General features: G+C 51.1%; 1 protein-coding gene across 1 annotated transcript; it reads right to left on the reverse strand.

Moving 5' to 3' along the window:
* Positions 1-16209: 16209 nt before the first annotated feature.
* Positions 16210-59208, reverse strand: LOC144675795 (murinoglobulin-1-like; the record flags this gene model as incomplete). The annotated part of the gene is made up of 11 exons (XM_078536380.1): positions 16210-16321; positions 17754-17814; positions 20921-21026; positions 26491-26559; positions 27461-27551; positions 52552-52679; positions 54167-54382; positions 55829-56043; positions 56169-56331; positions 58922-59007; positions 59163-59208. Coding segments are annotated over 10 exons (1173 nt in total), but the record flags the coding sequence as incomplete, so codon positions are not given.
* Between the last annotated feature and the right edge of the window lie 3393 nt (positions 59209-62601).

The raw sequence follows: 62601 nt of genomic DNA on the forward strand, positions 1-62601 counted from the left end.
GTTAGTGGGAATTGAGAGGGGGTTTATAGAGGGTATTAGTGAGTGGGAATTGAGAGGGCGTTTATAGAGGGTATTAGGGAGTGAGTGGCAATTGAGAGGGGTATTCACGGAGGGCATTAGGGAGTGAATGTGGGTTGAGAGGGGTTTTACAGAGGGTATTAGGGAGTGAGTGGTGATTGAGAGGCGGTTTATAGAGGGTATTAGTGACTGAGTGGGGATTGAGACGGGTTTTATAGAGGATATTAGTGAGTGAGTGGGGATTGAGAGGGGGTTTATAGAGGGTATTAGGGAGTGGGTGGGTATTGAGTGGCGGTTTATAGAGGGTATTGGGGAGTGAGAGTGAGTGGGGATTGAGAGGGTGGTTTATAGAGGGCATTGGGGAGTGTGTGGGGATTGAGAGGGGGCTTACAGAGGGTATTGGGATGTGTGTGGGGATTGAGAGGGGTGTTTATAGAGGGTATTAGCGACTGAGTGCTGATTGAGGGGGGATTCATAGAGGGTATTAGTGACTGAGTGGGGATTGCGAGGCGGTTCATAGAGGGTATTAGGGAGTGAGTGGGGATTGAGAGGGGGTTTATAAAGGGTATTAGGGAGTTATTGTGGTTTGAGAGGTGGTTTATAGAGGGTATTAGGGACTGAGTGGGGATTGAGAGAGGGTTTATCGAGGGTATTAGGGAGATAGTGTGGTTTGAGAGGGGCTTTATATAGGGTATTAGCGACTGAGTGAGGATTGAGAGGGGTTTCATGGAGGGTATTAGTGAGAGTGGTGATTGATAGGGGTGTTTATAGAGGGTATTAGGGACTGACTGGGTTTTGAGAGGGGGTTTTTAGGGGATATGTGGCAGTGAGTGTGGATTGAGTGGGGGTTTGTAGAGGTTATTAGGGACTGTGTGGGGATTGAGAGGGTGTTCTTAGAGGGTATTAGGAAGTGAGTAGGGATTGAGCGTTGGTTTAGACAGGTTATTAGGGACTGAGGGGATTTTGAGGGGGTTTATAAAGGGTATTAGGGAGTGAGTGGGGATTGAGAGGGGGGTTTATAGAGGGTATTAGGGAGTGAGTGGGGATTGAGAGGGGGGTTTATAGAGGGTATTAGGGAGTGGGTGGGGATTGAGTGGGGGGTTTATAGAGGGTATTAGGGAGTGAGTGGGGATTGAGAGTGGGGTTTATAGAGGGTATTAGGGAGTGAGTGGGGATTGAGAGGGGGGTTTAAAGAGTGTATTAGGGAGTGAGTGGGATTGAGAGGGGGTTTATAGAAGGTATTAGGGACTGAGTGGGGATTGAGAGGGGTTTTATAGAAGGTATTAGGGAGTGAGTGGGTATTGAGAGGGGTTTATAGAGGGCAGTAGTGACTGAGCGGTGATTGAGTGGGGGGTTTATAGAGGGTATTAGGGAGTGAGTGTGGGTTGAGAGGTGGTTTATAGAGGGTATTAGTGACTGAGTGGGGATTGAGAGGTGGGTTTATAGAAGGTATTAGGGACTGAGGGGATTTTGAGGGGGTTTATAGCGGGTATTAGGGAGTGAGTGGGGATTGAGAGGGGCTTTATAGAGGGTATTAGGGAGTGAGTGGGGATTGAGAGGGGGTTTATAGAGGGTATTAGGGAGTGAGTGGGGATTGAGAGGGGGGTTTATAGAGGGTATTAGGGAGTGAGTTGGGTTTGAGAGGGGATTTATAGACGCTATTTGGCACAAGGAGATAGTGGTGATTGAGAGGGGGGTTTATAGAGGGTATTAGGGACTGAGTGGTGATTGAGAGGGGGTTTATAGAGGGTATTAGGAAGTGAGTGGGGATTGAGAGGGGGTTTATAGAGGGTACTTAGGAAGTGAGTGGGGATTGAGTGGGGGGTTTATAGAGGTAATTAGAGATTGAGTGTTGGTTGAGAGGGGGTTTATAGTGGGTATTAGTGAGTGAGTGGGGATTGAGAGGGGGTTTATAGAGGGTATAAGTGAGTGAGTGGGGATTGAGAGTGGAGTTTATAGAGGGTATAAGTGAGTGAGTGGGGATTGAGAGGGGGGTTTATAGAGGGTATTAGGGACTGAGTGGGGATTGAGAGGGGGTTTATAGAGGGTATTAGTGAGTGAGTGGGGAATTGAGAGGGGGTTTATAGAGGGTATTAGAGATTGAGTGTTGGTTGAGAGGGGGTTTATAGTGGGTATTAGTGAGTGAGTGGGGATTGAGAGCGGTTTATAGAGGTATAAGTGAGTGAGTGGGGATTGAGAGTGGAGTCTATAGAGGGTATAAGTGAGTGAGTGGGGATTGAGAGGGGGGTTTATAGAGGGTATTAGGGACTGAGTGGGGATTGAGAGGGGGTTTATAGAGGGTATTAGTGAGTGAGTGGGGATTGAGAGCGGGGTTTATAGAGGGTATTAGGGACTGAGTGGGGATTGAGAGGGGGTTTATAGAGAGTATTAGGGACTGAGTGGGGATTAAGAGGGGGGTTTATAGAGGGTATTAGGAAGTGAGTGGGGATTGAGAGGGGGGTTTATAGAGGGTATTAGTGATTGATTGGAGATTCAGAGCGGGGTTTTGTAGAGGGTATTAGGGACTGAGTGGGGAAATGAGAGGCGGTTTATAGAGGGTATTATGGATTAAGAGGGGATTGAGCGGGGGGTATATAAAGTATTAGGTTCTGACAGTGGGGTTTATAGGGGGTATTAGGGACTGAAAGTGAGGTTTATAGGGGGTATTAGGGTCTGACGGTTGGGTTTATAGGGGGTATTAAGGTCTGACAGTGAGGATTATAGGGGGTATTAGGGTCTGACAGTGGGGTTTGTAGGGGATATTAGGGTCTGACAGTGGGGTTATAGGGGGTATTAGGGTCTGACAGTGGGGTTTATAGGGGGTATTAGGGTCTGACAGTGAGATTTGTAGGGGATATTAGGGTCTGACAGTGAGGTTTATAGGGGGTATTAGGGTCTGACAGTGGTGTTTATAGCGGGTATTAGGGTCTGACAGTGGTGTTTATAGGGGGTATTATGGTCTGACAGTGGGGTTTATAGGGGGTATTAGGGTCTGACAGTGGGGTTTATTGGGGGTATTATGGTCTGACAGTGGGGTTTATAGGGGGTATTAGGGTCTGACAGTTGGGTTTATAGGGGGTATTAGGGTCCAGCAGTGGGGTTTATAGAGGGTATTAGGGTCTGACAGTGGGGTTTATAGAGGGTATTAGGGTCTGACAGTGGGGTTTATAGGGGGTATTAGGGTCTGATTGTGAGGTTTATAGGGGGTATTAGGGTCTGACAGAGGGGTTTATAGGGGGTATTAGGGACTGACAGTGGGGTTTATAGGGGGTATTAGTGTCTGACAGTGGGGTTTATAGGGGGTATTAGTGTCTGACAGTGGGGTTTATAGGGGGTATTAGGGTCTGACAGTGAGGTTTTTAGGGGGTATTAGGGTCTGACAGAGGGGTTTATAGGGGGTATTAGAGTCTGACAGTGGGGTTTATAGTGGGTATTAGGGTCTGACAGTGAGTTTTATAGGGGGTATTAGGGTCTGACAGTGGGGTTTATAGGGGGTATTAGGGTCTGACAATGAGGTTTATAGGGGGTATTAGAGTCTGACAGTGAGGTTTATAGGGGGTATTAGGGTCTGACAGTGGGGTTTATATAGGGTATTATGGACTGAGTGGGGAGTGAGAGGGGGTTCATAGAGGGTATTAGGGAGTGAGTAATGATTGAGAGGGGGTTTATAGAGGGTATTAGGGAGTGAGTGGTGATTGAGAGGGGGGTTTATAGAGGGTATTAGGGACTGAGTGGGGATTGAGAGGGGGGTTTATAGATGTTATTAGGGAGTTATTGTGGTTTGAGAGGTGGTTTATAGAGGGTATTAGGGACTGAGTGGGGATTGAGAGAGGGTTTATCGAGGGTATTAGGGAGATAGTGTGGTTTGAGAGGGGCTTTATATAGGGTATTAGCGACTGAGTGAGGATTGAGAGGGGTTTTATGGAGGGTATTAGTGAGAGTGGTGATTGATAGGGGTGTTTATAGAGGGTATTAGGGACTGACTGGGTTTTGAGAGGGGGTTTTTAGAGGATATGTGGCAGTGAGTGTGGATTGAGTGGGGGTTTATAGAGGTTATTAGGGACTGTGTGGGGATTGAGAGGGTGTTCTTAGAGGATATTAGGAAGTGAGTGGGGATTGAGAGTTGGTTTAGACAGGTTATTAGGGACTGAGGAGATTTTGAGGGGGTTTATAGAGGGTATTAGGGAGTGAGTGGGGATTGAGAGGGGGTTTATAGAGGGTATTAGGGAGTGAGTCTGGATTGAGCGGGGGGTTTATAGAGGGTATTAGGGAGTGAGTGGGGATTGAGTGGGGGGTTTATAGAGGGTATTAGGGAGTGAGTGGGGATTGAGAGGGGGGTTTATAGAGGGAATTAGGGAGTGGGTGGGGATTTAGAGGGGTTTTAAAGAGTGTATTAGGGAGTGAGTGGGATTGAGAGGGAGTTTATAGAGGGTATTAGGGACTGAGTGGGGATTGAGAGGGGTTTTATAGAAGGTATTAGAGAGTGAGTGGGTATTGAGAGGGGTTTATAGAGGGCAGTAGTGACTGAGTGGGGTTTGAGAGGGGGTTTATAGAGGGTATTAGGGAGTGAGTTGGGATTGAGAGGGGGTTTATAGAAGGTATTAGGGAGTGAATGGGGATTGAGAGGCGGTTTATAGAGGGTATTAGGGAGTGAGTGGTGATTGAGAGGGGGTTTATAGAGGGATTTAGGAAGTGAGTGGGGATTGAGTGGGGGGTTTATAGAGGTAATTAGAGATTGAGTGTGGGTTGAGAGCGGGTTTATAGAGGGTATTATTGAGTGAGTGGGGATTGAGAGGGGGTTTACAGAGTGTATTAGTGAGTGAGTGAGGATTGAGAGTGGGTTTTATAGAGGGTATTAGGGACTGAGTGGGGATTTAGAGGGGGTTTATGGAGGGTATTAGTGAGTGAGTGAGGATTGAGAGTGGGGTTTATAGAGGGTATTAGGGACTGAGTGTGGATTGAGAGGGGGTTGATAGAGAGTATTAGGGAGTGAGTGGGGTTTAAGAGGGGGGTTTATAGAGGGCATTAGGAAGTGAGTGGGGATTGAGAGGGTGTTTATAAAGGGTATTAGTGAGTGTTTGGAGGTTGAGAGCGGGGTTTTGTAGAGGGTATTAGGGACTGAGTGGGGATTGAGAGCGGGGTTTATAGAGGTTATTATGGATTGAGGGGGGATTGAGCGGCGGTTTATATAAAGTATTAGGTTCTGACAGTGGGGTTTATAGGGGGTATTAGGGACTGAAAGTGAGGTCTATTGGGGGTATTAGGGTCTGACGGTTGGGTTTATAGGGGGTATTAAGGTCTGACAGTGGAGTTTATAGTGGGTATTAGGGTCTGACAGTGGGGTTAATAGGGGGTATTAAGGTCTGACAGTGAGGTTTATAGGGGGTATTAGGGTCTGACAGTGAGGTTTATAGGGGGTATTAGGGTCTGACTGTGAGGTTTATAGGGGGTATTAGGGTCTGACAGTGGTGTTTATAGGGGGTATTAGGGTCTGACAGTGGTGTTTATAGGGGGTATTAGGGTCTGACTGTGAGGTTTATAGGGGGTGATAGGGTCGGAGAGTGAGGTTTATAGGGGGTATTAGGGTCTGACAGTGGTGCTTATAGGGGGTATTAGGGTCTGACAGTGGTGCTTATAGGGGGTATTAGGGTCTGACAGTGGGGTTTATAGAGGGTATTAGGGTCGGACAGAGGGGTCTATAGTGTGTATTAGGGTCTGACAGTGGTGCTTATAGGGGGTATTAGGGTCTGACTGTGAGGTTTATAGAGGGTATTAGGGTCGGACAGAGGGGTTTATAGGAGTTATTAGGGTCTGACAGTGGGGTTTACAGAGGGTATTAGGGTCTGACAGTGAGGTTTATAGAGGGTATTAGGGTCTGACAGTGGGGTTTATAGGGGGTATTAGGGTCTGACAGTGGGGTTTATAGGGGGTATTAGGTTCTGACAGGGGTTTATATGGGGTATTAGGTTCTGACAGTGGGATTTATAGAGGGTATTAGGGTCTGACAGTGAGGTTTATAGGGGAGTATTAGGGTCTGACAGTGAGGTTTATAGGGGATATTAGGGTCTGACTGTGGTGTTTATAGGGGGTATTAGTGTCTGACAGTGAGGTTTATAGGGGGTATTAGGGTCTGACAGTGAGGTTTATAGGGGATATTAGTGTCTGACAGTGGGGTTTATAGGGGGTATTAGTGTCTGACAGTGAGGTTTATAGGGGGTATTAGGGTCTGGCTGTGAGGTTTATAGGGGGTATTAGGGTCTGACTGTGAGGTTTATAGGGGGTATTAGGGTCTGACAGTGGGGTTTATAGGGGGTATTAGGGTCTGACTGTGAGGTTTATAGGGGGTATTAGGGTCTGACTGTGAGGTTTATAGGGTGTATTAGGGTCTGACAGTGGGGGTTATAGAGGGTATTAGGGTCGGACAGAGGGGTTTATAGTGTGTATTAGGGTCTGACAGGGGGGTTTATAGGGGGTATTAGGGTATGGCTGTGAGGTTTATAAAGGGTATTAGGGTCAGACAGAGGGGTTTATTGTGTGCAATAGGGTCTGACAGTGGGGTTTATAGAGGGTATTAGGGTCTGACAGTGGTGTTTATAGGGGTATTAGGGTCTGACAGTGGGGTTTATAGAGGGTATTAGGGTCTGACAGTGGTGTTTATAGGGGTATTAGGGTCTGACAGTGGGGTTTATAGAGGGTATTAGGGTCTGGCTGTGAGGTTTAAAGAGGGTATTAGGGACTGACAGTGAGGTTTATAGGGGGTATTAGGGTCTGACAGTGGGGTTTATACGGGGTATTAGGGTCTGACAGTGAGGTTTGTAGGGCATATTAGGGTCTGACAGTGGGGTTTATAGGGGGTATTAGGGTCTGACAGTTAGGTTTATAGGGGGTAATGGGGTCTGACAGTGGTGTTTATAGGGGTTATTAGGGTCTGACAGTGGGGTTTATAGAGGGTATTAGGGACTGAGTGAGGATTGACAGGGGGTTTATATAGGGTCTTCAGGACTGAGTGGGGATTGAGAGGGGGTTTATAAAGGGTATTAGGGAGTTATTGTGGTTTGAGAGGTGGTTTATAGAGGGTATTAGGGACTGAGTGGGGATTGAGAGGGGGTTTATCGAGGGTATTAGGGAGATAGTGTGGTTTGAGAGGGGCTTTATATAGGGTATTAGCGACTGAGTGAGGATTGAGAGGTGTTTTATGGAGGGTATTAGTAAGAGTGGTGATTGATAGGGGTGTTTATAGAGGGTATTAGGGAGTGAGTGGGGATTGAGAGGGGTTTTATAGAGGGTATTAGGGACTGACTGGGTTTTGAGAGGGGGTTTTTAGAGGATATGTGGCAATGAGTGTGGATTGAGTGGGGGTTTATAGAGGTTATTAGGGACTGTGTGGGGATTGAGAGGGTGTTCTTAGAGGGTATTAGGAAGTGAGTGGGGATTGAGAGTTGGTTTAGACAGGTTATTAGGGACTGAGGGGATTTTGAGGGGGTTTATAGCGGGTATTAGGGAGTGAGTGGGGATTGAGAGGGTGTTTATAGAGGGTATTAGAGAGTGAGTGGGGATTGAGAGGGGGTTTATATCGGGTATTAGGGAGTGAGTGGGGATTGAGAGGGGATTTATAGACGCTATTAGGGAGATAGTGGTGATTGAGAGGGGGTTTATAGAGGGTATTAGGGACTGAGTGGTGATTGAGAGGGGGTTTATAGAGGGTATTAGGAAGTGAGTGGGGATTGAGTGGGGGGTTTATAGAGGTAATTAGAGATTGAGTGTTGGTTGAGAGGGGGTTTATAGAAGGTAATAGGGACTGAGTGGGGATTGAGAGGGGGTTTATAGAGAGTATTAGGGAGTGAGATGGGATTAAGAGGGGGGTTTATATAGGGTATTAGGAAGTGAGTGGGGATTGAGAGGGGGCTTTATAGAAGGTAATAGGGACTGAATGGGGATTGAGAGGGGGTTTATAGAGAGTATTAGGGAGTGAGAGGGGATTAAGAGGGGGGTTTATATAGGGTATTAGGAAGTGAGTGGGGATTGAGAGGGTGGTTTATAGAAGGTAATAGGGACTGATTGGGGATTGAGAGGGGGTTGATAGAGAGTATTAGGGAGTGAGTGGGGATTAAGAGGGGGGTTTATAGAGGGTATTAGGAAGTGAGTGGGGATTGAGAGGGGTGTTTATAGAGGGTATTAGTGATTGATTGGAGATTGAGAGCGGGGTTTTGTAGAGGGTATTAGGGACTGAGTGGGGAATGAGAGCGTGGTTTATAGAGGGTATTATGGATTAAGAGGGGATTGAGCGGGGGGTATATAAAGTATTAGGTTCTGACAGTGGGGTTTATAGGGGGTATTAGGGACTGAAAGTGAGGTTTATAGGGGGTATTAGGGTCTGACAGTTGGGTTTATAGGGGGTATTAGGGTCTGACAGTGGAGTTTATAGGAGGTATTAGGGTCTGATAGTGGGGTTAATAGGGGGTATTAAGGTCTGTCAGTGAGGTTTATAGGGGGTATTAGGGTCTGACACTGGGGTTTATAGGGGGTATTAGGGTCTGACTGTGAGGTTCATAGGGGGTATTAGGGTCTGACAGTGGGGTTTATAGGGGGTATTAGGGTCTGACAGTGAGGATTATAGGGGTATTAGGGTCTGACAGTGGTGTTTATAGGGGGTATTAGGGTCTGACTGTGAGGTTTATAGGGGGTAATAGGGTCGGAGAGTGAGGTTTATAGGGGGTATTCGAGTCTGACAATGGTGTTTATAGGGGGTATTAGGGTCTGACTGTGAGGTTTATAGGGGGTAATAGGGACGGACAGTATGGTTTATGGGGGTATTAGGGTCTGACAGTGGGGTTTATAGGCGGTATTAGGTACTGACAGTGGGGTTTATAGGGGGTATTAGGTTCTGACAGTGGAGTTTATAGGGGGTATTAGGTACTGACAGTGGGGTTTATAGACGGTATTAGGGTCTGACAGTGAGGTTTATAGGGGGGTATTAGGGTCTGACAGTGAGGTTTATAGAGGGTATTAGGGTCTGACAGTGAGGTTTATAGGGGGGTATTAGGGTCTGACAGTGAGGTTTATAGAGGGTATTAGGGTCTGACAGTGGTGTTTATAGGGGGTATTAGGGTCTGACAGTGAGATTTATAGAGGGTATTAGGGTCTGGCTGTGAGGTTAATAGGGGATAGTAGGGACTGACTGTGAGGTTTATAAGGGGTATTAGGGTCTGACAGTGGGGTTTATAGGGGGTATTAGGGTCTGACAGTGGGGTTTATAGGGGGTATTAGGGTCTGACAGTGAGGTTTATAAGGGGTATTAGGGTCTGACAGTGGGGTTTATAGGGGGTATTAGGGTCTGACAGTGGGGTTTATAGGGGGTATTAGGGTCTGACAGTGGGGTTTATAGGGGGTATTAGGGTCTGACAGTGAGGTTTATAAGGGGTATTAGGGTCTGACAGTGGGGTTTATAGGGGGTATTAGGTTCTGACAATGAGGTTTATAGGGGGTATTAGAGTCTGACAGTGAGGTTTATAGGGGTTATTTGGGTCTGACAGTGGGGTTTATATAGGGTATTATGGACTGAGTGGGGATTGAGAGGGGGTTCATAGAGGGTATTAGGGAGTGAGTGGTGATTGAGAGGGGGTTTATAGAGGGTATTAGGGAGTGAGTGGGGATTGAGAGGGGGTTTATAAAGGGTATTAGGGAGTTATTGTGGTTTGAGAGGTGGTTTATAGAGGGTATTAGGGACTGAGTGGGGATTGAGAGGGGGTTTATTGAGGGTATTAGGGAGATAGTGTGGTTTGAGAGGGGCTTTATATAGGGTATTAGCGACTGAGTGAGGATTGAGAGGGGTTTTATGGAGGGTATTAGTGAGAGTGGTGATTGATAGGGGTGTTTATAGAGGGTATTAGGGACTGACTGGGTTTTGAGAGGGGGTTTTTAGAGGATATGTGGCAGTGAGTGTGGATTGAGTGGGGGTTTGTAGAGGTTATTAGGGACTGTGTGGGGATTGAGAGGGTGTTCTTAGAGGGTATTAGGAAGTGAGTGGGGATTGAGAGTTGGTTTAGACAGGTTATTAGGGACTGAGGGGATTTTGAGGGGGTTTATAGAGGGTATTAGGGAGTGAGTGGGGATTGAGAGGGGGTTTATAGAGGGTATTAGGGAGTGAGTGGGGATTGAGAGGAGGTTTATAGAGGGTATTAGGGAGTGAGTGGGGATTGAGAGGGGGGTTTATAGAGGGTATTAGGGAGTGAGTGGGGATTGAGAGGGGGGTTTATAAAGGGTATTAATGACTGAGTGGGGATTGAGAGGTGGGTTTATAGAGGGTATTAATGACTGAGTGGGGATTGAGAGGTGGGTTTATAGAGGGTATTAGTGACTGAGTGGGGATTGAGAGGTGGGTTTATAGAAGGTATTAGGGAGTGAGTGGGGATTGAGAGGGGGTTTGTAAAGGGTATTAGTGATTGATTGGAGATTGAGAGCGGTGTTTTGTAGCGGGTATTAGGGAGTGAGTGGGGATTGAGTGGGCGGTTATAGAGGTAATTAGAGATTGAGTGTGGGTTGAGAGCGGCTTTATAGAGGGTATTAGTGAGTGAGTGGGGATTAAGAGGGTGTTTATAGAGGGTATTAGTCAGTGAGTGGGGATTGAGAGTGGGGTTTATAGAGGGTATTAGGGACTGAGTGGGGATTGAGAGGGGGGTTTATAGAGGGTATTAGGGAGTGAGTGGGGATTGAGAGCGGGGTTTATAGAGGGTATTATGGATTGAGAGGGGATTGAGCGGGGGGAATATAAAGTATTAGGTTCTGACAGTGGTGTTTATAGGGGGTATTAGGGTCTGACAGTGGGGTTTATAGGGGGTATTAGGGTCTGACAGTGGGGTTTATAGGGGGTATTAGGGTCTGACGGTTGGGTTTATAGGGGGTATTATGGTCTGACACTGGGGTTAATAGGGGGTATTAGGGTCTGACAGTGGTGTTTATTGGGGGCATTAGTGTCTGACGGTGAGGTTTATTGGGGGTATTAGGGTCTGACAGTGGTGTTTATTGGGGGCATTAGGGTCTGACTGTGAGGTTTATAGGGGGTAATAGGGTCGGAGTGCGAGGTTTATAGGGGGTATTAGAGTCTGACAGTGGTGTTGATAGGGGGTATTAGGGTCTGACTGTGAGGTTTATAGGGGGTATTAGGGTCTGACAGTGAAGTTTATAGGGGGTATTAGGTTCTGACAGTGGGGTTTATAGGGGGTATTAGGGTCTGACAGTGGGGTTTATAGAGGGTATTAGGGTCTGACAGTGGGGTTTATAGGGGGTATTAGGGTCTGACAGTGGGGTTTATAGAGGGTATTAGGGTCTGACAGTGGGGTTTATAGGGGGTATTAGGGTCTGACAGTGAGGTTTATAGGGGGTATTATGGTCTGACAGTGAGGTTTATAGGGGGTATTAGGGTCTGACAGTGAGGTTTATAGGGGGTATTAGGGTCTGACAGGGAGGTTTATAGGGGGTATTAGGGTCTGACAGTGGGGTTTATAGGGGGTATTAGGGTCTGACAGTGGGGTTTATAGGGGGTATTAGGGTCTGACAGTGGGGTTTATAGGGGGTATTAGGGTCTGACAGTGGGGTTTATAGGGGGTATTAGGGTCTGACAGTGAGGTTTATAGGGAGTATTAGGGTCTGACAGTGAGGTTTATAGGGGGTATTAGGGTCTGACAGTGGGGTTTATAGGGGGTATTAGGGTCTGACAGTGAGGTTTATAGGGGGTATTAGGGTCTGACAGTGGGGTTTATAGGGGGTAATAGGGACGGACAGTGGTGTTTATAGGGGTTATTAGATTCTGACGGTGAGGTTTATAGGGGGTATTAGGGTCTGACAGTGGGATTTATAGGGGGTATTAGGGACTGAGGAGGGCTTTATTGGGGTATTAGGCGGTGTGGTGGTGTTTATAGAGTGTATTAGGGACCGAGGACGTGTTTATTGGGGTATTAGGCAGTGAGGGGGTGTTTATAGGGTGTATTAGGGACTGAGAAGGGGTTTATTGGGGTATCAGGCAGTGAGGGGGTATTTATACGTGGTATTAGGGACTGAGGAGGGGTTTATTGTGGTATTACGGACTGAGAGGGGTTTATATGGTTATTAGGGACTGAGGAGGTGTTTATTGTTGTATTAGACAGTGAGTGGGGATTTATAGGGGTATTAGGGACTGAGGAGGTGTTTATTGGGGTATTAGACAGTGAGTGGGGATTTATAAGGGTATTAGGGACTGAGGAGGTGTTTATTGGGGTATTAGGCAGTGAGGGGGTGTTTATAGGGGTATTAGGACTGAGGAGGTGTTTATTTGGGTGTTAGGCAGTGAGGGGGTGTTTATAGGGGGTATTAGGGACTGAGGAGGGGTTTTTTGAGGTATTGGGTAGTGAGGGGGTGTTTATAGGGGGTATTAGGGACTGAGGAGGGTTTGATTGGGGTATTAGGGACTGAGACGGGTTTATAGGTGGTATTAGGGACTGAGGGAGGTTTATTGGGGTATTAGGCAGTGAGGGGGTGTTTATAGGGGATATTAGGAACTGAGGAGGGGTTTATAGGGGTATTAGGCAGTGAGGGGGTGTTTATAGGGGTATTAGGGACTGAGGAGGGGTTTATAGGGGTATTAGGCAGTGAGGGGTGTTTATAGGTGGTATTAGGGACTGAGGAGGGGTTTATTGGGGTATTAGGCAGTGAGGGTGTGTTTATAGGGGGTATTAGGGACTGAGGGAGGTTTATTGGGGTATTAGGCAGTGAGGGTGTGTTTATAGGGGGTATTAGGTACTGAGGGAGGTTTATTGGGGTATTAGGCAGTGAGGGTGTGTTTATAGGGGGTGTTAGGTACTGAGGGAGGTTTATTGGGGTATTAGGCAGTGAGGGGGTGTTTATAGGGGGTATTAGGGACTGAGGAGGGGTTTATAGGGGGTATTAGGGACTGAGGAGGGGTTTATTGGGGTGTTAGGGACTGAGGAGGGGTTTATTGGGGTGTTAGGCAGTGAGGGATTTATATAGGGGGTATTAGGGACTGAGGGAGGTTTATTGGGGTATTAGGCAGTGAGGGGGTGTTTATAGGGGGTATTAGGGACTGAGGAGGGGTTTATTGGGGTGTTAGGCAGTGAGGGATTTATAGGGGGTATTAGGGTCTGACAGTCGGGTTTATAGAGGGTATTAGGGTCTGACAGTGGGGTTTATAGGGGATATTAGGGTCTGACAGTGAGGTTTATAGGGGGTATTAGGGACTGACAGTGAGGTTTATAGGGGATATTAGGGTCTGACAGTGAGGTTTATAGGGGGTATTAGGGACTGACAGTGAGGTTTATAGGGGGTATTAGGGTCTGACAGAGGGGTTTATAGGGGGTATTAGGGTCTGACAGTGAGGTTTATAGAGGGTATTAGGGTCTGACAGTGAGGTTTATAGGGGGTATTAGGGTCTGACAGTGAGGTTTATAGGGCGTATTAGGGTCTGACAGTGGGGTTTATAGGGGGTATTAGGGACTGATGAGGTGTTTATTGAGGTATTGGGTAGTGAGGGGGTGTTTATAGGGGGTATTAGGGTCTGACGGTGAGGTTTATAGGGGGTATTAGGGTCTGACAGTGGGGTTTATAGGGGGTATTAGGGACTGAGGAGGTGTTTATTGAGGTATTGGGTAGTGAGGGGGTGTTTATAGGGGGTATTAGGGACTAAGGAGGGTTTGATTGGGGTATTAGGGACTGAGAGGGATTTATAGGGGGTATTAGGGACTGAGGAGGTGTTTATTGGGGTATTAGGGACTGAGGAGGGGTTTATTGGGGTACTAGGCAGTGAGGGGTGTTTATAGGGGGTATTAGGGACTAAGGGGGGGTTTATTGGGGTACTAGGCAGTGAGGGGGGTTTATAGGGGGTATTAGGCAGTGAGGACGGGTTTATTGGGGTATTAGGGTCTGAGAGGGGTTTATAGGGGGTATTAAGGAATGAGGAGGGGTTTATTGTGGTATTAGGGACTGAGAGGGGGTTATAGGGGGTATTAGGGACGGAGGAGGGGCTTATAGGGGGTATTAGGGACTGAGGAGGGGTTTATTGATATATTAGGCAGTGAGGGGGTGTGTGACAGAGACTGAGAGTGTGAGAGAGACTGAGAGTGTGTGAGAGAGAGACTGAGAGTGTGTGACAGAGACTGAGAGTGTGAGAGAGACTGAGAGTGAGTGAGAGACTGAGAGTGTGTGAGAGAGACTGAGAGTGTGAGAGAGACTGAGAGTGTGTGAGAGAGACTGAGAGTGTGTGACAGAGACTGAGAATGTGAGAGAGACTGAGAGTGTGTGAGAGAGACTGAGAGTGTGAGAGAGAGACTGAGAGTGTGTGAGAGAGACTGAGAGTGTGTGAGAGAGAGACTGAGAGTGTGTGAGAGGGACTGAGAGTGTGTGAGAAAGACTGAGAGTGTGAGAGAGAGACAGAGCATGAGAGAGAGACAGAGAGTGTGTGAGAGAGACTGAGAGTTTGTGAGAGAGACTGAGAGTGTGAGAGAGACTGAGAGTGTGTGAGAGAGACTGAGAGTGTGTGAGAGAGAGACTGAGAGTGTGTGAGAGAGAGACTGAGAGTGTGTGAGAGAGACTGAGTGTGTGTGAGAGCGAGACTGAGAGTGTGTGAGAGAGACACTGAGAGTGTGTGTGAGAGAGACTGAGAGTGTGTGAGAGAGACTGAGAGAGTGTGAGAGAGACTGAGAGTGTGTGAGAGAGACTGAGAGAGTGTGAGAGAGACTGAGAGTGTGAGAGAGAGAGACTGAGAGTGTGAGAGAGAGACTGAGAGTGTGTGAGAGAGACTGAGAGTGTGTGAGAGAGACTGAGAGTGTGTGAGAGAGACTGAGAGTGTGTGAAAGAGACTGAGAGTGTGAGAGAGACTGAGAGTGTGAGAGAGAGACTGAGAGTGTGTGTGAGAGACTGAGAGTGTGTGAGAGAGACTGAGAGGTGAGAGAGAGACTGAGAGTGTGAGAGAGACTGAGAGTGTGAGAGAGAGACTGAGAGTGTGTGAGAGAGACTGAGAGTGTGTGAGAGAGACTGAGAGTGTGAGAGAGACTGAGAGTGTGAGAGAGAGACTGAGAGTGTGTGTGAGAGAGACTGAGAGTGTGTGAGAGAGACTGAGAGTGTGAGAGAGAGACTGAGAGTGTGTGAGAGAGACTGAGAGTGTGTGAGAGAGAGACTGAGAGTGTGTGAGAGAGACTGAGAGTGTGAGAGAGACTGAGAGTGTGTGAGAGAGACTGAGAGTGTGTGAGAGAGACTGAGAGTGTGTGAGAGACTGAGAGTGTGTGAGAGACTGAGAGTGTGTGAGAGAGACTGAGAGTGTGAGAGAGAGACTGAGAGTGTGAGAGAGAGACTGAGAGTGTGAGAGAGACTGAGAGTGTGAGAGAGAGACTGAGAGTGTGTGTGAGAGACTGAGAGTGTGTGTGAGAGAGACTGAGAGTGTGTGAGAGAGACTGAGAGTGTGAGAGAGACTGAGAGTGTGTGAGAGAGACTGAGAGTGTGTGAGAGAGACTGAGAGTGTGAGAGAGAGACTGAGAGTGTGTGAGAGAGACTGAGAGTGTGTGAGAGAGAGACTGAGAGTGTGTGAGAGAGACTGAGAGTGTGTGAGAGAAACTGAGAGTGTGTGTGAGAGAGACTGAGAGTGTGTGTGAGAGAGACTGAGAGTGTGTGTGAGAGAGACTGAGAGTGTGTGAGAGAGAGACTGAGAGTGTGTGAGAGAGAGACTGAGAGTGTGTGAGAGAGACTGAGAGTGTGTGAGAGAGACTGAGAGTGTGAGAGAGAGACTGAGAGTGTGTGAGAGAGACTGAGAGTGTGTGAGAGAGAGACTGAGAGTGTGTGAGAGAAACTGAGAGTGTGTGTGAGAGAGACTGAGAGTGTGTGTGAGAGAGACTGAGAGTGTGTGTGAGAGAGACTGAGAGTGTGTGTGAGAGAGACTGAGAGTGTGTGAGAGAGAGACTGAGAGTGTGTGAGAGAGAGACTGAGAGTGTGTGAGAGAAACTGAGAGTGTGTGTGAGAGAGACTGAGAGTGTGTGTGAGAGAGACTGAGAGTGTGTGTGAGAGAGACTGAGAGTGTGTGAGAGAGAGACTGAGAGTGTGTGTGAGAGAGACTGAGAGTGTGTGTGAGAGACTGAGAGTGTGTGTGAGAGAGACTGAGAGTGTGTGAGAGAGAGACAGAGGATGTGAGAGACTACGAGAGGCTGACAAACAACACTTGCAATTCACCAGTTTTATTATGAAGTTTAATTATAATCAGAAGCGTTGAGTACAAATTTCATCTGTCTGTAACCCACGCTCCATGATGGCTCAGGGCGATGTTTATCTGTGGGGAGAATAAGACACCAGGTCATAAACTCACTGAAGATGAGCAGAGGTGGGACAGTCACACGGCCAGTGCTGAATGGCCTCCTCCTGTTCCTGTGTAACAGGCTCGATAGGGGCTGAATGGGAGAGAGGGAGTGAGAGAGACAGAGTGTGGGAGAGAGGGAGGGAGAGAGACAGAGCGTGGGAGAGAGGGAGTGAGAGAGACAGAGCGTGGGAGAGAGGGAGGGAGAGAGACAGAGCGTGGGAGAGAGGGAGTGAGAGAGACAGAGCGTGGGAGAGAGGGAGTGAGAGAGACAGAGAGTGGGAGAGAGGGAGTGATAGAGAGTGTGGGAGAGAGGGAGTGAAAGAGACAGAGTGTGGGAGAGTGGGAGTGAGAGAGACAGAGTGTGGGAGAGAGGGAGAGAGAGAGACAGAGTGTGGGAGAGAGGGAGTGAGAGAGACAGAGTGTGGGAGAGAGGGAGTGAGAGAGATAGAGTGTGGGAGAGAGGGAGTGAGAGAGACAGAGTGTGGGAGAGAGGGAATGAGAGAGACAGAGCGTGGGAGAGAGGGAGTGAGAGAGACAGAGTGTGGGAGAGAGGGAGTGAGAGAGACAGAGCGTGGGAGAGAGGGAGTGAGAGAGACCGAGCGTGGGAGAGAGGGAGGGAGAGAGACAGAGCGTGGGAGAGAGGGAGTGAGAGAGACAGAGTGTGGGAGAGAGGGAGTGAGAGAGACAGAGTGTGAGAGAGAGAGGGAGTGAGAGAGACAGAGTGTGGGAGAGAGGGAGTGAGAGAGACACAGTGTGGGAGAGAGGGAGTGAGAGAGACAGAGTGTGGGAGAGAGGGAGTGAGAGAGACAGAGCGTAGGAGAGAGGGAGTGAAAGAGACAGAGTGTGGGAGAGAGGGAGTGAGAGACAGAGTGTGGGAGAGAGGGAGTGAGAGAGACAGTGTGGGGGAGAGAGGGAGTGAGAGAGACAGTGTGTGGGAGAGAGGGAGTGAGAGAGACAGAGTGTGGGAGAGAGGGAGTGAGAGAGACAGAGCGTGGGAGAGAGGGAGTGAGAGAGACAGAGAGTGGGAGAGAGGGACGGAGAGAGACAGAGTGTGGGAGAGAGGGAGGGAGAGAGACAGAGTGTGGGAGAGAGGGAGTGAGAGAGACAGAGTGTGGGAGAGAGGGATTGAGAGAGACAGAGTGTGGGAGAGAGGGAGGGAGAGAGACAGAGTGTGGGAGCGAGGGACGGAGAGACAGAGTGTGGGAACGAGGGAGTGAGAGAGACAGAGTGTGGGAGAGAGGGAGTGAGAGAGACAGGGTGTGGGAGAGAGGGAGGGAGAGAGACAGAGTGTGGGAGAGAGGGAGTGAGAGAGACAGAGTGTGGGAGAGAGAGAGTGAGAGAGACAGAGTGTGGGAGAGAGGGAGGGAGAGCGGATTGTGCAGGAAGTGAATCACTCGATACTGACCCATTGATTCAGACGATCTCCGATCCTTTTGGGGCCTCATATTCAACCACGAGAGACTCATCTGGAGGAGAAATGGAGAGAAGGAGTGTGGAAAGGAGAAATAGCAGCGAATTAAGTCCCAGGAATAATCACCTGAGAATATTCACCCAAGAATAATCACCCTGGGATAATCACCCGAGAATAATCACCCGGGAATAATCACCCGAGAATAATCACCCGGTAATAATCACCCGAGAATAATCACCCGAGAATATTCACCCGAGAATAATCAACCGGGAATAATCACCCGAGAATAATCACCCGAGAATAATCACCCGAGAATAATCACCTGAGAATATTCACCCGAGAATAATCACCCGAGAATAATCACCCGAGAATAATCACCCGAGAATAATCACCCGGTAATAATCGCCCGAGAATAATCACCCGGTAATAATCACCCGGGAATAATCACCCGAGAATAATCACCCGAGAATAATCACCCGGTAATAATCACCCGAGAATAATCACCCGGTAATAATCACCCGGGAATAATCGCCCGAGAATAATCACCCGGTAATAATCACCCGGGAATAATCACCAGAGAATAATCACCCGGTAATAATCACCCGAGAATAATCACCTGAGAATAATCACCTGAGAATAATCACCCGGGAATAATCACCCGGGAATAATCACCTGAGAATATTCACCCGGGAATAATCACCCGAGAATAATCACCTGAGAATAATCACCCGAGAATAATCACCCGAGAATAATCACCCGAGAATATTCACCCGAGAATAATCACCCGGGAATAATCACCCTGGGATAATCAGCCGAGAATAATCACCCGAGAATATTCACCCGAGAATAATCACCCGAGAATAATCACCCGAGAATAATCACCCGGTAATAATCACCCGGGAATAATCGCCCGAGAATAATCACCCGGGAATAATCACCCGGGAATAATCGCTCGAGAATAATCACCCGGTAATAATCACCCGGGAATAATCGCTCGAGAATAATCACCCGGGGATAATCACCCGGGAATAATCGCTCGAGAATAATCACCCGGGGAATAATCACCCGGGAATAATCAACCAGGAATAATCACCCGGGGATAATCACCCGGGAATAACCACCCAGCAATAATGACACAGGGACAATCACCCGGGGATAAACACACGGGAATAATCACCCGAGAATAATCACTGGGGAATAATCACCCGGAATAATCACCCGAGAATTATCACCCGGGGATAATCACCCGGGAATAATCACTCGGGAATAATCACAGGGAGTGAGGGAAGGATATAAACACCCGGGAATAAACACAGGGAGTGAGGGAAGGATATAAACACCCGGGAATAAACACATGGAGTGACGGAAGGATATAAACACCCGGGAATAAACACAGGGAGTGAGGGAAGGATATAAACACCCGGGAATAAACACAGGGAGTGAGGGAAGGATATAAACACCCGGGAATAAACACAGGGAGTGAGGGATGGATATAAACACCCGGGAACAAACACAGGGAGTGAGGGAAGGATATAAACACCCGGGAATAAACACAGGGAGTGAGGGAAGGATATAAACACCCGGGAACAAACACAGGGAGTGAGGGAAGGATATAAACACCCGGGAACAAATGCAGGGAGTGAGGGATGGATATAAACACCCGGGAATAAACACAGGGAGTGAGGGACGGATATAAACACCCGGGAATAAACACAGGGAGTGAGGGAAGGATATAAACACCCGGGAATAAACACAGGGAGTGAGGGATGGATATAAACACCCGGGAACAAACACAGGGAGTGAGGGAAGGATATAAACACCCTGGAACAAACGCAGGGACTGACGGAAGGATATAAACACCCGGGAATAAACACAGGGAGTGACAGATAGATATAAACACCCGGGAATAAACACAGGGAGTGACGGATGGATATAAACACCCGGGAACAAACACAGGGAGTGAGGGAAGGATATAAACACCCGGGAACAAACACAGGGAGTGAGGGAAGGATATAAACACCCGGGAATAAACACAGGGAGTGACGGAAGGATATAAACACCCGGGAATAAACACAGGAAGTGACGGATGGATATAAACACCCGGGAACAAACACAGGGAGTGAGGGAAGGATATAAACACCCGGGAATAAACACAGGGAGTGAGGGAAGGATATAAACACCCGGGAACAAACACAGGGAGTGAGGGAAGGATATAAACACCCGGGAACAAACGCAGGGAGTGAGGGATGGATATAAACACCCGGGAACAAACACAGGGAGTGAGGGACGGATATAAACACCCGGGAATAAACACAGGGAGTGAGGGAAGGATATAAACACACGGGAATCAACACAGGGAGTGACGGATAGATATAAACACCCGGGAATAAACACAGGGAGTGACGGATGGATATAAACACCCGGGAATAAACACAGGGAGTGACGGATGGATATAAACACCCGGGAACAAACACAGGGAGTGAGGGAAGGATATAAACACCCGGGAATAAACACAGGGAGTGAGGGAAGGATATAAACACCCGGGAATAAACACATGGAGTGACGGATAGATATAAACACCCGGGAATAAACACAGGGAGTGACTGATGGATATAAACACCCGGGAATAAACACAGGGAGTGAGGGATGGATATAAACACCCGGGAACAAACACAGGGAGTGAGGGAAGGATATAAACACCCGGGAATAAACACAGGGAGTGAGGGAAGGATATAAACACCCGGGAATAAACACAGGGAGTGACGGAAGGATATAAACATCCGGGAATAAACACAGGGAGTGACGGATGGATATAAACACCCGGGAATAAACACAGGGAGTGACAGATGGATATAAACACCCGGGAACAAACACAGGGAGTGAGGGAAGGATATAAACACCCGGGAATAAACACAGGGAGTGAGGGAAGGATATAAACACCCGGGAACAAACACAGGGAGTGAGGGATGGATATAAACACCCGGGAATAAACACAGGGAGTGAGGGAAGGATATAAACACCCGGGAATAAACACAGGGAGTGACGGAAGGATATAAACACCCGGGAATAAACACAGGGAGCGAGGGAAGGATATAAACACCCGGGAATAAACACTGGGAGTGAGGGATTGGGATCCCACGTTCCTGTTTGGAATAACCTACCAGTCTCATAGTAATCATACACTTTGACAATGGCAGGCTGCAGATTCTCCACCTCAATATCCTGGACCGCGAGAAGGGAGACTTGGATCAGGCGGTTTGATTCCAGCTGGGGACAGAAATGGGGTCAGTCTCGGGGAAGCAAAGGTTCAGACCCGGAAAATCTCACATCCCCCTGGGGAGAAAGCTCACCCCAAATCACAGACACATCGCACCCCACACCTCTCTATCCCTCTGTCTCCCTCTCTCTCTATCCCTCTGTCTCTCTCTCTCTATCCCTCCGTCCCGCTCTCTATCCCTCTGTCTCTGCCTCTATCCCTCTGTCTCCCTCTCTCTATCCCTCTGTCTCTCTCTCTCTATCCCTCCGTCCCGCTCTCTATCCCTCTGTCTCCCTCTCTCTATCCCTCTGTCTCCCTCTCTCTCTATCCCTCCGTCCCGCTCTCTATCCCTCTGTCTCTGCCTCTATCCCTCTGTCTCCCTCTCTCTATCCCTCTGTCTCCCTCTCTCTATCCCTCCATCTCTCTCTCTCTCTATCCCTCTGTCTCCCTCTCCCTATCCCTCTGTCTCCCTCTCTCTATCCCTCTGTCTCTCTCGCTCTATCCCTATGTCTCCCTCTCCCTATCCCTCTGTCTCCCTCTCTCTATCCCTCTGTCCCTCTCTCTCTATCCCTCTGTCTCCCTCTCTATCCCTCTGTCTCCCTCTCCCTATCCCTCTGTCTCCCTCTCTCTATCCCTCTGTCTCTCTCTCTATCCCTCTGTCTCCCTCTCTCTATCCCTCTGTCTCTCTCGCTTTCTATCCCTCTGTCTCCCTCTCTCTATCCCTCTGTCTCCCTCTCTATCCCTCTGTCTCCCTCTCTCTATCCCTCTGTCTCTCTCGCTTTTTATCCCTCTGTCTCCCTCTCTCTATCCCTCTGTCTCCCTCTCTCTCTATTCCTCTGTCTCTCTCTCTATCCCTCTGTCCCTCTCTCTCTCTATCCCTCTGTCCCTCTCTCTCTATCCCTCTGTCTCCCTCTCTCTATCCCTCTGTCTCCCTCTCTCTCTATCCCTCTGTCTCCCTCTCTCTATCCCTCTGTCTCCCTCTCCCTATCCCTCTGTCTCCCTCTCTCTATCCCTCTGTCTCTCTCTCTCTATCCCTATGTCTCCCTCTCCCTATCCCTCTGTCTCCCTCTCTCTATCCCTCTGTCTCCCTCTCTCTCTATCCCTCTGTCTCTCTCTCTCTATCCATCTGTCTCCCTCTCTATCCCTCTGTCTCCCTCTCTCTATCCCTCTGTCTCTCTTGCTTTCTATCCCTCTGTCTCCCTCTCTCTATCCCTCTGTCTCCCTCTCTATCCCTCTGTCTCCCTCTCTCTATCCCTCTGTCTCTCTCGCTTTTTATCCTTCTGTCTCCCTCTCTCTATCCCTCTGTCTCTCTTTCTATCCCTCTGTCTCTCTCTCACTCTATCCCTCTGTCTCCCTCTCTCTATCCCTCTGTCTCCCTCTCTCTCTATCCCTCTGTCTCCCTCTCTCTATCCCTCTGTCTCCCTCTCTCTATCCCTCTGTCTCACCCTCTCTCTATCCCTCTGTCTCCCTCTCTCTCTATCCCTCTGTCTCCCTCTCTCTATCCCTCTGTCTCCCTCTCTCTCCCTCTCTCTATCCCTCTGTCTCTCCCTCTCTCTATCCCTCTGTCTCCCTCTCTCTATCCCTCTGTCTCTCCCTCTCTCTATCCCTCTGTCTCTCCCTCTCTATCCCTCTGTCTCCCTCTCTCTACCCCTCTGTCTCGCTCTCTCTCTATCCCTCTGTCTCTCTCCCTCTACCCCTCTGTCTCGCTCTCTCTCTATCCCTCCATCTCTCTCTCTACCCCTCTGTCTCCCTCTCTCTATCCCTCTGTCTATCTCTCTCTCTATCCCTCTGTCTCCCTCTCTCTATCCCTCTGTCTCTCTCTCTCTATCCCTCTGTCTCCCTCTCTCTATCCCTCTGTCTCTCTGCTTTCTATCCCTCTGTCTCTGCCTCTATCCCTCTGTCTCCCTCTCTCTCTATCCCTCTGTCTCTCTCTCTATCCCTCCGTCCCTCTCTCTCTATCTCTCTGTCTCCATCTCTCTATCCCTCTGTCTCCCTCTCTCTCTATCCCTCTGTCTCCCTCTCTCTATCCCTCAGTCTCGCTCTCTCTATCCCTCTGTCTCCCTCTCTCTATCCCTCTGTCCCTCTCACTCTATCCCTCAGTCTCCCTCTCTCTATCCCTCTGTCTCTCTCTCTCTATCCCTCTCTCTCTCTCTCTATCCCTCTGTCCCCATCTCTCTATCCCTCTGTCTCCCTCTCTCTATCCCTCGGTCTCCCTCTCTCTATCCCTCTGTCTCCCTCTCTCTGTCCTTCTGTCTCCCTCTCTATCCCTCTGTCTCTCTCTCTATCCCTCTGTCCCTCTCTCTCTATCCCTCTGTCTCTCTCTCTCTACCCCTCTGTCTCTCTCTCTATCCCTCTGTCTCCCCCTCTCCATCCCTCTGTCTCTCTCTCTATCCCTCTGTCTCCTTCTCTCTATCCCTCTGTCTCTCTCTCTATCTCTCTGTCTCCCTCTCTCTATCCCTCTGTCTCTCTCTCTATCCTTCTGTCTCCCTCTCTCTATCCCTCTGTCTCCCTCTCTATCCCTCTGTCTCCCTCTCTCAATCCCTTTGTTTCCCTCTCTCTCTATCCCTCTGTCTCTCTCTCTATCCCTCTGTCTCCCTCTCTCAATCCCTCTGTTTCCCTCTCTCTCTATCCCTCTGTCTCTCTCTCTATCCCTCTGTCTCCCTCTCTCAATCCCTTTGTTTCCCTCTCTCTCTATCCCTCTGTCTCTCTCTCTATCCCTCTGTCTCCCTCTCTCAATCCCTCTGTTTCCCTCTCTCTCTATCCCTCTGTCTCCCTCTCTCAATCCCTCTGTTTCCCTCTCTCTCTATCCCTCTGTCTCTCTCTCTATCCCTCTGTCTCCCTCTCTCAATCCCTTTGTTTCCCTCTCTCTCTATCCCTCTGTCTCTCTCTCTATCCCTCTGTCTCCCTCTCTCAATCCCTCTGTTTCCCTCTCTCTCTATCCCTCTGTCTCCCTCTCTCAATCCCTTTGTTTCCCTCTCTCTCTATCCCTCTGTCTCTCTCTCTATCCCTCTGTCTCCCTCTCTCAATCCCTCTGTCTCCCTCTCTCTCTATCCCTCTGTCCCTCTCTCTCTATCCCTCTGTCACCCTCTTTCTATCCCTCTGTCCCTCTCTCTATCCCTCTGTCTCTCTCTCTATCCCTCTGTTTCCCTCTCTCTCTTTATCCCTCTGTCTCCCTCTCTTTATCCCTCTGTCTCCCTCTCTATCCCTCTGTCAGTCTCTCTCTATCCCTCAATCTCCCTCTCTCTATCCCTCTGTTTCCCTCTCTCTCTATCCCTCTGTCTCTCTCTCTATCCCTCTGTCTCCCTCTCTCAATCCCTCTGTTTCCCTCTCTCTCTATCCCTCTGTCTCTCCCTCTCTCTATCCCTCTGTCTCCCTCTCTTTATCCCTCTGTCTCCCTCTCTATCCCTCTGTCAGTCTCTCTCTATCCCTCTGTCTCTCTCTCTATCCCTCTGTCTCCCTCTCTTTATCCCTCTGTCTCCCTCTCTATCCCTCTGTCAGTCTCTCTCTATCCCTCAGTCTCCCTCTCTCTATCCCTCTGTCTCCCTCTCTCTATCCCTCTGTCTCCCTCTCTATCCCTCTGTCTCCCTCTCTCTATCCCTCTGTCTCTCTCTCTCTACCCCTCTGTCTCCCTCTCTCTATCCCTCTGTCTCTCTCTCTCTATCCCTCAGTCTCCCTCTCTCTATCCCTCTGTCTCCCTCTCTCTATCCCTCTGTCTCCCTCTCTCTATCCCTCTGTCTTTCTCTCTCTACCCCTCTGTCTCCCTCTCTCTATCCCTCTGTCTCCCTCTCTCTATCCCTCTGTCTCTCTCTCTATCCCTCTGTCTCCCTCTCTCTATCCCTCTGTCTCCCTCTCTCTATCCCTCTGTCTCCCTCTCTTTATCCCTCTGTCTCCCTCTCTATCCCTTGTCAGTCTCTCTCTATCCCTCAGTCTCCCTCTCTCTATCCCTCTGTCTCCCTCTCTCTATCCCTCTGTCTCCCTCTCTCTATCCCTCTGTCTCCCTCTCTATCCCTCTGTCTCCCTCTCTCTATCCCTCTGTCTTTCTCTCTATCCCTCTGTCTCCCTCTCTTTATCCCTCTGTCTCCCTCTCTATCCCTCTGTCAGACTCTCTCTATCCCTCAGTCTCCCTCTCTCTATCCCTCTGTCTCCCTCTCTCTATCCCTCTGTTTCCCTCTCTCTCTATCCCTCTGTCTCTCTCTCTTTATCCCTCTGTCTCCCTCTCTATCCCTCTGTCAGTCTCTCTCTATCCCTCAGTCTCCCTCTCTCTATCCCTCTGTCTCCCTCTCTCTATCCCTCTATCTCCCTCTCTATCCCTCTGTCTCCCTCTCTCTATCCCTCTGTCTCTCTCTCTCTACCCCTCTGTCTCCCTCTCTCTATCCCTCTGTCTCTCTCTCTATCCCTCTGTCTCCCTCTCTCTATCCCTCTGTCTCTCTCTCTCTACCCCTCTGTCTCCCTCTCTCTATCCCTCTGTCTCTCTCTGTCTATCCCTCTGTCTCCCTCTCCCTATCCCTCTGTCTCCCTCTCTCTATCCCTCTGTCTCTCTCTCTCTATCCCTCTGTCTCCCTCGCTATCCCTCTGTCTCTCTCTCTATCCCTCTGTCTCCCTCTCTATCTCTCTCCTTCTCTCTCTATCCCTCTGTCTCCCTCTCTATCTCTCTCCTTCTCTCTCTATCCCACTGATTCCCTCTCTCTCTCCATCTCTCTCTCTATCCCTTTCCCTGTGTCTCTCTCTATCCAACTCTCTCTCTCCCTCTCTCTCCCTCCCTCTCTCTCCCTCACCTTCTCTCTCTCCCTCACTCTCCACCCCTCTCTCTCTCTATCCCTCTGTCTCTCTCTCCCTATCCCTGAGTCTCTCTCTCTGTCTCTCTCTCTGTCTCCCTCTCTCTCTCCCTCTCTCTCCCCCTCTATCCCTCTGTCTCCCTTTCTATCCCTCTGTCACCCACTCGAACCCTCTGTCTCCCACTCCAACCCTGTCTCTCTCTCTCCGTCTCTCTCTATCCCTCTGTCTCCCTCTCTCTCTCTCTCCATCTCTCTCTCTCTATCTCTCTCTCTCCGACTCTCTCTCTCAATCCCTGTCTCTCTCTCTCTCACCTTCTCTCTCAAACTCTCTCTCTCTCTCCATCTTTCTATCTCTCTCTCCGACTCTCTCTCGCTATCCCTCTGTCTCTCTCTCTCTCAACTTCTCTCTCAAACTCTCTCTCTCTCCCTCTCCCTCTCTCTCTCTCTCTCTGACTCTCTCTCTCTATCCCTCTGTCTCTCTCTCTCTCACCCTCTCTCTCAAACTCTCTCTCTCTCTCTCTCTTACCCTCCCTCTCTCTCTCGCCCTCCCTCTCCCTCTCTCTCCCAATCTATCTCTGTCTCCGCCCCCCACCTCTCTCTGTCCCTCTCCCACCCCCCCTCTCTCTGTCTCCCTCTCTCTGTCTCCCTCTCTCTGTCTCCCTCTCTCCCACCCTCTCCCTCCCCCTCTCCCAGGACTCACCGGTTTCAGGTACAGAACCAGGCGTCCGTCTTGGATTTCGGATTTACTGATATGCGTGTAATCCAGGCTCTGGAACAACAAGAGGATCCATGAATATTCCTGAGCAGATGCAGATAGAGCCGGAAATAGGAGGGAGATCGGACAGATCGGCGGAGAGAGAGAAGCAGGGAGAACCTTCCAGATCTGTGACCATTCCCCAGGCCCAGCTAAAACCCAAAACGTTCCTTATTCATTCCCGGGACATGGGCGTCTCTGTAGGTACACCCACGGCGCTGTTAGGGAGGGAGTTCCAGGATTTTGTCCGTGTGGTGTAGGTACACCCACGGCGCTGTTAGGGAGGGAGTTCCGGGATTTTGTCCCGTGTGGTGTAGGTACACCCACGGCGCTGTTAGGGAGGGAGTTCCAGGATTTTGTCCGTGTGGTGTAGGTACACCCACGGCGCTGTTAGGGAGGGAGTTCCAGGATTTTGTCCGTGTGGTGTAGGTACACCCACGGCGCTGTTAGGGAGGGTGTTCCAGGATTTTGTCCGTGTGGTGTAGGTACACCCACGGCGCTGTTAGGGAGGGAGTTCCAGGATTTTGTCCGTGTGGTGTAGGTACACCCACGGCGCTGTTAGGGAGGGAGTTCCAGGATTTTGTCCCCGTGTGGTGTAGGTACACCCACGGCGCTGTTAGGGAGGGAGTTCCAGGATTTTGTTCCCGTGCGGTGTAGGTACACCCACGGCGCTGTTAGGGAGGGAGTTCCAGGATTTTGTCCCGTGTGGTGTAGGTACACCCACGGCGCTGTTAGGGAGGGAGTTCCGGGATGAGGAGATGACCCTATGGGTGTGGGTGTTGAATCTATCAGCAGGATTGGAGAGAGAGAGAAGTTGGGGAAGAGATGGGAAGAGAGGGAGATGGATTAAGTGAGGAGGAGAGAGGGTTGGATAGGGGGAGAAGGTTGAGGAATTTTAGCCGAGGGGGTCACTCACATCTTTAGAAGATCCTCGAACGGGTGAGAATCCGGACAACATTGTCACGTCAACAAGGACCATGTTGGAGAGAGGACGCGGACCAGTAAAACTGCAGGAGGGAGAGAGAGAGAGAGAGTGAGATCGATAGGCAAGGGGGACTAAACACTGACCGTCGCTCCCACACCCAGTAAACACTGACCGTCGCTCCCACACCCAGTAAACACTGACCCTCACTCTCACACCCAGTAAACACTGACCCTCACTCTCACACTGTAAACACTGACCCTCACTCTCACACTGTAAACACTGACCCTCACTCTCACACTGTAAACACTGACCCTCACTCTCACACTGTAAACACTGACCGTCACTCCCACACCCATAAACACTGACCCTCACTCCCACACCCAGTAAACACTGACCCTCACTCTCACACTGTAAACACTGACCCTCACTCCCACACTGTAAACACTGACCCTCACTCCCACACCCAGTAAACACTGACCCTCACTCCCACACTGTAAACACTGACCCTCACTCTCACACTGTAAACACTGACCCTCACTCTCACACTGTAAACACTGATCGTCGCTCCCACACCCAGTAAACACTGACCCTCACTCTCACACTGTAAACACTGACCCTCACTCCCACACTGTAAACACTGACCCTCACTCCCACACTGTAAACACTGACCCTCACTCTCACACTGTAAACACTGACCCTCACTCTCACACTGTAAACACTGACCCTCACTCTCACACTGTAAACACTGACCCTCACTCTCACACTGTCAACACTGACCCTCACTCTCACACTGTAAACACTGACCCTCACTCTCACACTGTAAACACTGACCCTCACTCTCACACTGTAAACACTGACCCTCACTCTCACACTGTAAACACTGACCCTCACTCTCACACTGTAAACACTGACCCTCACTCCCACACTGTAAACACTGACCCTCACTCTCACACTGTAAACACTGACCCTCACTCTCACACTGTAAACACTGACCCTCACTCTCTCACTGTAAACACTGACCCTCACTCTCACACCTTAAACACTGACCCTCACTCTCACACCGTAAACACTGACCCTCACTCTCACACCGTAAACACTGACCCTCACTCTCACACCGTAAAAACTGACCCTCACTCTCACACCGTAAACACTGACCCTCACTCTCACACCGTAAACACTGACCCTCACTCTCACACCGTAAACACTGACCCTCACTCCCACACCGTAAACACTGACCCTCACTCTCACACCGTAAACACTGACCCTCACTCTCACACCGTAAACACTGACCCTCACTCTCACACCGTAAACACTGACCCTCACTCTAACACTGTAAACACTGACCCTCACTCTCACACTGTAAACACTGACCCTCACTCTCACACTGTAAACACTGAGCCTCACTCCCACACTGTAAACACTGACCCTCACTCTCACACTGAAAACACTGACCCTCACTCCCACACCCAGTAAACACTGACCCTCACTCCCACACTGTAAACACTGACCCTCACTCTCACACTGTAAACACTGACCCTCACTCTCACACTGTAAACACTGACCCTCACTCTCACACTGTAAACACTGACCCTCACTCCCACACCCAGTAAACAGACCCTCACTCTCACACTGTAAACACTGACCCTCACTCCCACACTGCAAACACTGACCCTCACTCTCACACTGTAAACACTGACCCTCACTCTCACACTGTAAACACTGACCCTCACTCTCACACTGTAAACACTGACCCTCACTCTCACACTGTAAACACTGACCCTCACTCCCACACCCAGTAAACAGACCCTCACTCTCACACTGTAAACACTGACCCTCACTCCCACACTGCAAACACTGACCCTCACTCTCACACTGTAAACACTGACCCTCACTCTCACACTGTAAACACTGACCCTCACTCTCACACTGTAAACACTGACCCTCACTCTCACACTGTAAACAATGACCCTCACTCTCACACTGTAAACACTGACCCTCACTCCCACACTGTAAACACTGACCCTCACTCTCACACTGTAAACACTGACCCTCACTCTCACACTGTAAACACTGACCCTCACTCCCACACTGTAAACACTGACCCTCACTCCCACACTGTAAACACTGACCCTCACTCTCACACTGTAAACACTGACCCTCACTCTCACACTGTAAACACTGACCCTCACTCTCACACTGTAAACACTGACCCTCACTCTCACACTGTAAACACTGACCCTCACTCCCACACTGTAAACACTGACCCTCACTCTCACACTGTAAACACTGACCCTCACTCTCACACTGTAAACACTGACCCTCACTCTCACACTGTAAACACTGACCCTCTCTCTCACACTGTAAACACTGACCTCACTCTCACACTGTAAACACTGACCCTCACTCTCACACTGTAAACACTGACCCTCACTCTCACACTGTAAACACTGACCCTCACTCTCACACTGTAAACACTGACCCTCACTCTCACACTGTAAACACTGACCCTCACTCTCACACTGTAAACACTGACCCTCACTCTCACACTGTAAACACTGACCCTCACTCACACTGTAAACACTGACCCTCACTCCCACACTGTAAACACTGACCCTCACTCTCACACTGTAAACACTGACCATCACTCCCACACTGTAAACACTGACCCTCACTCCCACACTGTAAACACTGACCCTCACTCTCACAGAGTAAACACTGACACTCACTCTCACACTGTAAACACTGACCCTCACTCTCACACTGTAAACACTGACCCTCACTCTCACACCCAGTAAACAATGACCCTCACTCTCACACTGTAAACACTGACCCTCACTCTCACACTGTAAACACTGACCCTCACTCTCACACTGTAAACACTGACCCTCATTCTCACAATGTAAACACTGACCCTCACTCCCACACTGTAAACATTGACCCTCACTCTCACACTGTAAACACTGACCATCACTCCCACACCGTAAACACTGACCCTCACTCTCACACCGTAAACACTGACCCTCACTCTCACACCGTAAACACTGACCCTCACCCCCACACCGTAAACACTGACCCTCACTCTCACACCGTAAACACTGACCCTCACCCTCACACCGTAAACACTGACCCTCACTCTCAAACTGTAAACACTGACCCTCACTCTCACACTGTATACACTGACCCTCACTCTCACACTGTAAACACTGACCCTCATTCTCACAATGTAAACAGTGACCCTCACTCCCACACTGTAAACACTGACCCTCACTCTCACACTGTAAACACTGACCCTCACTCTCGCACTGTAAACACTGACCCTCACTCCCGCACTGTAAACACTGACCCTCACTCTCTCACTGTAAACACTGACCCTCACTCTCACACTGTAAACACTGACCTCACTCTCACACTGTAAACACTGACCCTCACTCTCACACTGTAAACACTGACCCTCACTCTCACACTGTAAACACTGACCCTCACTCTCACACTGTAAACACTGACCCTCACTCTCACACTGTAAACACTGACCCTCATTCTCACAATGTAAACACTGACCCTCACTCTCACACTGTAAACACTGACCCTCACTCTCACACTGTATACACTGACCCTCACTCTCACACTGTAAACACTGACCCTCATTCTCACAATGTAAACACTGACCCTCACTCTCACACTGTAAACACTGCCCCTCACTCCCACACTGTAAACACTGACCCTCACTCTCACACCGTAAACACTGACCCTCACTCTCACACCGTAAACACTGACCATCACTCCCACACCGTAAACACTGACCCTCACTCTCACACCGTAAACACTGACCCTCACTCTCACGCCGTAAACACTGACCCTCACCCCCACTCCGTAAACACTGACCCTCACCCTCACACCGTAAACACTGACCCTCACCCTCACACCGTAAACACTGACCCTCACTCTCACACCGTAAACACTGACCCTCACTCTCACACCGTATACACTGACCCTCACTCCCACACCGTAAACACTGACCCTCACTCTCACACCGTAAACACTGACCCTCACTCTCACACCGTAAACACTGACCCTCACTCTCACACCGTAAACACTGACCCTCACTCTCACACCGTAAACACTGACCCTCACTCTCACACCGTAAACACTGACCCTCACTCTCACACCGTAAACACTGACCCTCACTCTCACACCGTAAACACTGACCCTCACTCTCACACCGTAAACACTGACCCTCACTCTCACACCGTAAACACTGACCCTCACTCTCACACCGTAAACACTGACCCTCACTCTCACACCGTAAACACTGACCCTCACTCTCACACCCAGTAAACACTGACCCTCACTCTCACACTGTAAACACTGACCCTCACTCTCACACTGTAAACACTGACCCTCAATCTCACACCCAGTAAACACTGACCCTCACTCTCACACTGTAAACACTGACCCTCACTCTCACACTGTAAACACTGACCCTCACTCTAACACTGTAAACACTGACCCTCACTCTCACACTGTAATAACTGACCCTCACTCCCACACCCAGTAAACACTGACCCTCACTCTCACACTGTAAACACTGACCCTCACTCTCACACTGTAAACACTGACCCTCACTCTCACACCCAGTAAACACTGACCCTCACTCTCACACTGTAAACACTGACCCTCACTCTCACACTGTAAACACTGACCCTCACTCTAACACTGTAAACACTGACCCTCACTCTCACACTGTAATAACTGACCCTCACTCTCACACTGTAAACACTGACCCTCACTCTCACACTGTAAACACTGACCCTCACTCTCACACCGTAAACACTGACCCTCACTCTCACACTGTAAACACTGACCCTCACTCCCACACCCAGTAAACACTGACCCTCACTCTCACACTGTAAACACTGACCCTCACTCTCACACTGTAAACACTGACCCTCACTCTCACACCCAGTAAACACTGACCCTCACTCTCACACTGTAAACACTGACTCTCACTCTCACACTGTAAACACTGACCCTCACTCTAACACTGTAAACACTGACCCTCACTCTCACACTGTAAACACTGACCCTCACTCTCACACTGTAAACACTGACCCTCACTCCCACACAGTAAACACTGACCCTCACTCTCACACTGTAAACACTGACCCTCACTCTCACACTGTAAACACTGACCCTCACTCTCACACTGTAAACACTGACCCTCACTCTCACACTGTAAACACTGACCCTCACTCCCACACTGTAAACACTGACCCTCACTCTCACACTGTAAACACTGACCCTCACTCTCACACTGTAAACACTGACCCTCACTCTCACAATGTAAAGACTGACCCTCACTCACACACTGTAAACACTGACCCTCACTCTCACACTGTAAACACTGACCCTCACTCCCACAACGTAAACACTGACCCTCACTCCCACACTGTAAACACTGACCCTCACTCTCACACTGTAAACACTGACCCTCACTCTCACACCGTAAACACTGACCCTCACTCACACTGTAAACACTGACCCTCACTCTCACACCGTAAACACTGACCCTCACTCTCACACTGTAAACACTGACCCTCACTCTCACACTGTAAACACTGACCCAAACTCTCACACAGTAAACACTGACCCTCACTCCCACACTGTAAACACTGACCCTCACTCTCACACTGTTAGCACTGACCCTCACTCTCACACTGTAAACACTGACCCTCACTCTCACACTGTAAACACTGACCCTCACTCCCACACCCAGTAAACACTGACCCTCACTCCCACACTGCAAACACTGACCCTCACTCTCACACCGTAAACACTGACCCTCACTCTCACACCGTAAACACTGACCCTCACTCTCACACTGTAAACACTGACCCTCACTCTCACACTGTAAACACTGACCCTCACTCTCACACTGTAAACACTGACCCTCACTCCCACACCCAGTAAACACTGACCCTCACTCCCACACTGTAAACACTGACCCTCACTCTCACACTGTAAACACTGACCCTCACTCTCACACTGTAAACACTGACCCTCACTCTCACACTGTAAACACTGACCCTCACTCTCACACTGTAAACACTGACCCTCACTCCCACACTGTAAACACTGACCCTCACTCTCACACTGTAAACACTGACCCTCACTCTCACACTGTAAACACTGACCCTCACTCTCACACTGTAAACACTGACCCTCACTCTCACACTGTAAACACTGACCCTCACTCCCACACTGTAAACAGTGACCCTCACTCTCACACTGTAAACACTGACCCTCACTCTCACACTGTAAACACTGACCCTCACTCTCACACTGTAAACACTGACCCTCACTCTCACACTGTAAACACTGACCCTCACTCTCACACTGTAAACACTGACCCTCACTCCCACACTGTAAACACTGACCCTCACTCTCACACTGTAAACACTGACCCTCACTCTCACACTGTAAACACTGACCCTCACTCCCACACTGTAAACACTGACCCTCACTCTCACACTGTAAACACTGACCATCACTCTCACACTGTAAGCACTGACCCTCACTCTCACACTGTAAACACTGACCCTCACTCTCACACTGTAAACACTGACCCTCACTCTCACACTGTAAACACTGACCCTCACTCTCACACTGTAAACACTGACCCTCACTCTCACACTGTAAACACTGACCCTCACTCTCACACTGTAAACACTGACCCTCACTCTCACACTGTAAACACTGACCCTCACTCCCACACTGTAAACACTGACCCTCACTCTCACACTGTAAACACTGACCCTCACTCTCACACTGTAAACACTGACCCTCACTCTCACACTGTAAACACTGACCCTCACTCTCACACTGTAAACACTGACCCTCACTCTCACACTGTAAACACTGACCCTCACTCTCACACTGTAAACACTGACCCTCACACTCTCACTGTAAACACTGACCCTCACACTCACACTGTAAACACTGACCCTCACTCACACACTGTAAACACTGACCCTCACTCCCACACTGTAAACACTGACCCTCACTCCCACACTGTAAACACTGACCCTCACGCACACTGTAAACACTGACCATCACTCTCACACTGTAAACACTGACCCTCACTCTCACACTGTAAACACTGACCCTCACACTCTCACTGTAAACACTGACCCTCACACTCACACTGTAAACACTGACCCTCACTCTCACACTGTAAACACTGACCCTCACTCTCACACTGTAAACACTGACCCTCACCCACACACTGTAAACACTGACGCTCACTCTCACACTGTAAACACTGACCCTCACTCTCACACTGTAAACACTGACCCTCACTCTCACACTGTAAACACTGACCCTCACTCTCACACTGTAAACACTGACCCTCACCCTCACACTGTAAACACTGACCCTCACCCTCACACTGTAAACACTGACCCTCACCCTCACACCGTAAACACTGACCCTCACCCTCACACCGTAAACACTGACCCTCACTCCCACACTGTAAACACTGACCCTCACTCTCACACTGTAAACAGTGACCCTCACTCTCACACTGTAAACACTGACCCTCACTCTCACACTGTAAGCACTGACCCTCACTCTCACACTGTAAACACTGACCTTCACTCCCACACTATAAACACTGACCCTCACTCCCACACTGTAAACAGTGACCCTCACTCTCACACTGTAAACACTGACCCTCACTCTCACACTGTAAACACTGACCCTCACTCTCTCACTGTAAACACTGACCCTCACTCTCTCACTGTAAACACTGACCCTCACTCTCACACTGTAAACACTGACCCTCACTCTCACACTGTAAACACTGACCCTCACCCTCACACTGTAAACACTGACCCTCACTCTCACACTGTAAACACTGACCCTCACTCTCACACTGTAAACACTGACCCTCACTCTCACACTGTAAACACTGACCCTCACTCCCACACTGTAAACACTGACCCTCACTCTCACACTGTAAACACTGACCCTCACTCCCACACTGTAAACACTGACCCTCACTCTCACACTGTAAACACTGACCCTCACTCCCACACTGTAAACACTGACCCTCACTCTCACACTGTAAACACTGACCCTCACTCTCACGCTGTAAACACTGACCCTCACTCTCACGCTGTAAACACTGACCATCACTGCCACACTGTAAACACTGACCCTCACTCTCACACTGTAAACACTGACCTTCACTCTCACACTGTAAACACTGACCCTCAGTCACACACTGTAAACACTGACCCTCACTCTCACACTGTAAACACTGACCCTCACTCTCACACTGTAAACACTGACCCTCAGTCACACACCGTAAACACTGACCCTCACTCTCACACCGTAAACACTGACCCTCACTCTCACACCGTAAACACTGACCGTCACTCTCACACCGTAAACACTGACCCTCACTCTCACACCGTAAACACTGACCCTCACTCTCACACCGTAAACAGTGACCCTCACTCTCACACCGTAAACACTGACCCTCACTCTCACACCGTAAACACTGACCCTCACTCTCACACCGTAAACACTGACCCTCACTCACACACCGTAAACACTGACCCTCACTCTCACACCGTAAACACTGACCCTCACTCTCACACCGTAAACACTGACCCTCACTCCCACACCGTAAACACTGACCCTCACTCACACACTGTAAACACTGACCCTCACTCTCACACTGTAAACACTGACCCTCACTCTCACACTGTAAATACTGACCCTCACTCTCACACTGTAAACACTGACACTCACTCTCACACTGTAAACACTGACCCTCACTCTCACACTGTAAACACTGACCCTCACTCTCACACTGTAAACACTGACCCTCACTCTCACACTGTAAACACTGACCCTCACTCCAACACCAAGTAAACACTGACCCTCACTCTCACACTGTAAACACTGACCCTCACTCTCACACTGTAAACACTGACCCTCACTCTCACACTGTAAGCCCTGACCCACACTCCCACACTGTAAACACTGACCCTCACTCCCACACTGTAAACACTGACCCTCACTCTCACACTGTAAACACTGACCCTCACTCTCACACTGTAAACACTGACCCTCACTCTCACACTGTAAATACTGACCCTCACTCTCACACTGTAAACACTGACACTCACTCTCACACTGTAAACACTGACCCTCACTCTCACACTGTAAACACTGACCCTCACTCTCACACTGTAAACACTGACCCTCACTCTCACACTGTAAACACTGACCCTCACTCCAACACCAAGTAAACACTGACCCTCACTCTCACACTGTAAACACTGACCCTCACTCTCACACTGTAAACACTGACCCTCACTCTCACACTGTAAGCCCTGACCCACACTCCCACACTGTAAACACTGACCCTCACTCCCACACTGTAAACACTGACCCTCACTCTCACACTCTAAACACTGACCCTCACTCCCACACTGTAAACACTGACCCTCACTCCAACACCCAGTAAGCACTGACCCTCACTCTAACACTGTAAACACTGACCCTCACTCTCACACTGTAAACACTGACCCTCACTCTCACACTGTAAACACTGACCCTCACTCTCACACTGTAAACACTGACCCTCACTCTCACACTGTAAACACTGACCCTCACTCTCACACTGTTAACACTGACCCTCACTCTCACACTGTAAACACTGACCCTCACTCTCACACTGTAAACACTGACCCTCAGTCTCACACTGTAAACACTGACCCTCACTCTCACACTGTAAACACTGACCCTCACTCTCACACTGTAAACACTGACCCTCACTCTCACACTGTAAACACTGACCCTCACACACACTGTAAACACTGACCCTCACTCCCACAACCAGTAAACACTGACCCTCACTCTCACACCGTAAACACTGACCCTCACTCTCACACCGTAAACACTGACCCTCACTCTCACACCGTAAACACTGACCCTCACTCTCACACCGTAAACACTGACCCTCACTCTCACACCGTAAACACTGACCCTCACTCTCACACCGTAAACACTGACCCTCACTCTCACACCGTAAACACTGACCCTCACTCTCACACCGTAAACACTGACCCTCACTCTCACACCGTAAACACTGACCCTCACTCTCACACCGTAAACACTGACCCTCACCCTCACACTGTAAACACTGACCCTCACTCTCACACCGTTAATACTGACCCTCACTCCCACACCGTAAACACTGACCCTCACTCACACACCGTAAACACTGACCCTCAATCTCACACCGTAAACACTGACCCTCACTCTCACACCGTAAACACTGACCCTCACTCTCACACCGTAAACACTGACCCTCACTCTCACACTGTAAACACTGACCCTCACTCTCAGACTGTAAACACTGACCCTCACTCCCACACTGTAAACACTGACCCTCACTCTCACACTGTAAACACTGACCCTCACTCTCACACTGTAAACACTGACCCTCACTCTCACACTGTAAACACTGACCCTCACTCTCACACTGTAAACACTGACCCTCACTCCCACACTGTAAACACTGACCCTCACTCTCACACTGTAAACACTGACCCTCACTCTCACACTGTAAACACTGACCCTCACTCTCACACTGTAAACACTGACCCTCACTCCCACACTGTAAACACTGACCCTCACTCTCACACTGTAAACAGTGACCCTCACTCTCACACTGTAAACACTGACCCTCACTCTCACACTGTAAACACTGACCCTCACTCTCACACTGTAAACACTGACCTTCACTCCCACACTATAAACACTGACCCTCACTCCCACACTGTAAACAGTGACCCTCACTCTCACACTGTAAACACTGACCCTCACTCTCACACTGTAAACACTGACCCTCACTCTCTCACTGTAAACACTGACCCTCACTCTCTCACTGTAAACACTGACCCTCACTCTCACACTGTAAACACTGACCCTCACTCTCACACTGTAAACACTGACCCTCACCCTCACACTGTAAACACTGACCCTCACTCTCACACTGTAAACACTGACCCTCACTCTCACACTGTAAACACTGACCCTCACTCTCACACTGTAAACACTGACCCTCACTCCCACACTGTAAACACTGACCCTCACTCTCACACTGTAAACACTGACCCTCACTCCCACACTGTAAACACTGACCCTCACTCTCACACTGTAAACACTGACCCTCACTCCCACACTGTAAACACTGACCCTCACTCTCACACTGTAAACACTGACCCTCACTCTCACGCTGTAAACACTGACCCTCACTCTCACGCTGTAAACACTGACCATCACTGCCACACTGTAAACACTGACCCTCACTCTCACACTGTAAACACTGACCTTCACTCTCACACTGTAAACACTGACCCTCAGTCACACACTGTAAACACTGACCCTCACTCTCACACTGTAAACACTGACCCTCACTCTCACACCGTAAACACTGACCCTCAGTCACACACCGTAAACACTGACCCTCACTCTCACACCGTAAACACTGACCCTCACTCTCACACCGTAAACACTGACCCTCACTCTCACACCGTAAACACTGACCCTCACTCTCACACCGTAAACACTGACCCTCACTCTCACACCGTAAACACTGACCCTCACTCTCACACCGTAAACACTGACCCTCACTCTCACACCGTAAACACTGACCCTCACTCTCACACCGTAAACACTGACCCTCACTCACACACCGTAAACACTGACCCTCACTCTCACACCGTAAACACTGACCCTCACTCTCACACCGTAAACACTGACCCTCACTCCCACACCGTAAACACTGACCCTCACTCTCACACTGTAAACACTGACCCTCACTCTCACACTGTAAACACTGACCCTCACTCTCACACTGTAAATACTGACCCTCACTCTCACACTGTAAACACTGACACTCACTCTCACACTGTAAACACTGACCCTCACTCTCACACTGTAAACACTGACCCTCACTCTCACACTGTAAACACTGACCCTCACTCTCACACTGTAAACACTGACCCTCACTCCAACACCAAGGAAACACTGACCCTCACTCTCACACTGTAAACACTGACCCTCACTCTCACACTGTAAACACTGACCCTCACTCTCACACTGTAAGCCCTGACCCACACTCCCACACTGTAAACACTGACCCTCACTCCCACACTGTAAACACTGACCCTCACTCCAACACCCAGTAAGCACTGACCCTCACTCTAACACTGTAAACACTGACCCTCACTCTCACACTGTAAACACTGACCCTCACTCTCACACTGTAAACACTGACCCTCACTCTCACACTGTAAACACTGACCCTCACTCTCACACTGTAAACACTGACCCTCACTCTCACACTGTAAACACTGACCCTCACTCTCACACTGTTAACACTGACCCTCACTCTCACACTGTAAACACTGACCCTCACTCTCACACTGTAAACACTGACCCTCAGTCTCACACTGTAAACACTGACCCTCACTCTCACACTGTAAACACTGACCCTCACTCTCACACTGTAAACACTGACCCTCACTCTCACACTGTAAACACTGACCCTCACACACACTGTAAACACTGACCCTCACTCCCACAACCAGTAAACACTGACCCTCACTCTCACACCATAAACACTGACCCTCACTCTCACACCGTAAACACTGACCCTCACTCTCACACCGTAAACACTGACCCTCACTCTCACACCGTAAACACTGACCCTCACTCTCACACCGTAAACACTGACCCTCACTCTCACACCGTAAACACTGACCCTCACTCTCACACCGTAAACACTGACCCTCACTCTCACACCGTAAACACTGACCCTCACTCTCACACCGTTAATACTGACCCTCACTCCCACACCGTAAACACTGACCCTCACTCACACACCGTAAACACTGACCCTCAATCTCACACCGTAAACACTGACCCTCACTCTCACACCGTAAACACTGACCCTCACTCTCACACCGTAAACACTGACCCTCACTCTCACACTGTAAACACTGACCCTCACTCCAACACCAAGTAAACACTGACCCTCACTCTCACACTGTAAACACTGACCCTCACTCTCACACTGAAAACACTGACCCTCACTCTCACACTGTAAGCCCTGACCCACACTCCCACACTGTAAACACTGACCCTCACTCCCACACTGTAAACACTGACCCTCACTCTCACACTCTAAACACTGACCCTCACTCCCACACTGTAAACGCTGACCCTCACTCCAACACCCAGTAAGCACTGACCCTCACTCTAACACTGTAAACACTGACCCTCACTCTCACACTGTAAACACTGACCCTCACTCTCACACTGTAAACACTGACCCTCACTCTCACACTGTAAACACTGACAATCACTCTCACACTGTAAACACTGACCCTCACTCTGACACTGTTAACACTGACCCTCACTCTCACACTGTAAACACTGACCCTCACTCTCACACTGTAAACACTGACCCTCACTCTCACACCGTAAACACTGACCCTCACTCTCACACTGTAAACACTGACCCTCACTCTCACACTGTAAACACTGACCCTCACTCTCACACCGTATACACTGACCCTCACTCTCACACCGTAAACACTGACCCTCAGTCACACACCGTAAACACTGACCCTCACTCTCACACCGTAAACACTGACCCTCACTCTCACACCGTAAACACTGACCCTCACTCTCACACTCTAAACACTGACCCTCACTCCCACACTGTAAACGCTGACCCTCACTCCAACACCCAGTAAGCACTGACCCTCACTCTAACACTGTAAACACTGACCCTCACTCTCACACTGTAAACACTGACCCTCACTCTCACACTGTAAACACTGACCCTCACTCTCACACTGTAAACACTGACCCTCACTCTCACACCGTAAACACTGACCCTCACTCCCACACCGTAAACACTGACCCTCAATCTCACACCGCAAACACTGCCCTCACTCCCACACCGTAAACACTGACCCTCACTCTCACACCGTAAACACTGACCCTCACTCTCACACTGTAAACACTGACCCTCACTCTCACACTGTAAACACTGACACTCACTCACACACTGTAAACACTGACCCTCACTCTCACACTGTTAACACTGACCCTCAATCTCACACTGTAAACACTGACCCTCACTCTCACACTGTAAACACTGACCCTCACTCCCACACTGTAAACACTGACCCTCACTCTCACACTGTAAACACTGACCCTCACTCCCACACTGTAAACACTGACCCTCACTCTCACACTGTAAACACTGACCCTCACTCTCACACTGTAAACACTGACCCTCACTCTCACACTGTAAACACTGACCCTCAGTCTCACACTGTAAACACTGACCCTCACTCTCACACTGTAAACACTGACCCTCACTCTCACACTGTAAACACTGACCCTCACTCTCACACTGTAAACACTGACCCTCACACACACTGTAAACACTGACCCTCACTCCCACAACCAGTAAACACTGACCCTCACTCTCACACCGTAAACACTGACCCTCACTCTCACACCGTAAACACTGACCCTCACTCTCACACCGTAAACACTGACCCTCACTCTCACACCGTAAACACTGACCCTCACTCTCACACCGTAAACACTGACCCTCACTCTCACACCGTAAACACTGACCCTCACTCTCACACCGTTAATACTGACCCTCACTCCCACACCGTAAACACTGACCCTCACTCACACACCGTAAACACTGACCCTCAATCTCACACCGTAAACACTGACCCTCACTCTCACACCGTAAACATTGACCCTCACTCTCACACCGTAAACACTGACCCTCACTCTCACACTGTAAACACTGACCCTCACTCCAACACCAAGTAAACACTGACCCTCACTCTCACACTGTAAACACTGACCCTCACTCTCACACTGTAAACACTGACCCTCACTCTCACACTGTAAACACTGACCCTCACTCTCACACTGTAAACACTGACCCTCACTCTCACACTGTAAACACTGACCCTCACTCCCACACTGTAAACACTCACCCTCACTCTCACACTCTAAACACTGACCCTCACTCCCACACTGTAAACACTGACCCTCACTCCAACACCCAGTAAGCACTGACCCTCACTCTAACACTGTAAACACTGACCCTCACTCTCACACTGTAAACACTGACCCTCACTCTCACACTGTAAACACTGACCCTCACTCTCACACTGTAAACACTGACAATCACTCTCACACTGTAAACACTGACCCTCACTCTCACACTGTTAACACTGACCCTCACTCTCACACTGTAAACACTGACCCTCACTCTCACACTGTAAACACTGACCCTCACGCACACTGTAAACACTGACCCTCACTCCCACAACCAGTAAACACTGACCCTCACTCTCACACCGTAAACACTGACCCTCACTCTCACACCGTAAACACTGACCCTCACTCTCACACCGTAAACACTGACCCTCACTCTCACACCGTAAACACTGACCCTCACTCTCACACCGTAAACACTGACCCTCACTCTCACACCGTAAACACTGACCCTCACTCTCACACCGTAAACACTGACCGTCACTCTCACACCGTAAACACTGACCCTCACTCCCACACCGTAAACACTGACCCTCACTCTCACACCGTAAACACTGACCCTCACTCCCACACCGTAAACACTGACCCTCACTCACACACCGTAAACACTGACCCTCACTCTCACACCGTAAACACTGACCCTCACTCTCACACCGTAAACACTGACCCTCACTCTCACACCGTAAACACTGACCCTCACTCTCACACCGTAAACACTGACCCTCACTCCCACACCGTAAACACTGACCCTCACTCCCACACCGTAAACACTGACCCTCACTCCCACACCGTAAACACTGACCCTCACTCCCACACCCTAAACACTGACCCTCACTCTCACACCGTAAACACTGACCCTCACTCTCACACTGCAAACACTGACCCTCACTCTCACACTGCAAACACTGACCCTCACTCTCACACTGTAAACACTGACCCTCACTCTCACACTGTAAACACTGACCCTCAAACACACACTGTAAACACTGACCCTCACTCTCACACTGTAAACACTGACCCTCACTCTCACACTGTAAACACTGACCCTCACTCTCACACTGTAAACACTGACCCTCACTCTCACACTGTAAACTCTGACCCTCACTCTCACACTGTAAACACTGACCCTCACTCTCACACTGTAAACACTGACCCTCACTCTCACACTGTAAACACTGACCCTCACTCCAACACCAAGTAAACACTGACCCTCACTCTCACACTGAAAGCACTGACCCTCACTCCCACACTGTAAACGCTGACCCTCACTCCAACACCCAGTAAGCACTGACCCTCACTCTAACACTGTAAACACTGACCCTCACTCTCACACTGTAAACACTGACCCTCACTCTCACACTGTAAACACTGACCCTCACTCTCACACTGTAAACACTGACCCTCACTCTCACATTGTAAACACTGACCCTCACACACACTGTAAACACTGACCCTCACTCTCACACTGTAAACACTGACACTCACTCTCACACTGTAAACACTGACGCTCACTCTCACACTGTAAACACTGACCCTCACTCTCACACTGTAAACACTGACCCTCACTCTCACACCGTAAACGCTGACCCTCACTCTCACACCGTAAACGCTGACCCTCACACCCACACCGTAAACACTGACACTCACTCTCACACCGTAAACACTGACCCTCACTCTCACACCGTAAACACTGACCCTCACTCTCACACCGTAAACACTGACCCTCACTCTCACACCGTAAACACTGACCCTCACTCTCACACCGCAAACACTGACCCTCACTCTCACACCGTAAACACTGACCCTCACCCTCACACCGTAAACACTGACCCTCACCCTCACACCGTAAACACTGACCCTCACCCTCACACCGTAAACACTGACCCTCACTCTCACTCCGTAAACACTGACCCTCACTCTCACACCGTAAACACTGACCCTCACTCTCACACCGTAAACACTGACCCTCACTCTCACACCGTAAACACTGACCCTCACTCTCACACCGTAAACACTGACCCTCACTCTCACACCGTAAACACTGACCCTCACTCTCACACCGTAAACACTGACCCTCACTCTCACACCGTAAACACTGACCCTCACTCCCACACTGTAAACACTGACCCTCACTCTCACACTGTAAACACTGACCCTCACTCTCACACAGTAAACACTGACCCTCACTCCCACACCCAGTAAACACTGACCCTCACTCTCACACTATAAACACTGACCCTCACTCCCACACCCAGTAAACACTGACCCTCACTCTCACACTGTAAACACTGACCCTCACTCTCACACTGTAAACACTGACCCTCACTCTCACACTGTAAGCACTGACCCTCACTCCCACACTGTAAACACTGACCCTCACTCTCACACTGTAAACACTGACCCTCACTCTCACACTGTAAACACTGACCCTCACTCTCACACTGTAAACACTGACCCTCACTCTCACACAGTAAACACTGACCCTCACTCTCACACCGTAAACACTGACCCTCACTCTCACACCGTAAGCACTGACCCTCACTCTCACACCGTAAACACTGACCCTCACTCCCACACCGTAAACACTGACCCTCACTCACACACCGTAAACACTGACCCTCACTCCCACACCGTAAACACTGACCCTCACTCCCACACCGTAAACACTGACCCTCACTCTCACACCGTAAACACTGACCCTCACTCTCACACCGTAAACACTGACCCTCACTCTCACACCGTAAACACTGACCCTCACTCTCACACCGTAAACACTGACCCTCACTCTCACACCGTAAACACTGACCCTCACTCTCACACCGTAAACACTGACCCTCACTCACACACCGTAAACACTGACCCTCACTCTCACACCGGAAACACTGGCCCTCACCCTCACACCGTAAACACTGACCCTCACCCTCACACTGTAAACACTGACCCTCACTCCCACACTGTAAACACTGACCCTCACTCCCACACTGTAAACACTGACCCTTACTCTAACACTGTAAACACTGACCCTCACTCCCACACTGTAAACACTGACCCTCACTCTCACACTGTAAACACTGACCCTCACTCTCACACTGTAAACACTGACCCTCACTCTCACACTGTAAACACTGACCCTCACTCCAACACCCAGTAAACACTGACCGTCACTCTCACACTGTAAACACTGACCCTCACTCTCACACTGTAAGCACTGACCCTCACTCCCACACTGTAAACACTGACCCTCACTCCAACACCCAGTAAGCACTGACCCTCACTCTAACACTGTAAACACTGACCCTCACTCTCACACAGTAAACACTGACCCTCACTCTCACACCGTAAACACTGACCCTCACTCTCACACCGTAAACACTGACCCTCACTCTCACACCGTAAACACTGACCCTCACTCTCACACCGTAAACACTGACCCTCACTCTCACACCGTAAACACTGACCCTCACACCCACACCGTAAACACTGACCCTCACTCCCACACCGTAAACACTGACCCTCACTCTCACACCGTAAACACTGACCCTCACCCTCACACCGTAAACACTGACCCTCACCCCCACACCGTAAACACTGACCCTCACTCTCACAACGTAAACACTGACCCTCACTCTCACACCGTAAACACTGACCCTCACTCTCACACCGTAAAGACTGACCCTCACTCTCACACCGTAAAAACTGACCCTCACTCTCACACTGTAAACACTGACCCTCACTCTCACACTGTAAACACTGACCCTCACTCTCACACTGTAAACACTGACCCTCACTCTCACACTGTAAACACTGACCCTCACTCTCACACTGTAAACACTGACCCTCACTCTCACACTGTAAACACTGACCCCCACTCTCACACTGTAAACACTGACCCTCACCCTCACACTGTAAACACTGACCCACACTCACACTGTAAACACTGACCCTCACTCTCACACTGTAAACACTGACCCTCACTCTCACACTGTAAACACTGACCCTCACTCACACCGTAAACACTGACCCTCACTCTCACACCGTAAACACTGACCCTCACTCTCACACCGTAAACACTGACCCTCACTCTCACACCGTAAACACTGACCCTCACTCTCACACTGTAAACACTGACCCTCACTCTCACACTGTAAACACTGACCCTCACTCTCACACTGTAAACACTGACCCTCACTCACACACTGTAAAAACTGACCCTCACTCCCACACTGTAAACACTGACCCTCACTCTCACACTGTAAACACTGACCCTCACTCTCACACTGTAAACACTGACCCTCACTCTCACACTGTAAACACTGACCCTCACTCTCACACTGTAAACACTGACCCTCACTCTCACACAGTAAACACTGACCCTCACTCTCACACTGTAAACACTGACCCTCACTCCCACACTGTAAACACTGACCCTCACTCTCACACTGTAAACACTGACCCTCACTCTCACACTGTAAACACTGACCCTCACTCCCACACCCAGTAAACACTGACCCTCACTCTCACACTGTAAACACTGACCCTCACTCTCACACTGTAAACACTGACCCTCACTCCCACACTGTAAACACTGACCCTCACTCCCACACCCAGTAAACACTGACCCTCACTCTCACACTGTAAACACTGACCCTCACTCTCACTCTGTAAACACTGACCCTCACTCTCACACACTGTAAACACTGACCCTCACTCTCACACTGTAAACACTGACCCTCACTCTCACACTGTAAACACTGACCCTCACTCTCACACTGTAAACACTGACCCTCACTCTCACACTGTAAACACTGACCCTCACTCTCACACTGTAAACACTGACCCTCTCTCTCACACACTGTAAACACTGACCCTCACTCTCACACTGTAAACACTGACCTCACTCTCACACTGTAAACACTGACCCTCACTCTCACACTGTAAACACTGACCCTCACTCACACTGTAAACACAGACCCTCACCCCCACACTGTAAACACTGACCCTCACTCTCACACTGTAAACACTGACCCACACTCTCACACTGTAAACACTGACCCTCACTCTCACACACTGTAAACACCGACCCTCACTCTCACACCGTAAACACCGACCCTCACTCTCACACCGTAAACACCGACCCTCACTCTCACACCGTAAACACCGACCCTCACTCTCACACCGTAAACACCGACCCTCACTCTCACACCGTAAACACCGACCCTCACTCTCACACCGTAAACACCGACCCTCACTCCCACACCGTAAACACCGACCCTCACTCTCACACCGTAAACACCGACCCTCACTCTCACACCGTAAACACTGACCCTCACTCCCACACCGCAAACACTGACCCTCACTCCCACACCGTAAACACTGACCCTCACTCTCACACCGTAAACACTGACCCTCACTCTCACACCGTAAACACTGACCCTCACTCTCACACCGTAAACACTGACCCTCACTCTCACACCGTAAACACTGACCCTCACTCTCACACCGTAAACACTGACCCTCACTCTCACACCGTAAACACTGACCCTCAATCTCACACCGTAAAAACTGACCCTCACTCTCACACTGTAAACACTGACCCTCACTCTCACACTGTAAACACTGACCCTCACTCTCACACTGTAAACACTGACCCTCACTCTCACACTGTAAACACTGACCCTCACTCTCACACTGTAAACACTGACCCTCACTCTCACACTGTAAACACTGACCCTCACTCTCACACTGTAAACACTGTCCCTCACTCTCACACTGTAAACACTGACCCTCACTCTCACACTGTAAACACTGACCCTCACTCTCACACTGTAAACACTGACCCTCACTCCCACACTGTAAACACTGACCCTCACTCTCACATTGTAAACACTGACCCTCACTCCCGTACTGTAAACACTGACCCTCACTCACACACTGTAAACACTGACCCTCACTCTCACACTGTAAACACTGACCCTCACTCTCACATTGTAAACACTGACCCTCACTCCCACACTGTAAACACTGACCATCACTCACACACTGTAAACACTGACCCTCACTCTCACACTGTAAACACTGACCCTCACTCTCACACTGTAAACACTGACCCTCACTCTCACACTGTAAACACTGACCCTCACTCCCACACTGTAAACACTGACCCTCACTCTCACACTGTAAACACTGACCCTCACTCTCACACTGTAAACACTGACCCTCACTCTCACACTGTAAACACTGACCCTCACTCACACACTGTAAACACTGACCCTCACTCTCACACTGTAAACACTGACCCTCACTCTCACACTGTAAACACTGACCCTCACTCTCACACTGTAAACACTGACCCTCACTCTCACATTGTAAACACTGACCCTCACTCCCGTACTGTAAACAGTGACCCTCACTCACACACTGTAAACACTGACCCTCACTCTCACACTGTAAACACTGACCCTCACTCTCACATTGTAAACACTGACCCTCACTCCCGTACTGTAAACACTGACCCTCACTCACACACCGTAAACACTGACCCTCACTCACACACCGTAAACACTGACCCTCACTCTCACACCGTAAACACTGACCCTCACTCTCACACCGTAAACACTGACCCTCACTCTCACACCGTAAACACTGACCCTCACTCTCACACCGTAAACACTGACCCTCACTCTCACACTGTAAACACTGACCCTCACTCTCACACTGTAAACACTGACCCTCACTCTCACACTGTAAACACTGACCCTCACTCTCACACTGTAAACATTGACCCTCACTCTCACACCGTAAACCCTGACCCTCACTCTCACACCGTAAACACTGACCCTCACTCTCACACCGTAAACACTGACCCTCACTCTCACACCGTAAACACTGACCCTCACTCACACACCGTAAACACTGACACTCACTCTCACACCGTAAACACTGACCCTCACTCTCACACCGTAAACACTGACCCTCACTCTCACACCGTAAACACTGACCCTCACTCCCACACCGTAAACACTGACCCTCACTCCCACACCGTAAACACTGACCCTCACTCTCACACCGTAAACACTGACCCTCACTCTCACACTGTAAACACTGACCCTCACTGCCACACTGTAAACACTGACCCTCACTCTCACACTGTAAACACTGACCCTCACTCTCACACTGTAAACACTGACCCTCACTCTCACACTGTAAACACTGACCCTCACTCTCACACTGTAAACACTGACCCTCACTCCCACACTGTAAACACTGACCCTCACTCCCACACCCAGTAAACACTGACCCTCACTCTCACACTGTAAACACTGACCCTCACTCCCACACTGTAAACACTGACCCTCACTCTCACACCGTAAACACTGACCCTCACTCTCACACCGTAAACACTGACCCTCACTCTCACACTGTAAACACTGACCTTCACTCTCACACTGTAAACACTGACCCTCACTCTCACACTGTAAACACTGACCCTCAATCTCACACCGTAAACACTGACCCTCAATCTCACACCGTAAAAACTGACCCTCACTCTCACACTGTAAACACTGACCCTCACTCTCACACTGTAAACACTGACCCTCACTCTCACACTGTAAACACTGACCCTCACTCTCACACTGTAAACACTGACCCTCACTCTCACACTGTAAACACTGACCCTCACTCTCACACTGTAAACACTGACCCTCACTCTCACACTGTAAACACTGTCCCTCACTCTCACACTGTAAACACTGACCCTCACTCTCACACTGTAAACACTGACCCTCACTCTCACACTGTAAACACTGACCCTCACTCCCACACTGTAAACACTGACCCTCACTCTCACATTGTAAACACTGACCCTCACTCCCGTACTGTAAACACTGACCCTCACTCACACACTGTAAACACTGACCCTCACTCTCACACTGTAAACACTGACCCTCACTCTCACATTGTAAACACTGACCCTCACTCCCACACTGTAAACACTGACCATCACTCACACACTGTAAACACTGACCCTCACTCTCACACTGTAAACACTGACCCTCACTCTCACACTGTAAACACTGACCCTCACTCTCACACTGTAAACACTGACCCTCACTCCCACACTGTAAACACTGACCCTCACTCTCACACTGTAAACACTGACCCTCACTCTCACACTGTAAACACTGACCCTCACTCTCACACTGTAAACACTGACCCTCACTCACACACTGTAAACACTGACCCTCACTCTCACACTGTAAACACTGACCCTCACTCTCACACTGTAAACACTGACCCTCACTCTCACACTGTAAACACTGACCCTCACTCTCACATTGTAAACACTGACCCTCACTCCCGTACTGTAAACAGTGACCCTCACTCACACACTGTAAACACTGACCCTCACTCTCACACTGTAAACACTGACCCTCACTCTCACATTGTAAACACTGACCCTCACTCCCGTACTGTAAACACTGACCCTCACTCACACACCGTAAACACTGACCCTCACTCACACACCGTAAACACTGACCCTCACTCTCACACCGTAAACACTGACCCTCACTCTCACACCGTAAACACTGACCCTCACTCTCACACCGTAAACACTGACCCTCACTCTCACACCGTAAACACTGACCCTCACTCTCACACTGTAAACACTGACCCTCACTCTCACACTGTAAACACTGACCCTCACTCTCACACTGTAAACACTGACCCTCACTCTCACACCGTAAACATTGACCCTCACTCTCACACCGTAAACCCTGACCCTCACTCTCACACCGTAAACACTGACCCTCACTCTCACACCGTAAACACTGACCCTCACTCTCACACCGTAAACACTGACCCTCACTCACACACCGTAAACACTGACACTCACTCTCACACCGTAAACACTGACCCTCACTCTCACACCGTAAACACTGACCCTCACTCTCACACCGTAAACACTGACCCTCACTCCCACACCGTAAACACTGACCCTCACTCCCACACCGTAAACACTGACCCTCACTCTCACACCGTAAACACTGACCCTCACTCTCACACTGTAAACACTGACCCTCACTGCCACACTGTAAACACTGACCCTCACTCTCACACTGTAAACACTGACCCTCACTCTCACACTGTAAACACTGACCCTCACTCTCACACTGTAAACACTGACCCTCACTCTCACACTGTAAACACTGACCCTCACTCCCACACTGTAAACACTGACCCTCACTCCCACACCCAGTAAACACTGACCCTCACTCTCACACTGTAAACACTGACCCTCACTCCCACACTGTAAACACTGACCCTCACTCTCACACCGTAAACACTGACCCTCACTCTCACACCGTAAACACTGACCCTCACTCTCACACTGTAAACACTGACCTTCACTCTCACACTGTAAACACTGACCCTCACTCTCACACTGTAAACACTGACCCTCACTCTCACACTCTAAACACTGACCCTCACTCTCACACCGTAAACACTGACCCTCACTCTCACACCGTAAACACTGACCCTCACTCTCACACTGTAAACACTGACCCTCACTCTCACACTGTAAACACTGACACTCACTCTCACACTGTAAACACTGACCCTCACTCTCACACCGTAAACACTGACCCTCACTCTCACACTGTAAACACTGACCCTCACTCTCACACCGTAAACACTGACCCTCACTCTCACACTGTAAACACTGACCCTCACTCCCACACTGTAAACACTGACCCTCACTCTCACACCGTAAACACTGACCCTCACTCTCACACTGTAAACACTGACCCTCACTCTCACACTGTAAACACTGACCCTCACTCTCACACTGTAAACACTGACCCTCACTCCCCCGATCCTAATCTCCCTCCCACACTCACGTGACGTTAATATCAATCTTGTATTTAGCTCCTTCCAGCAGGTTCTTCTCCCCCGTGGGTAACATCTCCACCGAGACAGTGAAGACGGCATCTCTCTGTGTCGCTGGTACGTTGTAACGCAGAGTGGTCTGGAATTCAAGAGTTTTAGTTACTCGCTGTAGAGCCAGTCAGGGGAAACTCTCTCCCCATATCCCACACTCCCATCCGGAATATCCCACACTCCCATCCGGAATTACCCTTACTCCCATCCGGAATATACCCTCACTCCCATCCGGAATATCCCTCGCTCCCATCCGGAATATCCCCTCACTCCCATCCGGAATATCCCCTCACTCCCATCTGGAATTACCCTCACTCCCATCCGGAATATCCCCTCACTCCCATCCGAAATTACCCTCACTCCCATCCGGAATATCCCCTCACTCCCATCCGGAATTACCCTCACTCCCATCCGGAATATCCGCTCACTCCCATCCGGAATTACCCTCACTCCCATCCGGAATTACCCTCACTCCCATCCGGAATATCCCTCACTCCCATCCGGAATATCCCTCACTCCCATCCGGAATTACCCTCACTCCCATCCGGAATATCCCCTCACTCCCATCTGGAATTACCCCCACTCCCATCCGGAATTACCCTCACTCCCATCCGGAATATCCCCTCACTCCCATCCGGAATTACCCTCACTCCCATCCGGAATTACCCTCACTCCCATCCAGAATATCACTCACCCCCATCCGGAATATCCCCTCACTCCCATCCGGAATTACCCTCACTCCCATCCGGAATTACCCTCACTCCCATCCGGAATATAACTCACCCCCATCCGGAATATCCCCTCACTCCTATCCGGAATTACCCTCACTCCCATCCGGAATTACCCTCACTCCCATCCAGAATATCACTCACCCCCATCCGGAATATCCCTCTTTTCCATCCGGAATATCCCACACTCACATCGGGCCCACACTCACATCCGGAATATCCCTCTTTCCCAGCCGGAATATCCCACACTCACATCGGGAATATCCCACACTCACATCCGGAATACCCCTCTTTCCCATCCAGAATTACCCTCACCCCCAACCGGAACATCCCACAGCCCCATCCGGAATAAGTCACTCTAACATCTGGAATACCCCTCTTTCCCATCCGGAACATCCCACACTCCCATCTGGAATATCCCTCGCTCCCATCACCCCATATCCCTCACACCCCAGTCTCCCCATACCCCTCAATCCCCCTCCCCATATCCCTCGCTCCCATCTCCCCATATCCCTCGCCCCCGTCTCCCCATATCCCTGGCTCCCGTCTCCCCATATCCCTGGCTCCCGTCTCCCCATATCCCTCGCTCCCATCTCCCCATATCCCTCGCTCCCATCTCCCCATATCCCTCGCTCCCATCTCCCCATATCCCTCGCCCCCGTCTCCCCACATCCCTCACTCCCATCACCCCATATCCCTCACACCCCAGTCTCCCCATACCCCTCAATCCTCCTCCCCATATCGCTCGCTCCCGTCTCCCCATACCCTTCAGTCCCTCCCTCCCCCTAGCCCCGGATCCCTCCCTCAGGGCGGGAGGGGGTGAGGGGGGGTGGGGTGAGTGACTGACCTGGAGGAGGAGACAGCTGGTGCCGCTGACCTCGGCGCGGTAGTCCCCGGGAACCTCGGCCAGGGGCTGGACCTGGAGCAGGAGCTGGTTGGAGGAGTCGATGTGGAATTCCTGGCGGGAGCCGCTCGGTGAGCTGACGGTCAGGTAACTGTGCGGCTCGGTCACGTGGGTCAGCTCTGCGTAGAGGGCGAGTGCCTGGAGGGCCACTACCGTGTCCTGAGGGAGGGAGGGAGGAGAGGGAGAGGAGAGGGAGGAGAGGGTCTGTTACTCCTGCAGTTCCCCAACCACCCACCCCACACGCACACACAGACCAGAAAACTCCCGCCCCTCCCTCCTTCAGTCCCTTATCTGACCCCCCCCACGCCCCTACGCCCATCCTCCACCTACCTACCGCTCCCGGTGCTTTGGATGCGCACAACCTGTGTGAACGATCGCTCAGCCTCTGCCCTCTGCAGCTCAGACAGCAACCACCTCCCCTTCCCCGTCAACGCCAGGGGATAGCGGCCGGATTCCCTCAGCCCCTCATCATAGGGCAGCCCCTACCCCCAGACCAGGGACCAATCGAGTGACCTCCCGCTCGTACCGCCCCCCTCCCAGCGTAACTACAACCTCCCTTAGACGTGGAGTCCGGAACTGGGCACGGTATTCCCCATGGTGGTATCACCAAAACCCCCGGACAATCCTAGCACGACCTCTTTATTACACAAGACATAGGAGCAGAAATGAGGCCATTCGGCCCATCCAGTCTGCTCCGCCATTCAATCCTGGCCGGTAAGTTTCTCAACCCCCATCCTCCCGCCTTCTCCCCCTTAACCTTTGATCCCCTTAACCAATCGAGAACCTATCTATCTCGGTCTTAAGTACACTCAATGACCTGACCCAGAGAGTCCTCAAACGTTCCCCATATGACAAGCCCCTTTCATTCCTGGGATCGTTCTCGCGATACCTCCTCTGGGACCCCCTCCAGGGCCCAGCACGTCCTTCCTGAGAGACGGGACCCCCAAAATCGCTCACAGTATTCGAAATGTGCTCTCCAACCCCCCTGGGACTAAAGTCCGGTGCTCCACTGACCTTCCTCACCTCTCGCTGCACCCTGCGCACTAACCTCCAAGCTCCGTGGGTCAGAACATCCATATCTCTTTCGAAAATCAACCACTTAACACCTTTCACACTGCAGAAAAAATATTCAGCCCTTACCACCAGAGTGGATAACCTCACACTTCCCCACAATATAGTCCCCCCCTTTGTTACCCACTCACTCACCCTGTCTGTATCTCTTTACAGCCTCTTTGTGTCCTCCACACAGCTTATCTTCACACCTCGCTTGATATCATCAGCAAACCCGGATGAGTTACTCTCTGACCCTCCATCTCAGTCATTAACATCGATTGTAAATAGCTTAGCCACCAATCGCCGCTTGCCCACATAAGAATGCCTCACTTTTGCCCCCTCTCTGCTTCCTGTCTGTCCACCAATCCTCTACCCCCTCTACTACGTTGCCCCAAACTCCATGAGCCCTTATTTTGCCCGTTAACCTTTTTTTTATGTGACGCCTGGCCGAATGCTGTTCGGAAACCTAGGTATACTACATCTACCGGTTCCCCTTTACCTACCCTCCTCGCTGTATCCTCAGGCACCCTCCCCTCGCTTCCCCGGGCTTACCTGGGTGGAGGCAAACCCTCCATAGGAGTTCCTCTGCTTGACCAGCCAGTTGACGATGGAGGTGGCCCGGTCCAGGTCGGACTGGGGGACCTGGGGCTGGGAGAGTAGGGCCAGCAGGACGTAGGCCGTCATCTCCACCTCCGCCGAGGGGGCCCTCCACCAGTATCCATGGTCGTCCTCGGTCTGGTCCTCCCTCTGCCAGTAGGTCAGTCCGTCTGAAAGGGAGAGATGGGAGGCGGGCTCTTAGTTAGGCTGCACCCCACGGCCCACTAGCCGGCCCGGTGCATGGCGAGGGTGGATGGAGCGAGGGAGAGGAGGAGGAGGATGAACAAAGACCTACCTTTCTTGACGGCCAGGTTCTCAAGCCTCTGGAGGACGGTGCTCCTGTTGAGTGGGAGGCCGGCCAGTGTGAAGGTGTAGGCCAGGAGGGAGAGGGTGTAGGTGCTGTTAACTGTGTCCAAGGCATTGCGCAGGCACCTCAGGGACTTGTCTGTCACTCCCGTCTAGACAGAAGAGGCAAGACGGAGGGAGAGCTGGTCAGGGAGACGGGGTCTCACCCACACACACACACACGGAACTCAGATATACTCACACACTCCTGAAACCTCCCTCACTCCCGCCTCCCCCTATCCCTCACTCCCTCCTCCCCGTATCCCTCACTCCCTCCTCCCCCTATCCCTCACTCCCTCCTCCCCCTATCCCTCACTCCCTCCTCCCCGTATCCCTCACTCCCTCCTCCCCCTATCCCTCACTCCCTCCTCCCCGTATCCCTCACTCCCTCCTCCCCGTATCCCTCACTCCCTCCTCCCCGTATCCCTCACTCCCTCCTCCCCGCATCCCTCACTCCCTCCTCCCCGTATCCCTCACTCCCTCCTCCCCGTATCCCTCACTCCCTCCTCCCCGTATCCCTCACTCACACCTCCCCGTATCCCTCACTCCCACCTCCCCGTATCCCTCACTCCCACCTCCCCGTATCCCTCACTCCCACCTCCCCGTATCCCTCACTCCCACCTCCCCGTATCCCTCACTCCCACCTCCCCGTATCCCTCACTCCCACCTCCCCATATCCCTCACTCCCACCTCCCCATATCCCTCACTCCCACCTCCCCATATCCCTCACTCCCACCTCCCCATATCCCTCACTCCCGCCTCCCCATATCCCTCACTCCCACCTCCCCATATCCCTCACTCCCTCCTCCACCATCCCTCACTCCCTCCTCCCCCTATCCCTCACTCCCGCCTCCCCGTATCCCTCACTCCTGCCTCCCTGTATCCCTCACTCCCTCCTCCCCTATCCCTCACTCCCTCCTCCTCGTATCCCTCACTCCCTCCTCCCCGTATCCCTCACTCCCACCTCCCCGTATCCCTCACTCCCTCCTCCCCGTATCCCTCACTCCCTCCTCCCCGTATCCCTCACTCCCACCTCCCCGTATCCCTCACTCCCTCCTCCCCGTATCCCTCACTCCCACCTCCCCGTATCCCTCACTCCCTCCTCCTCCCCGTATCTCTCACTCCCTCCTCCCCACATCCCTCACTCCTTCCTCCCCATATCCCTCACTCCCGCCTCCCCATCCCTCACTCCCACCTCCCCATATCACTCACTCCCACCTCCCCCTATCCCTCACTCCCTCCTCCCCCTATCCCTCACTCCCACCTCCCCCTATCCCTCACTCCCACCTCCCCCTATCCCTCACTCCCTCCTCCACCATCCCTCACTCCCTCCTCCCTGTATCCCTCACTCCCACCTCCCCGTATCCCTCACTCCCTCCTCCCCGTATCCCTCACTCCCTCCTCCCCGTATCCCTCACTCCCTCCTCCCCGTATCCCTCACTCCCTCCTCCCCGTATCCCTCACTCCCTCCTCCCCGTATCCCTCACTCCCTCCTCCCTGTATCCCTCACTCCCACCTCCCCCTATCCCTCACTCCCTCCTCCACCATCCCTCACTCCCTCCTCCCTGTATCCCTCACTCCCTCCTCCCCGTATCCCTCACTCCCGCCTCCCCGTATCCCTCACTTCTCCTTCCCCGTATCCTTCACACCCTCCTCTCTGATACCTCCTCCCCTCTCTGATACCCCCTCCGCTCTCTGATACCCCCTCCCCTCTCTGATACCCCCACCCCTCTCTGATACCCCCCTCCCCTCTCTGATACCCCCACCCCTCTCTGATACCCCCCTCCCCTCTCTGATACCCCCTCCCCTCTCTGATACCCCCCTCCCCTCTCTGATACCCCCTCCCCTCTCTGATACCCCCTCCCCTCTCTGATACCCCCTCTCTGATACCCCCACCCCTCTCTGATACCCCCCTCCCCTCTCTGATACCCCCACCCCTCTCTGATACCCCCCTCCCCTCTCTGATACCCCCTCCCCTCTCTGATACCCCCCTCCCCTCTCTGATACCCCCTCCCCTCTCTGATACCCCCTCCCCTCTCTGATACCCCCTCCCCTCTCTGATACCCCCTCCCCTCTCTGATACCCCCTCTCTGATACCCCCACCCCTCTCTGATACCCCCCTCCCCTCTCTGATACCCCCTCCCCTCTCTGATACCCCCTCCCCTCTCTGATACCCCCTCCCCTCTCTGATACCCCCTCCCCTCTCTGATACCCCCTCCCCTCTCTGATACCCCCTCCCCTCTCTGATACCCCCTCTCTGATACCCCCTCCCCTCTCTGATACCCCCTCCCCTCTCTGATACCCCCTCCCCTCTCTGATACCCCCTCCCCTCTCTGATACCCCCCTCCCCTCTCTGATACCCCCCTCCCCTCTCTGATACCCCCTCCCCTCTCTGATACCCCCTCCCCTCTCTGATACCCCCACCTCCCCCTCTTCGACATACCCTCTCTCCCAGATACCCCCTCCCGCCTCTCCGATACCCCGCTCTCTCCCTCTCTGACATCACAGACCTGTCTGATACCCCCTCCTCACCCCCCCCTCATCTCTGATACCCCCTCCTCTCCCTCCCTGAAACACCCTCCCCGCCGGATACCCTCCCCTCTCTCTCTGATGCCCCCCCGCCCCTTCCAATCTCCGATACCCCCTCTGCCCCCCTCTCTCTGAGAGCCCCCCCCTCAAGACCCCTCCGATAACCCCCTTTACCTTGAAATTCTTGGTGCCCGCGGCAGACGGGGTGAGAGGGGGCGTTTCTGAACTTTCTTCCGACTCCTTCAAGTCCCAGTGAGGCTCTGGATGGCGGAGAGGAGAGAGAGTGAGCGAGAGAGAGAGAGAGAGAGAGAGAGAGGAGGGAGGTGAGGGAGGTGAGGGAGGGTAGGGGGTGTTGGAGGAGGGAGGGGGTTTCGAGGGGTGGGCGGAGTGGGAGAAGGGGTTGCTGAGGACTAACCTGGGTGGGCGACGTCCAGGAGATGTTTGGTGTAAATGTTATTCGCCTGAAGAGAGGAAGGAGAGAGAGAGAGAGAGAGAGAGAGAGAGAGACGGGGGGTGAGTGAGATCCAGAGACATTCCCGGGCGAAGGTCGCGAAATTCGGCACGGCCATGGGATCTTGCTATTCCCGCACTCACACCCCGTCTCTCACTCCCGTCTCACTCTAGACTCTCACACCCCATCTCACTCTAGACTCTCACACCCCGTCTGTCACTCCCGTCTCACTCCAGACTCTCACACCCCGTCTGTCTCTCCCGTCTCACTCTAGACTCTCACACCCCGTCTGTCACTCCCGTCTCACTCTAGACTCTCACACCCGTCTGTCACCCCGGTCTCCGTCTAGACTCTCACACCCCGTCTGTCACTCCCGTCTCCGTCTAGACTCTCACACCCCGTCTGTCACTCCCGTCTCCGTCTAGACTCTCACAACCAGACTGTCACTCCCGTCTCACTCTAGACTCTCACACCCTGTCTGTCACCCCGGTCTCACTCTAGACTCTCACAACCAGACTGTCACTCCCGTCTCACTCTAGACTCTCACACCCTGTCTGTCACCCCTGTCTCACTCTAGACTCTCACACCCCGTCTGTCACTCCCGTCTCACTCTAGACTCTCACACCCGTCTGTCACCCCGGTCTCCGTCTAGACTCTCACACCCCGTCTGTCACTCCCGTCTCCGTCTAGACTCTCACACCCCGTCTGTCACTCCCGTCTCCGTCTAGACTCTCACAACCAGACTGTCACTCCCGTCTCACTCTAGACTCTCACACCCGTCTGTCACCCCGGTCTCCGTCTAGAATCTCACATCCCGTCTGTCACTCCCGTCTCCGTCTAGACTCTCACACCCCGTCTGTCACTCCCGTCTCACTCTAGACTCTCACACCCCGTCTGTCACTCCCGTCTCCGTCTAGACTCTCACACCCCGTCTGTCACTCCCGTCTCCGTCTAGACTCTCACAACCAGACTGTCACTCCCGTCTCCGTCTAGACTCTCACACCCAGACTGTCACTCCCGTCTCACTCTAGACTCTCACACCCCGTCTCACTCTAGACTCTCACAACCAGTCTGTCACTCCCGTCTCCGTCTAGACTCTCACAACCAGACTGTCACTCCCGTCTCACTCTAGACTCTCACACCCGTCTGTCACCCCGGTCTCCGTCTAGAATCTCACACCCCGTCTGTCACTCCCGTCTCACTCTAGACTCTCACACCCCGTCTCACTCTAGACTCTCACACCCAGACTGTAACTCCCGTCTCCCTCTAGACTCTCACACCCAGACTGTCACTCCCGTCTCACTCTAGACTCTCACACCCCGTCTGTCACTCCCGTCTCACTCCAGACTCTCACATCCGTCTCAGTCTAGACTCTCACACTCCGTCTGCCACTCCCGTCTCACTCTAGACTCTCACACCCCATCTGTCACTCCCGTCTCACTCTAGACTCTCACACCCCGTCTGTCACTCCCGTCTCACTCTAGACTCTCACACCCCGTCTCACTCTAGACTCTCACAACCCGTCTGTCATTCCCGTCTCCGTCTAGACTCTCACAACCAGACTGTCACTCCCGTCTCCGTCTAGACTCTCACAACCAGACTGTCACTCCCGTCTCACTCTAGACTCTCACACCCGTCTGTCACCCCGGTCTCCGTCTAGAATCTCACACCCCGTCTGTCACTCCCGTCTCCGTCTAGACTCTCACACCCCGTCTGTCACTCCCGTCTCCGTCTAGACTCTCACAACCAGACTGTCACTCCCGTCTCCGTCTAGACTCTCACACCCAGACTGTCACTCCCGTCTCACTCTAGACTCTCACACCCCGTCTCACTCTAGACTCTCACAACCAGTCTGTCACTCCCGTCTCCGTCTAGACTCTCACAACCAGACTGTCACTCCCGTCTCACTCTAGACTCTCACACCCGTCTGTCACCCCGGTCTCCGTCTAGAATCTCACACCCCGTCTGTCACTCCCGTCTCACTCTAGACTCTCACACCCCGTCTCACTCTAGACTCTCACACCCAGACTGTAACTCCCGTCTCCCTCTAGACTCTCACACCCAGACTGTCACTCCCGTCTCACTCTAGACTCTCACACCCCGTCTGTCACTCCCGTCTCACTCCAGACTCTCACATCCGTCTCAGTCTAGACTCTCACACTCCGTCTGCCACTCCCGTCTCACTCTAGACTCTCACACCCCATCTGTCACTCCCGTCTCACTCTAGACTCTCACACCCCGTCTGTCACTCCCGTCTCACTCTAGACTCTCACACCCCGTCTCACTCTAGACTCTCACAACCCGTCTGTCATTCCCGTCTCCGTCTAGACTCTCACAACCAGACTGTCACTCCGTCTCCGTCTAGACTCTCACAACCAGACTGTCACTCCCGTCTCACTCTAGACTCTCACACCCGTCTGTCACCCCGGTCTCCGTCTAGAATCTCACACCCCGTCTGTCACTCCCGTCTCCGTCTAGACTCTCACACCCCGTCTGTCACTCCCGTCTCACTCTAGACTCTCACACCCCGTCTGTCACTCCCGTCTTCGTCTAGACTCTCACACACCGTCTGTCACTCCCGTCTCACTCTAGATTCTCACACCCCGTCTCACTCTAGACTCTCACAACCAGTCTGTCACTCCCGTCTCCGTCTAGACTCTCACAACCAGACTGTCACTCCCGTCTCACTCTAGACTCTCACACCCGTCTGTCACCCCGGTCTCCGTCTAGAATCTCACACCCCGTCTGTCACTCCCGTCTCACTCTAGACTCTCACACCCCTTCTCACTCTAGACTCTCACACCCAGACTGTAACTCCCGTCTCCCTCTAGACTCTCACACCCAGACTGTCACTCCCGTCTCACTCTAGACTCTCACACCCCGTCTGTCACTCCCGTCTCACTCCAGACTCTCACACCCGTCTCAGTCTAGACTCTCACACCCCGTCTGTCACTCCCGTCTCACTCTAGACTCTCACACCCCATCTGTCACTCCCGTCTGTCACTCTAGACTCTCACACCCCGTCTGTCACTCCCGTCTCACTCTAGACTCTCACAACCCGTCTGTCATTCCCGTCTCCGTCTAGACTCTCACACCCTGTCTGTCACCCCTGTCTCACTCTAGACTCTCACACCCCGTCTGTCACTCCCGTCTCACTCTAGACTCTCAAACCCAGACTGTCACCCCGGTCTCCGTCTAGACTCTCACACCTGTCTGTCACCCCGGTCTCCGTCTAGACTCTCACATCTTGTCCGTCACCCCTGTCTCACTCTAGACTCTCACACCCCGTCTGTCACTCCTGTCGCTGTCTAGACTCTCACACCCGTCTGTCAGTCCCGTCTCACTTTAGACTCTCACACCCCGTCTGTCACTCCCGTCTCACTCTAGACTCTCACACCGCGTC

Source organism: Cetorhinus maximus, unplaced genomic scaffold, assembly GCF_964194155.1.
Source record: "Cetorhinus maximus unplaced genomic scaffold, sCetMax3.hap1.1 HAP1_SCAFFOLD_1161, whole genome shotgun sequence".
Lineage (NCBI taxonomy): Eukaryota > Metazoa > Chordata > Chondrichthyes > Lamniformes > Cetorhinidae > Cetorhinus > Cetorhinus maximus.